Source organism: Antechinus flavipes, chromosome 2 (genome assembly GCF_016432865.1).
Source record: "Antechinus flavipes isolate AdamAnt ecotype Samford, QLD, Australia chromosome 2, AdamAnt_v2, whole genome shotgun sequence".
NCBI lineage: Eukaryota > Metazoa > Chordata > Mammalia > Dasyuromorphia > Dasyuridae > Antechinus > Antechinus flavipes.
In genome coordinates this window covers 228015429-228068022 of record NC_067399.1, presented here as the reverse complement: position 1 = coordinate 228068022, position 52594 = coordinate 228015429, and the positions used below count along the sequence as shown (strand labels likewise).

General features: G+C 38.8%; 1 protein-coding gene across 1 annotated transcript; it reads left to right on the top strand.

Moving 5' to 3' along the window:
• Window positions 1-989: 989 nt before the first annotated feature.
• TRIM35 (tripartite motif containing 35) lies at window positions 990-38581 on the top strand. The gene is made up of 6 exons (XM_051976380.1): window positions 990-1679; window positions 14310-14405; window positions 21809-22039; window positions 26112-26134; window positions 28103-28221; window positions 36697-38581. The coding sequence occupies exons 1-6, from the start codon at window positions 1254-1256 to the stop codon at window positions 37266-37268; spliced, it is 1467 nt and encodes a 488-aa protein (XP_051832340.1). The 5' UTR covers window positions 990-1253; the 3' UTR covers window positions 37269-38581.
• Window positions 38582-52594: the final 14013 nt, after the last annotated feature.

Below are 52594 nucleotides of genomic sequence, written 5' to 3'. Positions count from 1 at the left end.
AGTCCTAAATGGAGATAACTTTTTTGGACCCCTTCTGATTGAACTAGGATTTCCACTTTGATTGTCAGATGCACTTCCTCTGATGAACTTTTATACAAAATAAAATGATTTGGGGTGTTTTTTCCTCTGCTATTTCAAGTGTGCAGGGAACTTCCAATGTGGAATTTTCCTCCACTGATCGGATAGAGGCAGGGACTATGATGTCATTTGTTAAGACTGAACCTAGATACTCCCTTTCATTATCAAGCTGCCTTTCTAACTGTATTTAGAGAGGTACAAACAACAAATATTTCATCCAGTCCAAATCCATGCCATGCTTTATATCTATATATTTTTATATTTCCCATCTCCTCCCCAGTTGGACCCGTTAGCTGCTCCAGTTTCATTGTACTGTACTCCCATTTTCCCTGCAAAATGAGAGTAATAGGAGGTGATAGTCATAAAAACGTTCTGAAAAGCAGAAACAATGTAAAGGGAAGGCATGGTTTTGCATTCTCCACCGATAGAGGGAGTACCCTCCTTCTGATGAATTAAGAATAGATTCAGAATCAAGACATAATGTGTTTAGCTCTGGCATCTCAGACCCAGGCCCTTAATGCTTTGGCCCTTGTAGTGGGAATGGAGAGGAAGAGTGAGGAGAGGGGGTTTCCAGACACTCACTTGATGATCCCAGGTGGGAAACTGGATTATAGAAGTGCAGAGAGATTATTTTCAAAAGAGGTGAAGAGAATCTCCGCATTTCAGCTCAACTAGACGGGGCTTCTAGACCGGTTTTCCACTTGGGGCCCCTTTTCACCTGACAAATTTTTATGTGATCCTACACACATACATATATAAAATAGGCATACAAATCAAGCTTTTACTAATCAAAATTTCATAACCCCCAAATTCAGTTAGGAGAACCCTATGTGGTCTCCACCCCCAGTTTAAGAAGCTGGGAGCTGAACAGCTCTTTGAACGCGTAGGGGTGAGGGTGGGTGGATACTACAGGAATGGAGGCGCCAAGCTGTACCCATCCCCTTTGAGACACCTTTCAGCCCCGCCTAGAAAGCAGTGGCTTTAAGAGAAGCAAGGCTGACGGAAAATGGGCAAACCGTCCCCACAGTGGTTGGCCGGTTGCGGTGTCACTCAGAGCAGTACGTGGGGTGGTGTGGGGTGGGGTAGGCCCACGCCTGAGTCACCCGTTGGGAGGGGCCATAGACACTTTGTAAAGTTTGGGAGCAAAGGGCCGCGCGTCAGACCGGGGCAGCGGCATGGAACCGGGAGCGGGCGAGTCCGCTGGGCTATCGCCCTCCTTCAAGGAGGAGCTGCTCTGCGCCATCTGCTACGACCCGTTCCGCGACGCGGTGACTCTGCGCTGCGGCCACAACTTCTGCCGGGGTTGCGTGGGCCGCTGTTGGGAGCTGCAGGACGCGCCCGCCTGCCCTGTGTGCAAGGAGCGGGCGTCCCCGGCAGGGCTACGCACCAACCACACGCTCAACAACTTGGTGGAGAAGCTGCTGCGCGAGGAGGCCTGCCCGGCCCGCCCGCGGGGTCCCCATTTCTGCCGCCTGCACCACGGCCAGCTCAGCCTTTTCTGCTTGGACGACAAGGAGCTGCTGTGCGGCTCGTGCCAGGGCGACCCGCGGCACCAGGGCCATCGCGTGCAGCCTGTGCAGGGCACGGCCCGCGACTACCGGGTGAGGGGAGCAGTCCGCCGGGCTACCAGCAGGGACTTCGGCCACGTGGGTGGAGGACTGGAGTGGGCGCACTCGGGGAGGTCGCTCCGCGCGCTTAAAACCCCGCGCCTGGGCTGTCCTAGGAACCTGGGCTGGGCCCCCGCTGCTGCTCGCGAGTCTGGAGTTCCCCTGAGCTTGAGCTTGAATTTGGCCCGGCCCAGCTTGGCCCCACCCCCTGCCTAACTCTATTCCCGCTCTGCTGACCGCATCCCTTCCTACCCTCCCAGGCCGAAAGCGCACAAGGGATGAACCTGGAAATTTCACAGTTATTAGGTCTCTCAGGAAATCTTTCCCGGTCCCCTCAGTCTTTCATTAGGAAAGAGACAGGATTTGGTGTCCGAAGGGTCTTCTGCTTAATACTGTCTTTCCAATTTGGGCTAATCTCTTGCCTGCTTTGGACCCTAGTTTCCTAATCTGTAAAATGAGAGAGATGGATTAGAAAACTTCAATGTCTGCTCCCTTCTAATGCCCAGGTCTTAGATTTTTCTGTATTTGGAAGAAGAAGAAAGAGAAGGAAATAATTGCTTATAAGATTTTAATTAAATCCCTTGGCTGGGCAAAAGATGTGATGTCAACTTCTGCCATTTTTTTTGGTACTCACCATCTCTAAACCTAGATAGAGCTCACAAATTATGAAAGATGCTGAGCAAAGGGCCTGCAGCAAATGCAGCTCTAGGGCTAACCAAATCTGCTCTCATTTCAGGAGCATGCCTGATGATTCAAAGATCAAGCAGAAAAAGTCCTTTCTCACACAGGTAGATCACAGCCTAAGGAGGAAGACAATATGCAAACAAACTATGTCTATACAAGATGAATACAAGATATCTAGAATCTAAAACATTTTCAGCAGTAGTGATCTGAGAAGAATGGTTAGAATGTCCTAGGGGTTATGGAGTCGAGCCCTAGAAAAATCACTTGAGACATTCTAGAAGCAATGGTAGTGATTTGCTTACTGTTGCCAAAGTAAGAAGAGAAAAACATTGGTGGGAAGCCAGTCGTAGGAAATTAAGTGTTAGGCAATCAAATGGGGTGTGAAGCACAATGAAGGGTCTGGGATTAAGAAGATACAGTGGATCATATGCATCCATACTGACTGATTTGCCAACTGGGGTTGCAATGCAGGGTCATTGTTCTAAAACTGTGAATTAAATTATCCAGGGCATGGTCTCAGGAGAGAATACTTTCTTCATTTTCTTTGGAGGAGAACAACTTGCAGAAAAATTCAATGTGTGGCACATTGGATCTGGCCTGAAAGGACTTAGGTTCAGAACGTTTCTCTGCTACCTGTGAACTAGATACATGCCTAGGTACTTTCCAGCTCTAAATCTATACTCTTACATATTGGATGAATCCCCTAGCATCCATATAGTCAACTATGATTTCTTCTATAAATGAGGGAATTGATGCTGATATTAAGAAAGTATTTATTGGTGTGCCTACTAACCTAGGTACCCATTCTTGCAAGAATGTAAAATAAATCTTTCCTGCATTCATCAGTGAGTCAGTGGAGTTTTGGAGGTTTCTTTATCAATGATCAGTTCTGTAGACAAAGTGGCCCAGTTTTCTTAGAGCTTGGCAGAGAACAATCTGCTGTTCATACATGGATAACTAGAGCTTCCTTGTTAAGGTATTCTAAAAGAATGGGAGACTTATATGTTTTTCTGAAGCATAGATATTATGGCAAAAGTTACCAGCTAAGGATATTTCTACAACCTTCACTTCCTCAGCAGCAAGCAAACCTTGAAAGATTTCCGAAAAATTCTTATCGACAAATTAGGACTATTTAGAAACAAACAAAAGAAAGAAAACTTCTGTTAAACTCTTTGTGCCTGGCCCTGAGCTAAGCCACACTTATTAATAAATAAAAGTAAGATACACCCTACCCTCAGGGTAATTACATTCTAATAGGACAAGACTACACGCAAATGGGAGTCAGAAGGAGGTGGGTAGGAAGTGATACTCAAATCATGACTGGGAAGTGAAGGCCAGAAAATTGTCTTTCAGAGCCCCTGGTGGTTTCATGCTAAGAATCCAAGGTTCACTTGAGAGGGGGATGAGGCTAATGATGGCTGCATTGAAGGTTATGTGATTTAGCAAAGTCAATGAAGTGTAGGTCTAGGTGACTTCTAATATTTCATGTAGCTCTGAATCTATGATCCCAGTAAATTGACCATGTCTCTTACACATAAGTCATAGGTAGAGCTAGAGGGAACCATGGAAACTATCTAGTCCAGTCCCCTTATTTTACAGATGAGAGAACTAAGGCCCAGAGAAGTTAAGCAGTTTGCCCACAGTCACACAGCTGAGCCTAGATTCAGAACTTAGTTCCTTTGATTCCAAATCCAGAGCTCTTGCTGCCTCTTTACTCCTAGATCCATGCAATACTAGCGCTTGGGATTTACCACATCTATTTCATAGTAACATCAAGGACCTGGAAACTAAGTCTCTGCTCATTTTTAACCCTTTTCTTTGAGAAAATCTTAGATATTCAAGTATAGAAGGAAGGCTGGTTGTGGCTCTGACTTGGAGAACCTGTGCTTAATTTTTACTTCTATGGCTTAGTACCTGTGGGGTTTTGGGTAGCAAGGCCTTTCACCTCCCTGGTCTCAGTTTCCTCCAATGTAAAATGAAAGGGGGTAAACTAAGTTAGCTCCAGCTCTAAATTTGTGCTCTTACATATTGGGTGATTCCCCCAGCATCCATATAGTCAATATTATTTCCATCCAGTGAGCCATATGCTAAGTGTTTACTAAGTGCTGGGGATACAAGAACAAAAACAAACCAGCTTTTGTCTTCAGGAAGCATATATTCCATTTTAGATGGGGAGTGGAGAAGAAGATATTCAGAAAAGCAGTTTGTGTAGAACCCAACCAATATAGTAGATTGATAGGAACAGAAGGAGTTATTAGAGGGTAACCTCCTTGGCAGAAAGTTATCTTCAAATACTGTGCTGTGTAGGGGCCTTTCTTGATCTGCTTAATGGTAGTGCCTTCCTTTAGTTAAATATCTCTGGTCCTGTATATAGCTTGTCTGTTTGTATGTTGTCATTTGCACATTACCTCCCCCATTATACGGAGCTCCTTAGGGGCAGGGACTCTCTTTCCTTTCTTTGTCTCCCCAGTACTTATTACAAAGGCATGGCATATAATAAGCACTGACTAAAAGCTTATTAAAGACATTTAGGCAGTAAAATGAATAGAGAGCTTGATGTCAAGAAGACTCATCTTCCTGAGCTCAAATCTACCCTCAGACACTTACTAGTTGTGTAACCCTGGGCAAATCACTTAATCCCATTTACCTCAGTTTCCTCATCTGATGAGGTGGGGAAGGAAATGGCAAAATCATTCCAATATCTTTGCCAATAAAACCAGGGAGAATCAGACATGACTGAACAATAATGACAGCTTGTTGTTTGACCAAAAGGGCAATGGAGAGACACATGGTAGGCATGAACATAGTGCTTGGCAGTGATGCTTAATAAATGTTATTGACTGACACCGATTGCTATGTCTAAAGAGTTCAGGATCTGAACGAGCTAAAAGAGGCCTTTAATGTAGCTCTATCATTTTACAGGAGAGGAAACTGAGGCTGGTTAAATGAGTAGCCCAAGATCACACAACTAGTAAATGACAGGAGCAGGACTGAAACTCAGGTTCTCTGACTACAAATCAATGCATTTCCCACTATTCCATGCTTTCTCTTATTCAAGAGCTAGGTATTATCAATAGATGCAAAGTACTTCCTGAGAGAATCTCAAGATTAGAAAGGAATTATGTAAGAGGATATGTAGGTGAGAATGAAAACTTTGGAGGGGAATGGCAGTGGCTAAATAAAGGAAAAGAGTCTAAACCAGAATTCAGTAAAATACAGCAAACAAGGTCAGGAATAGCCAAGATAATTATATATACAAATGTCAGGAACTCAGAAAAATAGAAATGGCAATAAAATGTCTTAAGGAAGGAAGTTTAAATAATAGAGCAGTCTGGGGAAAGCTCATCTCAGAAGACTGAGAAGAAAATTTCAAAATGGTAGGAGTGGCAATCTATGAAGGAAAAGTAAACTCTGCAATTATGACTTCCGAGGATGGAAAAAAAAAGGCTACTCTACCTATTTTAGCATTAGGATCCTAGAATGTTAGTGCTTAAAGGAACCTTAGGATTGAAGGACTCAATCACTATGAAAAGTCCTCAAGATACAAGAATAAAAATACTATATAACTTGTCCTGAGGGAGTTCACATTCTATTAGGGGAAGTCAATAATGTACACAGATTCATATAATATTTAAATATATCAATGTTCAGTCATATCTAACGCCATATGGGGTTTTCTTGGGAGAGATACTGAAGTGGTTTGCCATTTCCTTCTCTAGCTCATAATACAGATGAGGAAACTGAGGTAGGGAGGGGTAAGTGACTTGCCCAGCTGCTTCTAGTAAGTCTTACTAAACTTACAACTACTAAGTGTCTGAAGCTCTATTTAAACTCAGTAACATTCTTCCTGACTCCAGACCCAGCACTTTTATCTACTTCACCACCTAGAAATCCCTTAAGAAATAAAGATAATTTTGCAGAGAGTCTGTGAAGGCCAGGAAAACTTCATTTAGGAAGTAGTATTTGGACTGAACTTTGAAAAGGGCTAAAGATGCTATGAGATATGGTCCTTCTTTACCCTGACACTGCCATTACTCTGATGCAGACTCTTATCACCTCATTCTTGTATTATGGTAATAGCCAGATAATTGATCACCCAGGGCTCAAGTCTGTCTCCACTCCAGTCCATCTTCCACTCCTCTGTTAAATTAATCTTCTTAAAGTATAGGTTTGACCATGTCACCCTATATTCAGAAAATTCCAGTGACTCACTGTCATCTCTAGGATCAAATATAAAATCCTCTGTTTGGCATTCAAAAACCTTCAAAACCTAGCCCGGTAGCCTACCCCTTCCAGTCTTTTCATACCTTACATCCTCCTACCCCTATGCACTCTTTGTTCCAATAACACTGACTTTTTTATTCCTCCAAAAAGCCACTTTGTTTTTCTGCTCCAGCAATTTTCCCTGGTTATTTTTCATGCCTGAAATGTTCTTCCTTTTCATTTGTGCCTATTTCCTTCAAGTCCCAGCTAAAATCCCACTTTCTCCAGGAAGCCTTTCCCAATCCCTCTTAATTCTAGTGCCTTCCTTCTGTTAATTTTTACCATTTATCCTGTACATATCTTGTTTCTATATAGTTTGCACGTTGTCTCCTTCATTAGAATGTGACTTCCTTGATAGGGAATTTTTTTGCCTTTCTTTGGAACCCTAATGCTTGGTACATAGTAGGTACTTAATAATTGCTTATTGATTGACTAAGCTTGGAAAGGTAGGGTGGATGATTAAGGGCATCATAAAAACCAAACAGGAGAGTTTGTATTTGGTCCAAGAGAAGTGCCATGATCAAACTTGAGCCTTAGGACTATTACTTTGGTAGCTTTGTAGGGCATGGACCAGAGTGAGAAAAAATTAAAGATAGGGAGGGAAAGCAGAGATTTTAGAGACTGCACAGTCCAGATCATCTCACAAATGGGAACAAAGACCCAAACAGCCTGAAGAATTGGCCCAATATCTGACAACTAAGAAGTGGCAGAGCCAAACTGAACCCAGATCTGGCCAGTGTCACCCCTCATTTTGTGTAGTGCTACACCATGAAGGAGATCATCCAATTCAACCTTTGTCTTTCAACAAAAGAAAAATTGAGACCCCAAAAGCTCACTGATTTTTTCAGGATCAGTCATTAACTGGCAATACAGCTTTGTATGAGTTATTTCCTGCTTGGGGCTAGTTTCTTTAGTCTCAAAACTAGGGGGATTTAGACTTTGATGTCATATCTCTAAAGACCTTTTCAGCTCTGTGGCTGGTAGTAATGTCTGACTCAACTTAGCACAACTCATAACCACATCTGAAAAAAAAAAAAAAGCATGACTTAATGATGGTAGGTCAGCTTGGTAGAAAAAAAGACATATTTGATGCTAAAATCACAATAGCAGAATATGAGGTGAAAATTCACTGTGGGCAAATGGTATAAAGGGAAATGAATTCATTGGGCCTGAGAAGAATAAAGGAAAATATTGGCTCTTAGAGGAGGTAGGAAACATCCTTCCAGGAGACATGGAAAAAAGGCTGAGACTTTTATTATTTTCTTCTGGTTTTTTTTTTAAACTTTAAAAGTTTAAATTTTTAGAGAGCTACAGTGTGACTATGAATTAGGAATTAGTATTTAAATCCCAATTGTTAAAGCCTAGATTATTTAAAGAACTCTGCAAAGTCATATAGGAACTCAGAGAAGAGTAATCTGGAAAAGTGAAAAACAGAGGTGGGAGGTGGTGTTGAACAGTGATTAGAGCACCACAATTGGAGTTAGGAAGACCTGGCTTCAAATCCTGCCTCAAACACTTATTAGCTGGATGACCTTGGACAAGCAAATTTACCTCTCTTAACCTTAGTCCCCCCATCTGTACAATGGAAATAACCACAGTACCTACCAGTTACAGTAGTGTATCTTGTTTTTTATGGGAGAAAAAGATCAAGATCTGCAGGAAGAAGTAAATAGCTACACAGTTGGAGAGAGAATATACATGAATGAGTTCTGTTGGAGAACTTGATAACTGAGCTGTTCCCATTATTGAAACATTTCATTAAATGAATTGCTTTCAAGCATCTTAACAATGATAGGGTCTTGGGGTGTGTATGTGTATTTGTACATACATGTATGTATGTGTATAATATATATATATAATACACATACATAGAAAGAGGGAGAGACACAGAGAATGAGAGAGAGAGAAGGAAAAAGGGAGGGAGGGAGGAAGGGAGATAGGGAGACACACCAAGAGAGAGAGAGATAAAAACAGAGAAAGTACTTTGGAATAACAATAATCCAGGACCAATTTACAGGAAAATATCAGCTGTGTGCACACCTGGATTGTTATCCTGTTACTTTTCAGTCATGTTCAACTTTTTGTGATCCCATTTGGGGTTTTCTTGGCAGAGATACCAGAGTGATTTCGCCATTTCCTTCTCCAGATGTGGAAACTGAGGTAGATAGGGTTAAGTGACTTGCCCAGGGTCACCCAATTAGTAAGTGTCTGAGACCAGATTTGAACTCATGAAGATGCGTCTTCCTGACTCCAGGCCCCACACTCTGTGCACTATGGTACCACCTAACTGCCCCTATAACATAAACATAATTTAGGGAGAAATTATTATTGTTTGTCACTTAGGTCAGCTAGCTATATACTATGAAGAGGAGCAGGGTTTAGAGACTATAGAAAAAATGATGTCCAAACTAATCTAGAGAAAGACCTTAGAAATCAGGGCCCTGGTCTCATCAAGAGATTTTTGGAAGCAGAAGATCATGTAGATGCATTATGGGAAAAAAATTGAACATAGAATTGATATGCTGTCATAGACTACTTTAGGACAACTTCATGGAGCCAGTTCTTATAGGTTGACTTCAGAAACCAAACTCATTTACAAGGTTGAGAGTCATAGGTGATCCTAGCTTGGAGCCCTCCTAGTTGAGGTGGTATAACAGACCAAGGTTTTCTTTCCATGAACCCCATGTGATCTAAAAAGCACCAGATAGGCGTTAAAATGGTAGGATCCCATCTTGCCAAATTACTTCTCAATAACACGAAGATATCCACATTCTAGTTGATGGTCCATATTAATGCTATTTTGGAAATGTAAATGAAAGACCCACTGCTTATTAGTTTTTGTTGTTCAGTCATTTCCCTTGTGTTCAATTCTTCATTACCCTATTTGGATTTTCTTGGGAAAAATACTGGAATGATTTGCCATGTCCTTCTCGCGATCATTTTACAAATAAAGAAATGGAGGTAGAGTTAAGTAAGTTACCCAGAGTCATACAACTAATAAATGTCTGAGGCCAGATTTAAAGTCAGCTCTTGCTGAATGAAGAAGACCTGGCATTGTATCCATTGCGCCACCTAGCTGTCCCTCCATGCCTAAATGCTATTAAAAGAAAAATCTTGTGTGGTACATATGTTCAAGGGAACAGTCCTGACCATTTAACAATCCATTTATTTAATGCTGATGTCCTCTGGTGTTGTATTTTTATGTATTACACTGCCAAAAAACCTTAACCTTTGAAATACATTTTTCAACTCAGGGAATCATTATTTCAAGCCCTTCTCTGATGCAAGAATCCTGTCTATTTACCTCATCTTTGGCAGGCAGGCAGCTAGTCTGTACTTCTCTACAAGGTTCTCATGAGCAACTTTTTCATATACTTTTGCTGAAATCCAGGTATACTTTTGTCTTCAGCATTCAGTCAGTCATTCACTAAGGATTTATGAAAAACCTACTATGTGCCAAGTTCTGGGCATTTATTTTAGAATTTTAAAATGAGTTCATGGTCATGATCCAGATTTTCTCTTCAATGGCCCCAATTTATCCATTCTTTTATCTTTTATTATTCTTATTTCTGTCATCTGTTAAATGCTTCTCAGGGGATCTGCTCAATGTGCCAGAGATCTTCCCTAAGCCTTTTAATACTCAGGATTATCAGTGAAGGGCTCAGAGCTGTTCACATGTTATCTTCTCTCATTACATGACAGATGTCCTTCCTTTCCTGATCATGCATGAAATATTTGTGTCACTTCTTACACACCAATCATCTTTGGTAATACATTATCAACTCCTTAATCTTTCCCTGTCCCCTGGGCATTTTGATTCCCTACATTGTTGAGTCTAGTAACCAGTATAACATATTTTTTTTAAATTTAAGCTTTTTATTTTCAAAATATATACATGGATAATTTTCAACATTCACCCTTCCAAAACCTTGTGTCCTAAATTTTCCCCTTCCTTCTTCCCACTCCCTCTCTTAGAAGGCAAGTGATCCAATATATAGTAAATATGTGCAATTCATCTATACACATTTCCATAAATATCATGCTGCACAAGAAAAATCAGATCAAAAAGGAAAAAATGAGAAAGAAAACAAAATGCAAATAACAACAAAGAGTGAAAATACTATGTTGTGGTCCACATTTAGTTCCTACTGTCCTCTCTCTGGGTGCAGATGATTTTCTTTATCATAAGACCATAGAAACTGGCCTGAATCATCTCTTGTCACTCAAAACTGATTATTCTATAATCTTGCTGTTGCTGATAACACAGTTTTTTTGAGAGCGAGTCTCCCTGTTTTGCCTGGGCTGGCAGTACAGCAGCCATTCATGGGGGCAATGCTAATTTGATAAGTAGAGAGGGTTAACCTACTTTGTTTTTCTGACCTAAACCAGTTGGCTCTTTCTTAAGCAGTCTAGTAGCCCTTGCTCCTAGGGGCTTATCATATTGGTGTCAGATTGAATGTTAACTTTGATTAGCTTTAGCCTTACTGGAAATTAGAACTCCCAGACTCCAAGAGTCCATCAGTCTTAGTCTTCTCTGATAGTTCAGCTTACAATAATGTGCTGTCATGATCAGCCTCAGACCCATTTTTTAAAAGGCATGTACATATAATAGTATATGGGATCCAGAGCTCTGAGAATTGAAAATCACAGAAATTGGAAGTGACCGCCAAAACTTAACAGAAGTAAGATATTTTTATCTAGTCAATTTTAAAGATATAGCATATTATACTACCAAGTTTAACACCACATGTATACTAAACAAATATGAAATGAGAAAATGAAAAGGCAGATGAAGACAGATAGTAATTTAATTAGCCAATGAGACCTGAATATCTGAATTTTCATTAAATATAATATCTAGAATAAAATACCCAACTTTCTTATTAAAAAAAGTTCTCTTTTGTTTTATATCACCCGTATTTCCCATTATGTCCTTCTACACTCTCCTTCCAAGGATCATCCTTTATAATAAAAACATTTTTAAAGAGTAAGAAAAAAGTTGAGAAAGACCAACCAACTATTTCCTCCACTTCAATCTATCTACTCAGCTGCCAAAGCAAACTTCTGAAAACACAGGATCTGACCCTATCACTCACCTGGTGGCTCCTTGTTATCTTCAGGATCAAATACAAAATCCTCCATTGAGTTTTTAAACCTCTTCATAATCTAGCTCTTTCTACCTTTCCAGATTTCATACACCTTCCTGCCCTCTACATACTCTGTAATCTAGTGACAATAGCCTCCTTACTGCTAGAATAAACAATTTCCTGACTTGGAACATTTTCACTAGTTCTCATCCCTAGAATACTCCCCCTCTTCATTTTTTCTTCCTAGCTCCCCCAGGTTCCTAAGCCTCAGTTAAAGTCTTAACTTCTGCCAGAAAACTTTCAGTCCCAATGCCTTACTTCTGAAATTTGCCCAAATTTATTTTCTATGTCACATATTTTATTTGTACAGAATTGTTTGACATCAATAGGTTATCAACAGCTAGTTGTTGAAATAACTAGCTTTGAAAAATGTGCTCATGACACACTTTTAATTTGAATGACATTATTAACATTTTCTCTATCACTTTCTTAAGTCCAGATAATCAACAAAATAATAGATCAAGCCCTGATATGCTAAATTAAGATATATAAATGCCCACATTGAAAAATTTAACAGTTGACTCAGGTCCAAATTTGCTATGGCACATTCTGATTGTTATCCTCATTAGATTATATGTTTTTTGAGAGAAAAGACTTTTATTGAGAAGGGGAACTTTTATTTGAGTTCTTAGCTCAGTGCCCATTATATAGTAGGTGCATGGTAAATTCTTTGGCTGGCTGACATAAAAAAAAAAATTATCTTATAGTTATCACCCCCTGCTTCTTCAAAGATGAGCCAACATTTTTATTTATAGCTCTTCTTTGGGGCCACCAATTTTCTAAGTTTTAAGATAAATTAATCTTTCATTCTGCTTTCAAATGCACTTACAGCAAAAGGCATAAATAAAAATACTCAATGAAACATTTACCTCATTGTGTGTAGATGCCTTCACTTGTTCCTTATTGACTAACAGGATCCATAAATTCCATATCCAAAAAACTCTAGGAATCATTCTATGCAAAAGCTATTATTATTGTCACTAAGTACCATGTTCAGCAAATATGTCTGATGGATCAAATAACTATAATACAATACAATAATAATAGTGTACATATAATAATAATTTCAATACAATAATATTGTATGTAATGTTGCATAGCTATAATAAAATATTGTTATTGTATATAAGCAGCAAATATAACAAATATTTTTCATTTAAAATTTTACAGTGAAATATATTCCCTCTCTACTACATGGTGCAGTAGATTTTCATTTTAATGATCAAAACAGGATAACAATTTTGATGAATTCTGAATGAAGAAGCAAAAGACTTTGATTCTAGATCTGTCATGATCTAGTTATATGAGACCTTGGACAAGTCACCTTACCTCTTAAAAATTCAGTTTTCTCATTGATAAAATTAAGACATTGGGCTAGATGATTTCTGAGACACTTTTCAATTCTCAAATTCTATGATTCAAAAACTTTTAAATGATTTTTTAGATATAAATGTTATTATGTGGTAAGGTAGTAGGATGAGAAAAGAGAACATGCATTTATTAAGTGACTACTGTATACCAGGCATTGTGCTAAGATCTCTCAGTTGATTCTTTGCAACTCTGTGAGGTAGGTACCATTTTACAATTGAGGAATCTGAGGTAGAAAAAGGTTAAGTGACTTCCTCAGAGTCACTGATAGAAAGAATACTGGGCTTGGATTCAAAAGATGTGAATTCTAATCCTGATTCTTACTCCTAACCATTCTCTCCAACTTCATTGTATATTATTTTCCCTTCCCTATGGAGAATAGATATTATTCTAACATTAGTCCAAAAGATCTTTTCTTAATTCTCTGAACACATGACATTCAAAATCTCCTAGCTCTATATTTATGCATTGGCTGTGTTCCATGCCTGGAATACACTACCTCCTCACCTCTGCCTCATGGAATCACTCTCTGATTTTAAGATACAAGCCAAGTATTACCACTTTCTACTTGAAACCCTTCCTAATCTCCCCAGTTGTAATGCTCTCCCTCCCTTGTCTATGTTGTACATATTGGTATTTTTATATATTTATATATCAGCCTTATGTATATTGATTTTTTTTATTTTGTATATATATATACTACATATCATATATATGCATACATATATATATATATGAAATTGCCCCCCTGCCCCCTCCAATAGCACCTCTGAGATAAGGAATGGTTTCCTTTTTTGCATATGTAGTCCTAGCCCGTACATAGTAGGTACTTCATAAATGCTTATTGATTGATTAGCATTTACTATCTGTGTTAGGCTATATTATTCTAGATCTGTCACTTAATTCTTTATTCCTCAGTTTCCATCTTGGTCAGATGAGAATAGTAACATTTATACTGCTTGCTTCACAAAATTGTTGTGAGGAGACCCCTTTGTAAACTTTAAGATAATAGATCAAGGTGAGTTATTTTGTTAATTATAAGGGATGATAGAAATATCATTGGCTAATTGTTTGTCATGAGGACCCAAGAGAATGAAAGATTGGCAAAGGTGAACAAATCTAACTTTTGTTTTTCTTTTTTCCTATCTTCCTTATCATTCAGGCAAAGTGCAGGAATATGGAGCACTGTCTTCGGGAGAAGGTCAAAGCTTTCCGAGCCATGCGTCGCTCTTATGAGGCCATTGTCAAGCATAATCAGGTGAGTATCCCATTGGGAAAGCTATGCAGATTATCTTTTAGGACAAAAGGCAAAAGGGAGAGCAGGATGGTAGGTACAGGAGGTGAGTATGCACTAAATATGGATCCTGGCTGATAACATAAAAAAGAGAGCCATAAATTTGCCTGGCCTTAACATAGTGTGTTTTTTGGTTTGGGGGGTTTTTTTTTGTTTTTACAGGGACCCCATATCTTCTCCCTCTGCATTCTTCTGTTTTAAAAGTCCTAAGGCTTATCCTATAGTCTCTGCCAGAGCTAGAAGGACAAAATGAGAGAAAGGAAGGAGAATCAATACAGTATACATACTTGTTGAATTAAATGAATGAATATAGAATTTGGTACATCAGAACTATGACTTGGAACTATTTCTTTTCAACTATTGATTTAACCATCCTTGTTCAGATGCTCATCTCTTCCCTTCTTGTTTATTGCTGCAGTCTTCTAACTGCTCTTCCTGCATCTTGTCTATCCCCTCTACAATTCTCCTTAATTTGGCTACTCAAAGAATCTTCCTAATGCATTATACTCTCACTTCATTTTGCATCAGTTCATTTAAGTCTTTCCAGGTTTTTTTTAAATGTGTCTGCTGAAAGGACTTTTTTATGGCTTTGTATGCTCAAACCCCTTAGCATAGTGCCTTGCACAAACTAGTTGTTTTATAAATACTTATTATTACATTACCTTGAATTATTTTCTAGAAGGTTTCCTTGGTTGGTGTTAAAGATTAATATGAGTTGGCCCATTATCTTCAGATTTCTTATCTTATATTTTTTGTGAACTAGCCATAAATCAGTAGGGACTAGATGGAAGCTAAGTTGGCCATAGCACTAGACGAACAGGTATGGGATGTAGAATGTGCTCTGTCCCTGCATTGAATTTCATAGGGCTGCTAACACTTTCCCTAGCTACCTGCCTGAGCTCCTCTAATTTTCTCTTTATTAATCTTTTAGTTAGGCCCTTTTTGATATTTGATTACCCAATTCAGAGCTGGACTTGTTTGCTGTCTGTGTGCCACACTCTGGGCCACTGATATGACTAATGAAAAAGCCAGTTTGAACTTTTTTTTCAAAATCTCTGTTTCAGTTTTGTTCAAAATGTTCTGTTCTGTCTTAAGTTGAGGGTTACAGGCACTTTAAGAAGTTCCTTTTTAATTTTATTTTTTCTCAATTATATGTAAAGATAATTTTTAACATTTGTTTTTTAAATTTTGAGTTCCAAATTCTCTTCCTCCCTCCCCTTCCCCTTCCTTGAGAAGACAAGTAATTTGCTATAGATTATACATATGTAATTATGTAAATGTGTTACATATTTCCATATTGGCCATGTTGCAAAAGAAAATAGTCCAATCCCCCCATAAAGAAAATTAAAAATAGTATGCTTCAATCTGCATTCAGAATTCTACCAGTTCTTTTTTTGAAGACGAATTAGCATTTTTTTATCATAAGCCCTTCAGAATTGTAACAACATTTTCTATTAAAATTTTTTCTCGCTACCCTGTACCAGAATTTCAAGTCCTTATAAGTAACAATTAGTTGTGATTGTGGTTGTTGTTATAGCTAAGTGACAATAGCTATGTGATCCTGGACAAGTCACTTAACCTGTTTGCCTCAGTTTCCTCATTTGTAAAATGGGAAGAAAAATAATAGCACCTATGTCCCAGGGTTGTTGTAAAGATCAAATGAAATAATATTTGTAAGGCACTTAACATAGTGCCTATGCTTATTAAGTGTTACTTAGATATGTAGATAATGATGATGATGAAGAGTACATTCTAGACCTTCCTTTGCTTTAAAAAAAAAAAAGCCAGCTCCTTCCTAATTGTTATGCATCAAAATATTGCTGTTTCTTGGCAATTCATTATCAGCAAATGAACAAAGCCTCTTATGCACTTATATTCTAGTATACTCTAAGCATCTTTAGCACAACTATTTGTTCTATGTGGCTACCGCCATTTTTAAGGAGTTCTAGTCATGCCTTATGTATATTGATTTTTATTTTTCACTCTCATTTAACTAACTCTTTGGTCTTCTCCACGTCTTTACCTTGGGTATTCTGTCCTTCCCTTTTTAAGCACCCAATAATATGTTGTCTTCTCCTATTATATGTTGTCACTTAGCACAGTACTAGGCACAAAATAAACACAACAAATACTCTATCACTCACTCCTCTTTAGCCCTATCAGTCTGTTTTTGTCTTGTAGCAAGAGCTAGTTGTGAGGGAGCAGGGTTTCAGTGCTACTGGACCAGCAGCACTTCAAGAACTCCTTATTAGTAACCTTGTCAGCTCATTCGTGGCAAATATAGCTTATGAGTGATGTTAATGAAATTGCCAAAAATCTTGGACAGAATGTCTCGGTAGGTACAACTATTGCTTTAGTGAGAAGAGCTCCATCCCTTGAGGATCATTTCTCACAGAACAAGCTTAATTGACCTCCCTTGTTAAGAACCTCAAACTGGATTCAGGTTTCTTTAGACAGGTTTCAGCTTCATGCAAATGGGCAACTCATTTCTATCTCCTCCTAAAAATAGTTTTTCTTTTTCATATAAGTTACGAATCTCTACCTCTATTCCAGCTGTCTGATGAAGCCTAAAGACCCCTTCTCAGAAAACTATTTTAAAATAAATAAGATAAACCATATAGGTTTACAAGTGAAAATAAAAATGTAAGTTTTCATTTTTGGTTTTTTTTTTCGATTCATCTCTGAAATCTGTGGACCCCAGGTTAAGAACTCTAGTTGTGAGGAACTACCTGAGACTACGAGAGATTAAGTAATTTTGTAATTTTGTCCATAGTCACATAACTAGAGCGTATCAGAATTTTAATCTAGATCTTCCTGTTTCAAGGCTGGCCTTCTATCAGCTATGCAACATTGTCTTTCAGTTAATGATACTGGGTAGCCAGGATAGAATGTATAGTCAGACTCTGAGTCCTTATGTTGTTTGTGGTACATTTCAAAATTACTTTGTATTTATTTGGCATAGAATTTTAAAACTGGTTTTGTTTAATAGTGGGCATCTAGGACAGCCAGCTAATTTATTGGCTAGAACACTAGGATTGTAATGAGAAACTCATCTTCATGAGTTCAAATTTAGCCTCAGACACTTGTTAGCTATATGACTCTGGCAAGTCACTTCATCCTGTTTGCTGCAGTTCCCTTGTCTGTAAAATGAAGGGGAGAAGGAAATGGCAAAGATACTTCATATTTGCTTATATGTATATGTTATTATACGCAATGAGATGTAAGACTCTGGAAGACAGGGATTTTAGCTTTTGTCTTCATATCTTCCAAAATTTAGCACAATGCCTGGCTTATAATAGCCACTTAATACTTGTTGATTAATTAATAATAATAGCTGACTGAGTGAAATGAGTAGATCAGGAGAATATTGTACACAGTAACAACAACATTATGCTGTGATCAACTATAATTCTCTTACTCTTTTCAGCAATACAGTGATCTAAAACAATTCCAAAAGACTCGTAATAGAAAATTCTGACCAGGAGTCTGAATGCAGATTGAAGAATACTATTTTCACTTTTTTTGTGTTTTGTGTTTTTTTTCTCATAGTTTTTCCCTTTTGTTCCAAGTCTTCTTTTACAACACGAATAATGTGGAAACATGTTATACATATATAACATAATATAAACAAGATGATACATGTATAATCTATATAGGATTACTTGCTGTTTTGGACAGGGGGGTGAGAAGGAAGGGAGGGAGAGAGAAAATTTGGAGCTCAAAATCTTACAAAGTTGAATGTTAAGAACTATATATGTTATTGGGGGAAAAAAATACTACTCAACTAAAAAAAAAGGAAAAAATAATACTAGCTCACATTTGCATAGCACTTTAAGAATTACAAAGATTTTCATATATTACCTCTTTTCATCCACATTATCTTTATTTTGCATTTGAGGAAACCGAGCCCCAGTAATTTTAGTTGCTGTGCTTAGGGTCACATAGCTGAAGTAGGGTTTGAACCCTTCAAATCTTGACTTGAAGCCTAGTGCCTTTTCTACTCTACCATGCTACTTAATTAGGATGGATAGTCATTCTGAAACTGCCTGAGCACAGTCCTGTGATTACAACAGTGAGTAACAGTGAGGTGCCATAACAACCAAAGCTGATGAGGTCAGGAGCAGCCTGGAAACACTTGGGCATTTCATCAGCTGTCAAAACCATATCCCCGTTTTCTCCCTGAAAAGATCAGGATCCATTGGGTCCTGAGGCTTAACTGTAATGCTGCCCGACCCTATCAGCTATGGTGCCTCCCTGAAAGGCTGCAACAAAAGCCAGGTCCCTATATCCTAGGGATGCTTTGTCAGGCTTCATCCTCAATGGTGACAGTGCTATTTAGAAATTCTGAAAGTCAGTGCTGTCTCCCTGATTTCCCCTTCTCTGTGATGAGGGTAGACCTTGCCACAGCCAGCCAAGAGATTGTAGAGTCTTTTCACAGTTGTATACTGCCTGACATTTCTGAAGAATTTCCACATACACACAATCTACATACACACTGAGTGGGAAAGCTCAAAATAATAACTGACATCTGGATAACATATAGGTGCTAAATAAATGCTTGAATAATAAATGCTTAAAACACTTGATATATTTGATCTCATTTGAATCTCAAGAAAAATACAGGGAAAAGAGGATTAGATATGGAACCTGTATTGAAATCTCAATTCTGCCACTTCTTATCTCTGTGACTTTGGGCAGCTAGGTGACTCAGTAGTAGAGCAGTACATTTGGAAGCTGGAAGATCCATCTTCCTGAGTTCAAATCTGCTCTCAGACACATATTAACTGTTTGACCCTGGGCAAACCACTTAGCCCTGTTTGCTTCAGTTTTTTCATCTGTCAAATGAGCTGAAGAAGGAAATGGCAAACCTCTCTAGTATCTCTGTCAAGAAAAACTAAAGTGGAATCACAGAGTTAGACACAACTAAAAACATTTTTAACAATAACAACTCTGGTAAGTCATTGGATCTTTCTGGGAACCTCTGTTTTTTTCATCTATAAAATGAAGGGGTTGGAGTAGGTGATCTCTAAGGTCTCTTCCAGCTCTATATAATTATGATCTATTAACCTTGTAAGTAGGAACTTGAGGTAAAATTATTCATTTTACAGAGGAGAAAATTAAACAAGAAGGTACTTGCCCGGCACCATTTTAAGTGCTTACTAAGAAATACTCTTTCTGAAATTATTTCCTGCTCTAGGATTTTAGAATTGCTATAGGCTATGATAATAGTGCTCCCAGCACTTAGCAGAGTACCTGACATATAGTAGGGATTTAATAAATGTTTGATTGATTGATTGCAAGTCTTTATAAGGTTACTTGCTCAGAGTCACACAGGTACCAAGAGACTAGTTTTTTCCAATAGGTTTTTTTCCCACTTTTCTAAACACATGCAAAGATAGTTTTCAAATTCACTTTTGCAAAATCTGGTGTTCCAATTTTTTCTCTTTCCTACCCTTCTCCCCAAGACAGCAAGCAATCTGATATAGGTTAAACATGTATAATTCTTCTAAATATATTTCTATATTCATGGTGCTGCTCAAGAAAAATCAGATCAAAAGGGGAAAAAAAACACAAGAAAGAACATAAAAACAAAACAATAGCAAAAAGATGAAAATACTATGCCTTGATTCAGAGTTCAGAGGCTAGTTTTAAAACCAGATCTTCCTGACTTCAATTCCCATAATCTCTTTACTGTGTTCCATTTTCCCTCCCTGAATGTCTTTAAGAAGAGACTGGGTGACCACTTGTCAGGGATGCTGTAGGGTGGGGTCTCATACTCCTTAGACTAATGAACCTCAGAGGTATGTCATCTAATTCTGAGTTTCTACAGTCTCTACATACCCAGCAAATCTCTCTCTCTGTTTCTCTTTGTCTCTCTGTCTTTTTCTCTGTTTGTCTTTCTCCCTCTGTCTCTCTCTCCCTGTCTTTCTCCATCTCCCTTTCTTTCACCCTCTTTCTCCCAAACTCCTTCTCTCTCTCCCTTTCTCTCTTATCCTCCCCTGTCTCTTTCTCTCGTGTGTGTGTGTGTGTGTGTGTGTGTGTGTGTCTGGCTGACTGGCTGGCTCTACAAGTTTCATTGCTGGAAAACTAAGCAGGTATCTCGCTTCAAAACGCTAAAGTTCTGACATTATTCAACTTGACAGATTGGATGTATCTGCTTTCTAATTCAATCAATATGTCATTCAGTAGGATGCAGATAAGAGCCTCGTTTATCTGGGTCAAAGGGTACCAGTCAGACTTTGATCTTCTTGATTGCTACCCTAGATGTCATCCATTAACAAGACCAGAGAGCCAACCAACATCTTGGTGAATACCCAATAATATTTTATGTTATTAAGTATACCCCTATATAAACTACTCCTATATAAAGTATTAATTTCAGCAGATTTGCTTGTGGACCCCCTTTGTTTTGAAATCTTTGACCTCAATATATACACTGATGTAAGATAGTAAATATAGAGATGAAAGATATTTCACAGATTAACCAGTATTCCCAATGGTTTTTGTTCTTCAAACCTCTTTTAATAATAAAAAAAAAAATTTGGACTCCCAGGGTAATTTAATGCACTGCTCATTATTTTTTTTTAAAAGGCATTATTTACTGTTTAAGCCACAATTAATGAATTTGTAGTGTGAACTCCTTGACTGTTACCATGAAAAAGGGGTTCAGGAACTATTAGATGAAAACCACTGACCTACAATGCCTCTAAATTTGGAAATGAAGAAATTGAGTCTGAGAAAGGATATGGCATTGGTCATGTAGCTAAAAATTGAAATAACTGATATTTGAACTCAGATCAATAATACCAACTTCAGCAAACATTTACAATCTATCATTTGTTTCAATTAACCTCCTAGATGCTCTTCTCTTAGTCTTTGATTGAGCTTTTTTGCCTCATTGTGGTATTTACCACAGAATATATCTAGGTAATGTGGTGGGTAAGTACAATGGATCTGAAGTCAGGAAGACGTTAGCTAAAAATCAGCCTCAGCCACCAGGAGTGATATAAATGTGCCCTTACTCAGCGTGCCTGCCTCACAGGGTTGTTGGAGGCTCAAATGAGATAATAGATTTATTATTATCTGCAAAATATAAAGTGCTATATAAATATTAGTGTTGCTCTTATTGTTTCCTGTAGTTTTGAAAAATTAATCCATTTATTTGCTGAGTTATCCTTCTCAATTTCTAAACACAGAATTTCATGTGAGGCCGGAATTCCTCAACCTTGACCAACTTTCTCTCTGTTCCTACTCCTTTTCTAACTCCAGCCTAACTTTCTTCTTGTCTCCAAATTCCTTACTCTGTACCTTATTCCAGGCCCTTCTCATTTCTCCTCTGAGTTCACATTCTCCCCTGTCTACCTTAGGTGGAAGCTACCTGGCTGCAGGGCAGGATCCGGCAGGAGTTTGAGAAACTCCGAGAATTTTTGAGAGTAGAAGAGCGGGCAGCTCTGAACGCTGTGACTGAAGAGGCTGGGCAGAAACTGAGGCAGGTGGAAGAAAAAATGAAACAATTGGCAGAAGAGACGGAGGCCTTGACTCATGAGATCGCGCGACTACAGATGGAGATGAAGGAAGATGATATCTCCTTTCTTATGGTAAGGGGCTCAGCCCTGAGGCCTGGAAGATGGAAAGAATTCTATGGGACTATGTTAGGATGAACATGAAGTCTTTTGTATGAAGAGTGTCTAGGCGACTAGGAGCACAGGCTGATCCCAGTCCCTGGTGTCCCACTTTCAGTGCCAACCAGCAGATATTCTTGCTGAAAAGAGTTCCCTGCTCCAGATTAGGCTTGCTTAAGCTATTAATGACAAAAGTGCCCCCATGAGTGTCTAAATTTTCCAAAAATTTTGCAATGAATCCAGTATCTTTAGAACAACTTGTGTGTGCTTCTTTCCTCTCCTTCTCTCTTGTCATAGAAAAACTAGCAGCTCCTTTGGGTAATGTTTGATGCCAGGGACCAGAGAGATTTAACTGGAAGCATAAAAAGTTCTGTGAGGTTAGGAACCTTTTATACTCCATTCATATCTGGATTTTACAGTCTAACCAGAGGTTTGGCTCAGCTGGGGGGAGTCCATAAAAGAATAGCAGAAATTAGTAGAAATTATTAAAAAAAAAAAAAAAGGTTATAGGAATTGAGTTTATTGGCAAAAAAAAAAAAAAAAAAAAAAAACAGAGTATGACAGAGTGAATAAAAAACTGACCTTGGAGTCAGGGATACCTGATTTCAAGGCCTTCCCATGACATATATTAGCTGTGTGAACATGGGCAAATTACTTAAGTACTCAGTCATAAATTTTTATTGATAAAGGAAGTTTCACTTTACATTCCTCACAATGATGATGACATAGGTCTAGATCCCCAAAATTCAAAGGACAGACCAACTGGGTTTTCTCTCAGAAACCTATCAAAAAAAATAGGGGGAAGGAGATTAAAGTTATACATTTATTTAAGGAAGATATAAAAAACTAACTGAATATGGGGCAAAACCAGGTTGTTCAGAAGATATGGTTTAGAGCAGAGGTATTAAGGATATGACTGCTAAAATATAATGGGGAAATATTTCACAAAATAAGTAAAGATACAATACAACATAAATAATGTTCAAGTATGGTTTTCTAAGTCAATATGTGGCAGATTTGGGGTCTACTTTTAGAAAAGATTTTTAAAATTAGAATAAATATTTTTCCACCTGAGATGATTTAAGTGTAGACCAGAGCAAAAGCAGAGATGAAGCCGATAATCATAACTCAAACTTCTATAGTACTTTCAAATTCACAAAACACTTTCCTATATAAGAAAGATATGAAAAAAAATGGAAGCACAAATATTATTACTTCCATTCTTATAGGAAAGGAAATGGAGACCCAAGAAAAATCAAACACCTCACTTAATTAAATGGCATTTCTTTGAGTCCATGTGAACAGAAAATTAAGTGAGTCCTGGTGACTTCCACACATGACTCAATATACCAGAGCCTTTTGTCCATTTTGTCCAACTGGGTCACTGGTTGCTCAGTAAACCAATAAGTCTTGGCTGACTCCAGACCTATAACTCCCATTTTCTTTTTCTTTAACTTCATCCCCTTCTCTTTGACCCTCCTTTGATCCTTTCTTTTTCCTTCTGATCTTCCCCTTTCTTCCACCAAACTCAATCCAACTTCCTCCCTGCCCCTATCCTCTGAATGCCCTACCAATCTGCCTATCCTGCCTTCTCCTGAACTACAGAACATTTGATTTAGGAAGATTGGCATTCCAGAAGATGAGAAGGACTGAGGAAGGCAGTCCAAGGGAGGGAAGTGGGGGCTTTAATGTTTTCTGCTAATGGTTGTAAGTTTTTCAAATTTTTTATATTTCTTATATGTGGACTTTAAAAAATCACTTTAAGTTAACATCTATCATGTCAAACATTTTATATACCACAACAAATTCAAGGTCCTGAGTTTGTTGGTTTGGGTTTGGATTTTTACTGATTAGGTTGTTTTATGTGTATGACTTAATTTATAGTGAAAGAAATAATTTCATTTTTAGCCATTTAATGAGACTTGTGAGAAAGGAAGGTCAAAATCTTGTCTAGAAATGCTTTAAAGTGTTAGTAATCACCTCAATTAACATTCTAAAGTTAACATAATTTGAATATGGAATGAAATTAGAATATAGAAATAGAATATTAGAACATAACAGATTTAGAATATTCTGCAGGCATGGAATTTTACTAGTGACCTTGTTACTCAAGAAGTGGGAAATCTAGCCTGTGAGGCAGTCACCAAGGGACCTTGACTTATACTTTTAAAAGGGCAATATCAGTCTGAAAGTCTGGAGCAACAGTATTGGAAAAGACCACAAGGTTCATTCCAATGGAATTGTGATGGAGAGAGTTATCTGCACCCAGAGAGAGGACTGTGGGAATTGAGTGTGGATCACAACATAGTATTTTACTTTTTCGCTGTTTGTTTTTGCTGTTGTTTGCTTGCTTTTTGTTTTCTTTCTCATTTTTTTCCCTTTTGATTTGATTTTTTCTTATGCAGTATGGTAAGTATGGAAATATGTACAGAAGAATTGTACATGTTTAACATATATTGGATTACTTACTTCCTAAGAGGAAGGAGTTGGGGAAAAGGAGGGAGAAAAAAATGGAACACAAGGTTTTGCAAGGGTGCATGTTGAAAACTATGCATATATTTTGAAAATAAAAAAAACTTTTTTAAAAAAAGGAAAAGAAAAGGCCATAAGGTGGAGAGATACTATTCCCTTATATCTTTATTGTGCACATTTTTCTCCTTTTGAATTTTGTCTTCCCTCTTAATTTCTTCCTTATTTTCTCTTACCTTTGTTATGTCCTAGAATGGAGATGTTTGTCACATTTAATGAATACAGTTGGTATTCTCCACTTTTCATTTTAAAAGTTGATGAAAGGAACAGTTTGTAATTCAACTAAAATGTTCTATTTGCTATTCCCTGAACATGTTATTCCATTTCCTCCCATCTCAGTGCTTTTCTTCATCCCTGTTCTGCAGGCCTGAAATTTACCTCCTTCTCACTCCAACCTCTTAGAATCCCTAACTTTCTTCAAGGAAAGAAAGAAGAAAATAAGCACTTGTTAACCACCTACTATATGTCAGGCACTATGCTAAGTGTTTTACTTATCTCATTTTATCCTCACAAAAACCCTGGGAGGATAAGTACCATCAATGTCCTCACTTTAGAGTTGAAGAAACTAAGACAGACCAAGATTAAGTGATTTGCCCGAAATTATGCACTTAGTAAGTGTTTTGAGGATGGATTTGAACTAGGGGAGGATCTTTGTGACTCCAGGCCCAATACTCTAATCACTGTGCCACCTGACTGATTCAAGGCCCAACTCAGGTGCCACCTCCTCCATGAAGCCTTTCCTGATTCTTCTTAGTGGCTAGTTTCTATTCTATTCCCCTCCCCAAACTATTGTAGATTTTGTTGTAGCTGTTGTTCAGTTCATGTCTGGGCTTTTCATGTCCTCATTTGGGTTTTTCTTGGCAAAGATACTGGAGTGATTTCCCATTTCTTTTCCCAGCCCATGTTACAGATGAGGAAACTGAGACAAACAGGATTGAGTGGCTGATCTAGGATCATAGGGCTAGTAAATGTTTGAAACCAGATTTGAACTTTTTTATTTATTTAGTTTATGTATATTTTGTATTCACTAATCTTGGTGCTTTTTGTTTCCTTCCAATATAATATAAACTGTTTGAGGGCAGAGGTGATTTTATTTTGCCTTGGCAGCCACAGTGCTTAATACCTCATAGGTGTTTATAAATGTTTGTTGAATTTTATATTTTTCCCTTTAAAAACAAACAATTTCATACTGGCTTTTTAATTAGGCTCCTTGATTTTTTCCCTTTTAATTATTAGTCTTTAATTTTAAAAAGTTCTCTACCTCTGATTTGAAATGACCTGTGATTTTAGTCTTTATGCATGACCTTCTATGCATATATGAGTGAACAGATTAGTTTAAGCTAAAAACCAAAAGGCTAACAACAAGTAATAGATCTATGACATCCTTACTTCTCAAGACTTGGAAACTGAGTGAAATTGAGGGAGGGGGGGTTTCAGTAAGATTCATATCCATGTATCATGTTGGCCTTTATTGTGTCTAGATGTTTATATTTTTACTCTGTTCTTTTTTTTCTTTCAGAAACACAAGAATCGTAAACGTAGGTAAGTTCCTAGAAGTAGCAGGGAAGAACTTACTTATTAAGCACCTACTATGTGATGAGATTGATGTTGCACTCCAAATGATGAGCCTTTGCACAAAATGGTGAGATTGATGTAGGCATCAAATGTGGGGGTTTGGTCATATGACAAATTTATAATGACCTTTCTTTTGCCAAAAGTAAGTAAAGCAGGGTTTCCCAAGACCTCCACAAGGGGTGGGACTGTAAGGCTGAGCTGATCACCATCAGTGCCTTTCCCTGATTGCCTTCTGAGAGTATCATAATCTTATCAGTACTTCAGGCTTTCTTTGCCAACTCTGCTTAGTTACCCAGGATCTCTTATGTGTCAGACAGCATACCAAACACTTACAAACATTAATCATTTGTGATCCTCACAACAACCCTAGGAAATAAACCCTGTTCAGGAAACATTCAGGTCTTCAGGCCCACTACTGTATCCACTCCAGCCTTTAGTTGCCCTTTAGCTTCCTCATCTCTGAAATGAGAGAATTGGAGAATTGGACACAATGACCTCTAATTTGATGATGTTTTGATCTCTGATCCTATAAAGCCCCTTCTCTCTCAGAGCCTGAGGGAGCATATAACTAGGTTAAATGGTATTGAATTTAAATGCAGAGAGTTTCTATTTAGTAGCAATAGATTTATTCTATTTTTAAATATACTCCAGAGGGCATAACTAGGACCAATGGGTAAAAGTTATAGGTTGATAAGATTGTAGTTCAATATAAGGAAAAGCTTTCAAATAATTTCAACAGGGGATGATCTGGCTTACCAGGTATTCGGTTCTGGCCCTGACTTGGACTAGTCCCTTAACCTTGATAGTATTAAAAAAATGAGACACTCAGAGGTCATTCAATATTTAACAAACAGAGATTTTTTTTATCACAGTAGAAGGATGTTGACATAGGATCTGAGCATCTCAGATCACTTCAGCTGACTGGAGCTCTCTTGCCTTAGCTACCCATGGTAATCTCTCAGCAAAGCATTTGAGAGAGGGCCGAGAGCTTCTTGTAGCATAAAAATTTTCACAGAATAAACTCAATATGAGTTAGCAATATGGAAACCAAAAAGACAATGCAGGCTTAGGCTTCATTTAAGTAGGCCTAACATATGGGGCAAAGGAGGTGATGATAATTCTCTTATCCTCTGCCCTAGTCAGATTATGTGTGGAATATAAGATTCAATCCTGAGCACATTTTAGGCAAAATACTGACAAATCGAACAAATTGCTACCAGGAAAAGGCCATCAATAAATTAAAGGACCTCAGGTCTATGCCATATGAGGAATAGTTGAAGGAACTGGCAATTTTTAACCTGAAAAAGAGGAAGACTTAGGGAGGAAGACTTTCAAGTGTTAGAAGGGTAGTTGCATTGAAGAGAAAATAGACATATTTTGTCCCCAGGAACCAAGCAGAGCTAGAAGCTAGGGCTGAAGTAGCAAAGAAACAAAATGGGCTTGATATAAGGAAGAATCTGCCTGAGGATACTGAGGGGAGTTTCCCCTCTCTATTATTGAGTAGTTTCAGTCAATCTGATTCGGTGACCTTTTGGGGGTTTTCTTAGCAAAGATACTGGTTTGCCATTTCCTTCTCCAGCTCATTTTACAGATGGGGAAACTGAGGCAAACAGGGTTAAGTAACAGTCACACAGATAGGAAGTATCTAAGGTTAGATCTGAGCTGAGAAAGATGAATCTTCCTTACTTCAGGACACTGCCATCTAGCTGTCCCCTTCCTTTCGCTAAAAGTCTTTTTAAAAAATCTGGATTAATGTACATTATAGGAAGATTTTTTGTTTAGATTTAGAGTATAAGTCCCTTCCAGTTCTATGATTCTGATGCTTTAAAGGTGTCAGAGAAGCCCAAGTAACAAGAGAGATAGAAGGAATCTCATTCCTTTCTTTTTACCCTCGCTAGTGCCCTTGTCCCATCTATCCCTTATTTCCTTACTTAGGCATTCTTGCACGACTGAGCCAGAACCCATTCAACCAGGAATGCTTATTGATGTCAGCAAGTACCTGGATTCCCTGCAGTACCGTGCCTGGAAAAAGATGCTGAGTAGTATTGAAGCTGGTGAGTGGGGAGGGTCTTTGGGCTCTCAGACATGGAGGGAAGGGGCAGGGGCAGGGGAAAAGGGAGAGGAAGTACATAATGAAAAGTACATTGAAATAGAAGTCTACCTCTCACATCTGCCTCTGCTCTTAACTAGTGGCTTTACATTGGTTAGGCTACTTCCCTACCTTTGAGCTTCAGTTTCTTCAACTATAAAATGAGAAAATTAGACTAGATGTCCTGAGGCTTCTTCCAGATTTCAACTTATATGGATTGTTTTGCTTCTGGGTGAATACCATGACACACAAATGTGTACCCTGATCCCACTCTGCTTTGCTAGATTGACAAACACTTTAATTCTGAGGCACCTGTTTAGATTTCCTGGAGGGAGAGATATGGAGAATGGAAATCCTCTAAAACAGATTATTATGAAAATCCAGAAAACAGGACCTATGAAGGCAAGGGAAATGAAATGGGTATTATGCCGCAGAAAGCTGAGAGGATTCTTGATCATTATCTGCTGAATATTGTTGGCATGAGCTGAGCATGAATGAAATCTGTTGGTTTGAACCTAACACGATTTTGCTCTATCTGCTTGTGTGAGCTGCAGTTTCCATGAGGACTCCCAGAGCACTGCTAGTTCTAATCCTGTTCCTCCCCCCAGTTCTGACTCAGCCACTGCTGCTGTGGCTCAGCCTTATTACATAGCTGCTGGTGAGCCCTGGGTACTCTGCCAGGTCTTCTCCTACCCGAAATATTGAAGCATCTTCTTTGACAATGACCAACTAAAAGGTGCTAAGAGGAAAAAGGGGTGTGTGTGAAGCAGTGAACAATATAGGTTTCTGGAATAGAGAACCGCCAAGGAAGGGACAAGGCAGGGGAAAGCAGTTCTCCCCATCTCCTCTTCCTCATATCAGGTCCTAAAAGAAGCCTGTAGCAAGAAATTTATCCTAATAAGATGTAAATGCCTTACTTTACATTCTTGCTAAGGTTCATCTTAATGAATTTTGTCCGACATTTTAATCTGTTGAGATGTTCTTATTTGCTTGGTTGGCAGTACCTATTCTTTGTTTTTCCTCTTTGTGTCTCAAGCTCTTAGTATGGTACCTTGAATATAATGAGTACTTTTTGTATTGAATTAATATTAAGGATATTCATATTATTAACATTAATAATGGCTAATATTAACAAGTACTTTTTGGATTAAAAGCTGGTTAAATGCTCTCTCTGGAAGCAGGAGATCCCCATTTTGCCTCTTATTTGTCATCCAGATAGCCCCTATTTTTAAATCCACCTATACTTCTTCCTGCACATTATTCTTCAGTTGGTTCCATTCTGACAAAGACTAAGTATTGAAAAGGAGTGAACACTACCCTTTAAATCAAAACAACCCTCCTCCATTCTTGTGGCTATAACCCCCCTTGGCTATTATTGAGCCAAAGTCTCTCCCGTTAAGTTCTAGCAGCTAGATTCCAATGTATCATCCCCACTATCTCACAAATGTAATTTCCAATCCTCTGCCTGCTTCCCTATTGCCTGCAAACCTGCCCTATTCTCTCTTCAGAAAACCTTCATTGATTCATCCCTCTCTGTTAGCTATCACTCTATATATCATCTTTTCCCCTTTTCTGGCTCACTTCCACGAATAGACCACCTAAAACAGGTGCTGCCACTTCTTGTCCCCTCACACTTTTCCTCACTCTACAGTTTGGCTCCAGACCTTTGTGTTCAGTTGAAATTATCCTCTCCAAAGTTACCAGAGATCTCTTAGTCACCAAAGTGAATGGCTTTTTCTTTTCCTCGCCCTTCTTGTCCTCTCTGCAGCCCTTGATATTGCTGATCTCTTTCTTCTGCTTGATACTCCCTTCTCTGTAGGTTTTCGTATACTGCTCTTTCCTGGTTCTCCTCCTACCTGTCTGAGCACTACTTCTTATTCTCCTTTACTGGATCTTCTTCCAGATCATGTCCCCTAACTGTGAGTGTTCCCCAAGGCTCTGACCTTTTCCCTTTTGCCTCTATACTGTTTCACTTGGTGATTTCATCCTGTGGATTCAGTTATTTCTCTGCAGAACACTTTCAGACTTATTTATTCAGCTCTAAGCACTCTGCTGAACTCCAGATTCACATATCTATCTGTTTATTGAACATCTTGAAGTAGATGTTCCTTAGATTCCACATATCCCAAATTGAGCTAAACATCTTTGTCTATTCCCCTCTCTTTCTCGCACCTCTGTTCTAAACATCCCTATTACTATCAAGAGTACTACTGTCCTCCAAATCACTCAGCCTCACAATTTAGGTCATCCTTGAATCTTCACTCTCATCCCCTCATAATTCAATCTTTTCTTTGTTGTTGTTCTATCATTTGCAGTCATGTCCAACTCTTTGTGATCCCATTTGGGACGATTTTTTGGCAGAGATGCTACATTGCCATTTCCTTTTCCAGCTTATTTCACAGATGCAGCAAGCAGGGTAAAGTGACTGGCCTAGAGTCCCAGAGTTAGTAAGTGTCTGAGGCAGGATTTGAACTCTGGAAGAGGAGCCTTCCTGATTCCAGGCCCAGCACTCTAACCATAACACCATCTTGCTGCCCCACGTCAGTTGTTAAGCCCTATAAATTCTACCTTTGCCATATCTCTTGTATATGTCCCTTTCTCTGCTCAAATACTCTCGCCACCCTGGTACAGACTCCTCATCATCTCATAGCTGGACTATTGTAATAAACTGCTGGTCTCTCTGCTCTATTTCTTCCCACTCCATTACATTCTCCATGCAGCCACCAGAGTGATTGTCCTAAAGCACAGATTCAGTCATGTCCTTTCCCTCCTCCTTATTGCATCCAGGATGGAATATAAAATCCTCTCTGACTCTAAAACCCTTCCTAAGTGGACCCCTTCCTACCTTTCAAGTCTTCTGACCTTTTATTTTTCTCCATCTTTTCTGTGGTCCAAGATCGCTGGCTTCCTTCTCATTCTTCTTACAAGAAACTCCGTCTCTCAACTGAATGCACTTTCACTGGCTTTTCCACGTGCCCTCCTGCTTCATCTCTTCCTGGCTCCCCTGACTCCCCAAGTTCCTGCAAAAACCCCACCTTCATTAAGAAGCCTTTTCCTGCAATGCTAAATGCTCCTCTCTGAAATGACCTTTACTTTACCCAGATTTATTTGTATGGACATAGTTGTTTGCTGGTTGCCTCCTGTGAGCTGCTTGAGGGCTGGAACTCTTTTACTTCTTTGTCCCCAGAGCTTAATGCAGTGCCTGGCACATAATGAGGCCTTAATAAAAGCTTGCTGTTGGCTTGCTAGGTGCTGGGTGTGGGAAGACAAAGAATGAGCCGATCCCTATTCTGGAGGAGCTTACGTTCTAATGGGGGAGATAACAAGTACACATATACCCACCTGATCCATCCTCCCCCCATTACTGGGAGAATTGCCCACTAACTTTCCCCACAGCTGGTTCAATGACCCCACTAACATCCCTCTACATTCCACTCACCTCTCCTGGAACACTACTCTCCACAGGTACCTGTCACTCTTATTCCCTACCCAGTGGTTCTCAAAGTCTGGTCCAGAGCATCCTCGGAATCTCTGAAATCCTTTCAGAGAGTCTACAAATTCATAATTGGTTTTTATTTTTAATGTGATCAATATCTATAACTATAACTCACATAAACAAAAAGTCTTTGGACAGATCCTCAATCATTTTAATAGGATAAAGATATTGAGAACAAAAGTTTGAGGACCACTGCCCTACACCATCACCTCCTCCCCTCCATTTCCTTTCCCTCATCATCCAACCATTATCATCCTAGTTTCTTGCATCCTGAGCCTTGAATGCTCTGTTTTTCCTCTCTTTCACCATGCTCTGCTTATCCCACATATCCAAGCTCAGATCCTTCCTGGGGGGAAGTTTAACAAGGGGGTGCCACTGGCACATAGGACAGCTAAGGCTTAACTTAAAGCCCACTCTAGCCTGGGATCTGTGAGTGAGCAAGGATGCCCGCCCATGCAGATGTAAGACTATCCACCAGATGGCAGCAGCAGCAGCCTTTCAAAAAAAAATTCTGAGGTCCTCCGTTCAGATCACCATTTTTTGGTATTAGACCTCTTAGTCAATCCAGTAAAGCCTATGGATCTCTTCTTAGAATCATGTTTTTAAATGCATCAAATAAAAAAATACACGGGGATTACAAAGAAAACCAATTTTGTTGAAATTCACTCATTGAATACTTTTTTTTAAAAAGCAGGATTACATGGATTGAATTGCTTGTGGTCTGGGGGAGGTGGGAAAAGAGGGAAAAATTTGGACCACAAGGATTTGCAGGGGTGAGTGTTGAAAACTATCTTTGCATGTATTTTGAAAAATAAAAGCTGTTATTGTTTTAAAAAATAATAAAGTCAAAGGATTCCCCTCCCCCCAAAAAATACATTAGTCTTGAATGATCAAGGTTTTAGGGATCTTTGTGGAATAAGAGAATGTTAGACCTATAGATCATCTCATCCAATAGCTGAAGTACAAGGTGGGCTGGCCTCCACAAAGTGGTTCTAACAGGCAGACAGGAAATCAACATTTATCAAACAATTACTATGTGCCAGGCACTGCACTGAATGCTGGGAATGAAAATACAAGTGAAAGAAAAGTAGTCCCTGCCCTAACAGAACTTATATTCTAACAGAAGAAGATAACACAAAAGGAGAAGGAAAAGCTTGGGAATACAGGGTGTGGTTAGGGTAAAAAAAGGTACTTGCTCCAGGGAAATTCTCCTGGCTAGAAGGCAGAGTCCCCTATAGTATTTGTTGGCCTTCAGAGCAATATCTGTCTACCTATCCATCCATCTATCTGTCTCTCTATCTATCCATCTATCTGTCTGTCTCTCTGTCTATCTGTCCATCTATTTATATATCTTTTCCTCCCAGTTCTTCTTATTCTGTGAATTTCAGTACTGTGTGCTGTGTATAAAGACAGATATACACACACGTCATTCTATCTATATATGCATCCAGACACATCAATATACATATACACACACACACACATATCTCTCACTCTGAAGACCAACTCTGTGTGTGTGTGATTTTGATATATAGCTGTTGTCCTAGAAGATGTGACCAATAATAAAGGATGACTTCCAGCTTTTGCTATGGTCTTCTACAATCCCTAGCAGTGCCCACTCGAGTCAGCTTCTCATAGAAGTTAGGGAGGAAGCAGAAGGACAGTTTTGCCAGTAGTAGGCAGACGGTAAGTGAGGCAATAATAACTGCTAACACTTAGCCCTTGACCCAGAAATCTTGACATGTGCTCCATATTCGGTGTACCTCAGGGAGTGGAGTTTCCTTCAGCTGAATTTAGTCAGCATGTATTCCACACCTACTATATTCCAAGCACTATGCAAGGCACTGGGGATAGAAAGATAAATATTAAATCCTCTTTATCCACAAGACACTCAATATTCTCCTTGGGAATAGGAATATAGATAGGGAACTTTGTACTCTACAAGCAAATGCCATGTTTAAAAGGATTGCACATATTTAACCTATATCAGAGTGCTTGCCCTCTTGGGAGAGGGAGATGATGGACGGAGGGGGAAAAAATTGGAACATAAAATCTTGCAAAAGTGAATGTTGAAAACTGTCTTTACATGTATTTAGAAAAATAAAATACTATTGAGCAAAAAAAATTAAATATCAAATACATGCAAAGTAAAGACAAAGAAAGTAATGAAGGAGGATATCCAAAGGCCTTGGAAGGAGGTGACCCTTAAGCTGAGTTTTAGAATAAGCTAAAGTGTCCAAAAGGAGGAGGTGAAGGAGAGCATTCTGGGCATGCAATAGAGATTATGCAAATGCATAGTGGATGAAATGGAATATGTATGGGGAACAGCCCACAAGTTCCAGTTTTGGCTGAAACTTAGAGTGTATGAAAAGTAATATGAAATTAGTGTAGAAAGCTACGTTGGAGCCAACTTGTGTAGGGCTTCGGTTTCTATAACAACCAGAACTCTACCTCAAGGGAAGGCATCTGCTGAAGGAAGGAACATGAGAAGGGCTTGTGGTGGTTGTTCAGTCATTTTCAGCTCTTTGTGAGCCTGTGGACCCTCTGCCTGTGGAATTTTCTTGGCAAAAAATACTGGAGTGGCGTGCCATTCCCTTCTCCAGGGTCATGTGGCATCTGAGACTGGATTTGAATTCAGGTATTCCTGACTCTAGGCCAGCACTCTATCAACTAAGCTACCTAGCTGTGTCCCAAGAAAAATTTAGATATTAGAATATTAACCCAGCCAAGGACAAACCTCATTAAACCTAAGCTCCCTTGTATCATCCAAGTCACTTGTACCTGATCTTTAGCTTCCTGCAAACTTTACCTGCCAAAGTTCTTTCCTTAATCTTAATGCAGGATCTTCAGTGATCTCAATGGAATCTCTCTCCCCAAGACCAGGCTATTATATGCCCTATTGCTTTAGCCCAAGAAATACTCATCCATTAGCCAGATTGTCTACACCAGTGGATCTCAAACTTTTGTTTTCAGTATCTTTATACTATTGAAAATTATTGAAGAGCTCTCCAAAGCGTTTTTGTTTATCTGAATTATATTTATAGACATTTACCATACTGGAAATAAAAACAATCTTTGAATTTGTAGACCCTCTAAAAGGGTTTCAGAGATCCCCAGGATTCTGTAGACCATACTTTGAGAACCACTGGCCTACACCATTGGGGGAAGGTGGGCTATGGCATGTCTTTAGTGACAGCCTTGAAGTTGGAGCCTATTTTCAGACCTTTGAGGCTGCTTTCATAAAGCAGATTTGAGGTGGAGAATATTCCAGGAATCATAGATATAATCATAGAAAAGTACATTCTAATTCTAGGCTGTTTAGTCCAGTCTTGTTTTATAGCTAAGGAAACTGAGGCCTGGAGAAGTAAAATGGCTTTCCCAAAATGATGTAAGTATTAGCAGATACTAGCAAAGTCAGGATTTGAACCCAGAGGCTTCAAGTCCTAATCCAAATTCAGTTTCATTGTATTATGCTACCTTAGCATCCCAAAGTCATTTTTGGTAACTTCATGTTACAGTTCCAAAAGATCAGGTTCCCTACCCATGAGTTTTCAGAGGTTCTAAGAGAGTAGAAAGATGGATAAAATTAAATGATATCCCTTCAAAGGGGCAGCTAGGTGGTTCATTGGATGACTCATTAACCTGCTGTAAAGAGGACGTGAGCTAAAATCCAGCCTTCAGAAACATACTATCTGTATCAACCTGAGCTAGTCATTTAACCTTGTTGTCTCAGTTTCCTTATCTGTAAAATGAGCTGAAGAAGGAAATGGCAAACCACTCCAGTATCTGCCAAGGTAACAACCCAAATGATCCCATACAGAGTCAGAGAGAACTGATTGATTAAATCAAAGCTTCTTAAACTATGGTTTGGGGCACCATATCACTGAATGTGGAGGTCATAAAATTATGATGTATTATTAGTAAATGTTTGATTTGTATACTTATATACCTGGGATCCCATAAAAATTTCTCAGGTGAAAAGGGATCACAAATGGAAAAAGTGTAAGAAGCCCTGAACTAAACAACAACTAATGCTTTCTGACCTTCCTCCCACAGGTTTGACATATCAGGACCTCCTGGCAATAGAATGAAATCTTTCTGAGTCCCCAAACTGACCTAGTTGCTTCAAGACCTTGACTTTCTTTCCATTGGCTGTATACCCCCAGAAATGGCCACTGATACCTCAGGGGCTCTCGGGCATCTTAGAGTTCAGTGACTCCTCTAGAGCCTGGACCTTGTATCACACCACATTGAACGATCTGACGGTGTTCCTCAGTAATCAGGACCATAACTTGTGAAGGCAACATTTTAACTCTCCTCCACTGACTGCAAGAATCGTGAGGCAGGTCCAGTTCCCCTGGAGCCAGGATTCCTAACTTCTATTGTATCATGGACCCCCTGGCAGTCCAATAAAGCCTATGGATCCCTTTTCAAAATAATGAACTTAAATGCATAAAATAAAATACACAGGATTACACAGGAAAGCCAATTATGCTGAAATAGTTATTCAAATATATTTTCAAAAAATATTTTAAAAACCAAGTCTGTAGATCCTGGGTCAAAAACTGTTGCAGAGCCTCTTAGGATAGGGACAATACTAATTGTTGCAATGGTTGATTCTATAATGCAAAGGGGGCTGACCAGGTATTTCCCACTTCCGAGAAATCCAGGAGAGCCCGCGTGGTAATAGTTGTACGGCTTGCTTCAGAGCCAAGAAGGCGCCGGTTCCAACCCATCTCACATTAGCTGTGGGGCTGCTTCAGTTCTCACTGTCCAGGCAACTCTCTCAGTTATAAAGAGGGCTCCAGTCTCCACTCCTCGTCAGGAGTCCCCAATGCCTGTGAAATCACAGTGTGGGGGGAACCACCAGAAGGGACCGAGGGGACCGAGAGGAGTGGGGTGGCGAGGAATTGGTGCTGAATCTCTTTTCTTCTTCTCTCCTAGTGCCCTTCAGCTTTGACCCCAACACAGCCGCCGGCTGGCTCTCCGTCTCCGATGACCTCACCAGGGTCACCAACCACGGCTACCGGGTGCAAGTGGAGAACCCCGAGCGCTTCTCGTCCTCGCCCTGCTTGCTGGGCTCCCGCGCCTTCTCCCACGGCTCGCACACCTGGGAGGTGGATCTGGGCGGGCTGCTTAACTGGCGGGTGGGCGTGGCTCGGACTCGTCCCGAGGCTGGTGGGGACGGGCGCTCGCACAGCTGTTACCACGATGCCCGCTCAGGCTTCTGGTACATCAGCCGCACCCGGGGAGTGGATGGGGACCACTGCGTGGCGTCCGACCCTTCTGCTTCGCCCCTGGCTCTGGCGCTGCCTCAGCGCCTACGGGTAGAACTAGAATGTGAGGAGGGTGAGCTCTCTTTTTATGATGCTGAACGCCAGTCCCACCTCTACACCTTCCATGGTCGCTTTGGGGAGGTGCGGCCCTATTTCTATATCGGGGGTACCCGGGCAGACACTCCCCCTGAGCCCCTGCGCCTCTGTCCACTCCATATTCAGGTCAAGGAAGAGTTCTAAAGCCAGGCACTTTGGAGTTAACCTTCTTCCCTGACTCAATGGCCCTCCTTCCCGTTCTTCCCATTGCCCTTTCCCTGGAATTCCTGTTCCTTCTCTATCTCTCCATACCTGCCCCCTCTTCTCCCCAATGTGGTGTAGGGGAATGTCACAGGGCCTGTGTTCAAATCCCAGCTCCACCACTTAACTATTTGAATGACCTTGGGAAAGTGAATGCCCCTCTCCTGGTCTTTTGTTCCTTCATTTTTATTTTATTTTATTTTTCAGAGACTAAGTCTTCCTCTCACTCAGGCTGCAAGTGCGATAGCCACATCAGGGCCCACACCAAGGCTGATGGGTACCAAAACTTAAATGCTCCATTTTTCTGACCTAGGTCAGTTTCCCCCTCTTTAAACAGCCTGGTTTCTCTCCCTCGTTCTCAGGGGCTTCCCATAGTGATGTTAGACTTAGCATAGTCACTTAGCAAAGCTCCATTGCCTAAGTGACTGACTGAGAGGATACAGAGCAGAGAGCAGCTAAGCTACAAGAAGCCCAAGTGCCTGATCTATGCTCCGCTGCTGCTGACTCAGCAGGCGTGTTTTACCTGGCTCACCTTAAATGGCCTTCCATGCTCTTCTTCTCTGGCCCTTCTTTTTTTTTCTTAAATTAAAGTTTATTTCCACAAAGATTTGCCTCCTCTCCCTTTCCTCCTTTTCCCTTCCCCTAAGAAAAGTAAAATGCTTGTTAAAAACATGCACAATCAAGCAACGCAAATTCCCACAGTGGCCGTGTGCCAAAAATAGGTTTGTTTTCACTCTTAAATCCATCACCTCTGTCAGGAGGTGAGTAGCACTTTTCATCATGAGTTCTCTCGCATTCTGGTTGGCTGTCGGTTGACCTAATTGGACTATTCCTTCTCATCCGCCCTTCCCCAGTACCTAAAGAAAATTGCCACTTTCTCCTTGCTCATAATCTTAGCTCATCAATGAGCAGGGCCCAATTTACAGCATAACACATTGCCCAAAACTGTGTCATAAAGAGAATGATGGAAACATCACCCGTGTCTGTATCAGAATGACATCCTGACTGTAGGGTGTTATTCACCATAGGCTCAGTATCAGACAAATCATAGAAATAACCACCAGTTATGGGATAAAACCTACACAAATCTCTAATCATGTTTTTAATTCTCTAAAATGGGTATAGGTATTTTGTACACATTGATTAAAGCACCCCAAGGTACCATAAGGTGTACAAGCTGCATGTAAAAATAAAATTACTATATCATAGTTTGGACCTATGACATAATGAAAATAAATTTTGGACATTTAATTACCCATGCTGCTTGTCACTTTGGAATTTGGGATGACTATCTAAGGTAGAATCATTTTCCTGACTTTGAGATGGGACCTTACACTTCCTAGCAATGTGACTCTGGGCAAGTAAGTCACTTAGACATGTTTGCCTCAATTTCCTCATCTGTAAAATGAACTGGAGAAGGAAATGATAAACCAGTACAGTTTTTTTGCCAAGAAAACCCCAAGTAGGTTTACAAAGAATCAGATATGACTTAATAACAAAATCTAGGGAAACCTGATCTAATGCTTTGTTTTTCCTTTCAGTAATTTCCCAGATGTATAGTTGTGAATCATGGAATAACTACAGTCTCAGAAAAATTGAAGTTGATGTGCAGTTATAGAGTAATGGGGAGACACATGGTAGTTATAAGCAAGCTGCGACATATTTTTTATTTTTGTTAAAGAATAGCTTTTTATTTTCAAAATATATGCAAACATTCATATGCGAACATATGAGGGGAGAGGCGACCCTGGAGATATCACAGCCGGGGTCAGAGGCCAGGGTCATTTGAAATCGGAGGGCCTGCGGGCACAGCTTGTTGTTCAGAGCTTGGGGTCATGTGAGGTCATTCGACCTGGTGGGTCACAACCTGGGTCAGAAGTCAGGGTCACATGAGGTCAGGAGGCTTCAAGTCCCAAGCCAGGGTCATAGCTCTGGGTATTTGGGATCCGAAGGCCTGGGGGGTCACATCTCCAAGGCCCACCGCCAGGTCACAGAGTCAAGGTCTTGAAGGGGCTGAAGCTCCTTCCTCATACCCTTCGATCTGAGAGAGGCCAGTTGCTCCCTTCAGCCATCCTGGGGAAACTGAGGCAGAGAGCAAGTTTGATAGGGCCCCGCGGAAGACTCCCCTTAGGCTGTGGGTGCCTCCTCGGGCTCTGCGTTCTCTGCCAGGTGCAGCTTCTGTCTGGACGCAGGTAGTTAAGGCAAGGTGTCTGCGTGGCCCTCGGACTCTTCCTTTGGGGGGAAGGATGAGGACCACTAAATGTCCCTCACAGTTCAGGTTTTGGGCAATCCTCCTTAGGACTGCTGAAGCCCGGCCCCCCACCTGACACCCCCAACATTCATCCTTGCAAAACCTTGTGTTCCAAATTTTTCTTCCTCCCTTTCCTCTACCCTCTCCCCTAGACAATAGATAATCCAATATATATTAAACATATGCAATTCTTCTATACATATTTCCGCAATTATCATGATTGCACAAGAAAAATCTGATCAAAAGGGAAAAAATGAGAAATACAAAAAGCAGGCAAACAACAACAAAAATGGTGAAAATATTATGTTGTGATCTTCATTCAATCCTGATAGTCTTCTTTCTGGATGCAGATGGCTCTCTCCATCACAAGTCTATTGGAACTGGCCGGAATCACCTCAATGTTAAAAAGAGCCACATACATTGGAATTGATCATTGCATAATCATCTTCTTGTTGTGTACAATGTTTTCTTGGTTCTACTCATTTTACTTATTCAGCCGTTCCCCAATTGATGGGCATCCTCTCAATTTCTAGTTCCTTGCTACTACAAAAAGGGCTGTTATAAACATTTTGCTGCAACACATTTAAACAATTATGTTTAAAAAAAAAACAAAAAAACAGAAATCTAGGTACAAGTACCTAGTACAGAGCCCACAATCTTTCCTAAATGCTTCAAGAACCAATTTAAATAAGTAATTGTTAAATATTTAACAGAATAAATACAAAAATAATAAAAACATAGATAATATTATATTATAAAACTATGTCAATATGTTATCCACAGAGATCCTTCTGTATGAATCAATAGCTCCTGATTTTATGTGAGTTTGACATCATTGCTTTTATACTATCAGTATAGTCCTATATTTCAGATGTTTTATGGATGAAATAGGGTTTGGAGGCCTGTCCTGAGATCTAACCATCATGTAACTCATAGTTCTATAGAGAAATGGCTTCTAATTTTACAATCATCTCAGGAAGATTCTTTTGGAATAAAAAGAAAAAAATTAGTATTTAATTTTTCCATGTAAAACAATTTCTAATATTCACTTTTTAAAACTTTGAGTTCCAAATTCTCTTTCTTCCTCCATGCTCCCCTCATTGAGAAGGCAATCTATGTGATAGATAAATAAAGAAAGAAAAAGTATATTTCAATCTATATTCAGATACTATCAGTTCTTTCTTTGGGAAAAGTATTTTTCATCATAAGTCCTTCAGAGTTGTCTTGGATCATTGTATTGCTGAGAATAGCCAAGTCATTCATAGCTAATCATCTTACAAATTTGCTGTTACTTTGTACACAGTACATTTCACTTTGCATAAGCTCATGTAAGTCTTTCCAGATTTTTCTGAGAGCATCCTGCTCATCATTTCTTATAGCACAATAGTATTCCATCATAATCACATATCATAATTTGTTAGCCACTCCCCAATTAAAGAGCAATCACCTCAATTTCTAATTTTTCCACCAGAAAAGAACTGCTACAAATATTTTTGTATATAATATCTCTTTTTTTTCCTTTTAGTTTTTTTATCTCTTTTGGGATACAGAGCTAGTCGTGGTATTGCTAGGGCATAGGATATGCATGCCTTTTATAGCCCTCTATAGATATAGTTCCAAATTGCTCTACATAACAACTGAATCAGTTTACAACTCCACCAATAGTGCGTTAATGTCTCATTTTTAAAAATTCTTTCTACCATTTATCATTTTCTTTTTGTGAGCTGTTCTAATATGTATGAGTTAGTACCTCATAATTGTTTTAAATTGCATTTCTCTGATCAATACTAAGAACATTTTTCATGTGTCTATAGACAGCTTTGATTACTTCCTCTTTTGATCATTTTTATCAATTGGAGAATGACTTAGAACAAACTTTTTAAAGTTAGGAGCTGCCTGTATAAAGTTATAAATCAAGATGATTTGAACAAATTAACAAATAATTTTTATTAGAGCTAACATTTCTATAATATAGTGCCAGGCACTGTGCTAAATTGCTATAAAATATCTCATTTGATCCTCACAATAACCCTGGGAGGTAGATACTATTATTATCCCCATTTAAAAGTGAAGAAACCAAGGCAAACAGAAGTTGTCATTTGGCCAGGGTCACACAACTCATAAGCATCTTATGTGAGACTCAAACTCAGGTTTTCCTAACTCCAGACTTGGCACTCTATCCCGTGCACCAACTCATTGCTCCTAGTATTTTTGAACACATTCAGAACCGTAGTTGTCCAATATTTTTATATATGATAGTTGTAGTCCTCAGACCTTCTCTAGGGCTTGCTTTAATGTGCTATTTAGTTGATCCTCAGTCCTCCAAGACTATTCTGGTGGATCATATGCTCTGAAAGTTCTGTCAGAGAAAGGCAATGTAGCATTGTTGGGGTACTGGTTTTGGAATCAGGAAAAAATAATTTTCCTGTATTGCTTATTAGCTTTGTGATTCTGGATGAAGCACTTATCCCTCAAGCCTTGGTTTTCTTATCAGTAAGATGGGGATAAGATGGGGATAATACTAGCACTGAGTTTATTGTGTGATTGAGATGATCAAATGAGAAAATACACATAAAGTATTTGGCACATCTTAAAATTTAACAACAAATATGAGCTATTATTATTCTTAGTCAGAAAGGATTCCAGGAGACCTCGACAGTTGGATAAGATGTCACTATCTGAGGACTAACCTTGCTACATTCAAAGACCCTCATCACCTGGTTACTCCAAGGAAGAAGTTTTTGGTGCATGTAAATTATCAACAGTACTCACTGTAACAGAGGGGCTACAATCTGAACTGATGGAGGGAGGATGGACACCAATGAACTCGCAGATGCATTAGTCTGGGTTTATCACGCACATGTTGGCAAAAAAGTGCACTGGATCAGGAGACAGGAACTGTGTTTAGAACTGCTTTATCACTAAGTAATAACTGTTCTCTTTTCCATCATTCTTCATAATTTACAAAACACTTTCTGAACTGTTAATCATTCAGCAATTCTTCTGGAGGGCTTATTACTCAGGACACAAAGAAGAGCATCAATGGTCCCTGCTCTCAAGGAGCTTATATTCTAAAGAGATAACATGTATACAAGTATATAAACAGATACAAACAAGATACAACAGTCAAGTAAATAGAAAGTGACCTTGCAGTGGAAGGGAGAAGGGCTGAGAAGTCTAAGGAAGAAACCCTGGAGACGGTGGCATTTGGAAGCAGAAGTGACAAGGATGAGACTGTTCCGTGCAAAGAAGACAGATAAGATAAAGAGTGTCATGTGGATCAGCCAGTCAATTAGCATTTATGAGGGGAACCCCGAAACTCGGAAAATCCTTCAAGGAGAAAGTCTCCTTGAATTCTGGCCTCTGTAAAAGACCGAGGGAAACAGGACAAGCAGCTTCATTCTGTTATCTAGGTGGGGAAATTCCAATCCTTTTGAATTGGAGATTAGTCTAGAGATACTCATGCAATTCCAAGATTCCCTATTCTGATTCCAACTCAGACTGCACCCAGTCCCCATCAAGAGCAAGCCCCAGCTTGTAGCCAAAGCTTCAATTATAACATGAGCCAACTTGAGTTTCAGTCCTTGCAGAGGACCTAACATGCCATGCCACGCTCCCCTTTGCATAGCAGTAACCCTCTGCCTGCTGAAATGATATTCTCTTTCAGCATTACCCCCTCTTTATCTCTTCCTCACCTATTTTCCTAACAAGACTTTATACCTCTCTGTCAGGATTTCTCTGCCAGAAACTTTATTTCTGTCAAGACCTTGCCATCAAGGAAGAATTTAGTCTTTCTATTCATGCATAGCAAAGGCTGACTTCCCAATGCCAATAATAAACTTCTTTTACCAGTTTAGCTTTTCTGGTTTGTAAAGTCTGGCGCAGTGGAAAGAGCACTGACTGTGAAACCAGAGAGACCTTAATTCAAATTCTTCTTCTAGCTGGGAACCTATGATCTGAAGAGTACAAGAAGCCAGGCATCTTGTACAAAAGGATAAATTATATGAGGAGTAAAGACAAAGGAAGGACTAAGAGGGCAAATGGTAGGAAGCTGCTTAGGATGCAATACATAAGCAATGTCAAACAAAGAACATTGTTTGATACGACCTTTTACAAATGCGCAAGGTTCTTGTATGTTATGGAACAAATACCCTAATGAGATCATAGAATCATCTGAGTATGTGAGTAAATGTGCATATTTTAGTTCCATAAAATTCTGCTCTCTGATATTATCTATTTTGTGATAAATCAGATTGCCCATATAAAAGCAAAGACTCCAGTGGCCAATAGCCCTGGGCAAAGCCCCCACAAATTTCAAACCTTTCCTGGAGCGCACATTTGTGCTTTGTCCTAGTGACTGGCAGAACTCAGATGCAATCCAAACAACAAATCAATCTAAAAGAATTTATTAAGCACCTCCTTTGTTCCAGGAGCTGTGTAAAAGCTGAGATACAAAGAAAGACAAAAAAAAAAAAAAAAAAAAAAAAAGCCTTGCTGACAAGGAGGTCACAGTCTCATGTCCATAAACTAAATCTGAAATCTGAAACATATAACATATAATATAAAATAAATCTGAAATATATAATAAAATATAACATTGACACATAGCAGGGCACTGGTGATTTGTCAAAATTGTTGAGATTGAGATGAGATCAAATAGGTAGTTTCTCTGTCCAATGAAAATAGTAGCTTAAACTACAGCAGGAGAGATTTCAATAGGTTAAAGGTTGGAAGGTCAACAGGTTGACAAAAGCAGTGGATCATCTTTTTTCCTAAATATCATCCAAAAGGAATGAATTCCTAGGGACTCAAGGGAGGGACTTGTTAGCTTGGAGAGGAGGATTAGAGGGAGGCTTCAGGCATAATTAGGCTGGCTCCTTTCCCTTCACTGTAGGATCTCCATATCAGGAGCTGCTGCTCCGGGGAATGCATTTAGATTAAAAGCTGATGTCATCTGACACACAGAAGGTCTCCTGATCTGCCTGCTGTTTATTCTGGTTTGTTTGTGGGTGGGTCTTTTCTGCCATGGAAGAACTTACTGCAGGGATGAAGATGAGAGGGCTTGGTTTCTATGGTTACTGGGATGGTGGGGATTTGCATAATGCTCTCCATCCAAGAAGCAGTTTGGGAACAATATGAGGTGAAAAAGGATAGAGTAGGAGCTATAGGAAAGGTCAAGAATATAGGAAACAGTTATGGAAGTGGTTGGATTCTTGACCCTCCTTCCTATAGTTCCACAAATCTGATGAATCCCCTTTGACTCTTCACTCTTGGACCTTGCTCAATCCGCTGCCTTAGTCAATCAGTTGCCAAATGCAGCCAATTCTGTTGTTTCCATGATCTCTCTCCCTTAGCCTTCTTCTCTCTATTCCTGAGATTTGTACCCGTGTTCTTCTTCTTCTTCTTCTTTTAAATCTATTATTTATTTATTTTTAACAATTTTTTATTTATTTTGATTTTCTGACTTTCTCCCTCTCCTTCCAATTCCTCACCCACTCACTGAGAAGGCAAGTGATATCAATTATACATGAGAAATCATGCAAAATATGTTTTAATATTAATCATGTTGCAAAAAAAAAAAGAAAAAGAAAGCAAGAAAATTATACTTCAATTTGCAGTGAGTTCATTGATTATCTCTCTGGAAGTAGTTAAGATTTTTCATCCCATCACCCAAGTTTTGACCCTCATTACCTCTCACCTGAATTATTGCAGTCACTTCCAAATTGGTTTCTTGGCTTCAAATCTCTGCTGAATCCAATCCATCCTCTACACCTGCCAAAATATTCTTCCTAAAGCCAAGAATGGGCTGAGATACAGTCCTCTCAAACATTTTTTCACTGACATCCTTTACGTTGCCTCCTTTAAATTATCTGGTTTCCTGTTCCCTCAATTTGACTCAGTTCAATTCAGCTATCATGTATTAAGGATCCAGTGATTAAGGCTAACATAAAAACAAACAAAAAATCAATTATTTTTAAAGTATTACCCCCATGCAAAGTATTTGCTAGGTATAAAAGCAAAACAAATCCTGGCATCAAGGAATATATTCTACTGGATTTATTTAACAAAAGAAACAACAAAAAAATAAATTGTTCAGTCTAGTATTTAAGTCCCTCTGCAATATTGTTTCAATCTACCTTTCCAGCTTCAACATACACCACTTTTCATGAACTTGACATTCCTCTGCTCCTGGAATCCCACCATCCTCATCCCAGTCTCTCAGAACTCCAATTTTGTTTCAAGGCCCCGTTCAGATGATACTTCCTCCAAGAAATTGTCCCAGATATCCTCCTAAATTGTTTTTCTCTTTCCCTTTTTAAATGACCTTGGATTTATGTAGCCATATCTTGTGATCCACCCAATTTCAGGCACCTTCACTTCACCTTCCTGGAATCTCTCTTCAACAAACACCTGTTACTGTACATTCTGAGGTTGGTTTGCCCCAGAAAATATATTTGGGAAAAAAAGTCCTTGTATATAGATGTGGGCCTTGCATTTATTTATCTTGGTAATGTATGTACATATGTATCAAGGGGATATACACACATACACAGACACAGACACACACACACACACACACACACACACACACACACACACCGTAGAATGTTAAGCATCTGTATGGTAAGGACTGATTCCTTTTTATTATTGTAACTCCAATCAATGTCATGATCAGTCATGATTTCACAAGAGTGATAAAGCATCCTTCCTATTCTTTGGCAGAGAAATAGACTAAGATTAAATAATAAGCCATACTCAACATAAATAATACATTGATTTGTTCTGCTTGATTATATTACTTGCTGTAGAGAGTGGTGTTTATTGCTAGAAAAGGTAGGGGAAGTTGATATGTATTGGGATGGAGGAGAAGAAAAGAAAGAAAAAAGGATTAGTGAAATATTTTTTTAAATACACAGAAGGGGATTCAGAAGGGGACATAAATAAGTAGGGCAATTTTATTACCATTGTGTTAAATACTTTTCAAAAATTTTTTATGATAGTTCATAGTGTCATACAGAATCTTGTCTGTTCTTTGTGCATTGAAACATTTATGTTTTTGGAACTATGCTCAAAAAGTTATCAAACTGTGCGTACCCTTTGATCCAGCAGTGTCTCTATTGGGCTCATACCCTAAAGAGATACTAAAGAAGGGAAAGGGACCTGTATGTGCCAAAATGTTTGTGGCAGCCCTGTCTGTAGTGGCTAGAAGCTGGAAAATGAATGGATGCCCATCAAATGGAGAATGGTTGGGTAAATTGTGGTATATGAACGTTATGGCATATTATTGTTCTGTAAGAAATGACCAGCAGGATGAATACAGAGAGGCTTGGGGAGACTTACATGAACTGATGCTGAGTGAAATGAGAAGAACCAGGAGATCACTTTACACTTCGACAATGATACTGTATGAGGATGTATTCTGATGCAAGTGGATTTCTTTGACAAAAAGAAGATCTAATTCAGTTTCAATTGATAAATGATGGACAGAAGCAGCTACACCCAAAGAAAGAACACTGGGAAATGAATATAAACTGCTTGCATTTTTGTTTTTCTTCCCAGGTTATTTTTACTTCTGAATCCAATTCTCCCTGTGCAATAAGAGAACTGTTCAGTTCTGCACACATATATTGTATCTAGGATATACTGCAACATATCTAACATATATAGGACTGCTTGCCATCTGGGGGAGGGGGTGGAAGGAGGGAGGGGAAAAATCGGAACAGAAGTGAGTGACAGGTATAATGCTGTAAGAAATTACCCTGGCATGGGTTCTGTCACTAAAAAGTTATTTAAAAAAAAAAAGAAACAGTTATGTTTGTTGTCATTTATTGAGGTGATAATAAGAAAAATTATTGTTTAAGGTTCCTATTCTGACAATTTTGGAGTTTCTTGTTTTCTTTGCCTTAAAAAAAGTTTTACTGATGGCTTTTTTGGGTTCATGTATTACTACCCACTAAGCTATCTTTCCATCTCTTCCACTCAAAGTATAAGACCTTAATTTCAACAAAGATATCTATGAGAGCAAAACAAAGCAACACACTAGTCATATCTTAGAATACAAAACTCATCCTCCATTTCTGATCAAATACCTCTTTTTCAAGTGATGGAAACTACATTTTATCATCAGCCATTTGAAATTACCACTGATCACAGTTCTGAGCTCTTCATATTGTTTTCAACTTCAAAGTTGTTTTTCTTCATATTGTCACAATCTCATAAATTGATATCCTGGTTCATTTATCCCTTTCATTTAATCCTGCATATACTTTATATTTCATATAGTATTTCATTTCCCCATCTCTTCCTGAATCCAATCATATTCATAATTTCTCAAGGTGCAATAATCTTCATTACATTTATAAACCACAATTTGTTTGACTATTCCTAAATTGATGGACATCTGCTTTGTTTCTAACATTTTGCTACTATAAAAATGCTGCTATAAATATTCTTGGACCTATGGTCTATTGTCTTTATCCTTGACCTCCCTTGTGAGTATGTGTGTGTGTGTGTGTGTGTGTGTGTGTGTGTGTGTGTGTGTGTAAAATCATTGTATTACTGGAAACTAGGTGGAACAGTACACAGAGTGCCGTGACCCTGGGCAAGTCACTTGACCTTGCTTGCCTGAGTTTTTTCATCTGTAAAATGAGGTAGAGAAGGAAATGACAAACTACTCCAATATCTTTGCAAGAAATCCCCAAATAAGATCATGAAGAATCAGACACAAATGAAACAACTGAACAACAACAACGCCATAGGGGTCAAAAATAGGGGCTATCAAAGGAACCAGTGGTCCAAGAAAACAAAAAAGACCAAGAAAAGAGGAATATCATAGGACTTCGTGGCATGATAGAAGTTTTGCATCACACACACACACACACACACACACACACACACACACACCCTAAGTCATTGTATCATTAAGTCAAAGGTACAGTTTAGTGATTTGGGATATAATTCCTTTTTTTTTTTTTTTTTTTTTTTTTTTTTTTTTTGCTGAGGCAAAAGGGGTAACCCTTACCCACGGTCACACAGCCAAGACATGTTAAGTGTCTGAGGACAGATTTGAACTCAGGTCCTCCTGACTTCAGGACTGGTGCTGGGATATAATTCCAAATTGCTTCCAGAGTGGTTAGATCAATTCACAGCTCCAATAAGACATGAGAATGCCTGTCCTTCCCAACAACTGCTGATTAATGTTGAACACTACTTTCCATTTCTGGGGTTGGTAAACTTCACTGATTTAGAGACATTTTTTAGGTTATCCAGTCATTCTCTACTGGTCTCCAAAACTATCCCCTGATTCTAATTCAAAATTAGTCTCTTCATACCCATCTATGGTTACTGACTCAAAAGTTCTATCCTGCCATGGATTCCTCTGAAGTTCTTTTTTTCCTGGTCTTTTATGTTTTATTGGGCCACTGGCTTCTCTAGCAAGTCCCTATTTTCGACCCTTATGGTGGTGATCCCAATTTTCAATCCTTCCCTAGCAAATGGGTATCTAGGCTACAAGTGCATTCCTTTCCTAATGCCTCCGGAAAATCTACAATCTTTATAAAATAACCTTTGATAAAGCATATCACTAAATCCCCCCTCCAGTTTTCTTACATCTTTTTTACTTTCTTCTGAAACCTTTTGTATTTTATGGAACCAATTCTCTTTTTTGCCAACTAGAATGTCATTATGGAAACTTTATTCTCTCATTGTTAGTATGTGGCTCAGTAGTTCATCTAACAGTTTCCCTTAAGTTATTCTAAACTATACTTATAAACACACATATGCATACATATATATGTGTATTTAACCCCCTAATTATAATAGATATAAATAAATGTATATATGTGCATAAGATTCTAAGGGCTGACTTTTCCAACCAAAGTTGCCATACATTTGAAGCCTGTGTATTAACTCTTAATTCTAATTGCCCCCATATCCTCCTATAAAAGGGAACTTTATGGGCAGAATCGTTTTTCTTTTTAAAAAGAATATAAGAACAATTTTATTGATACTTTTTGGATCACTATTACTTCTCAATGAAGTAATCACTATAATATTTGCACAACATCATTACAACCCTATAACAAATATGTAGATTCAAACACTACCAAAAAACACATCAATCCTGCATGAAAATATATTCCTCAAGACTTACACTTTTAAGTAAAAGGAGCAGAATCAAGAGATCATTATACACTTCAACAACATTACTGTAAGAGGATCAATTCTGATGGACGTGGCTCTCTTCAACAATGAGAGGATCCAGATCAGTTCCACTTGATCAGTAATGAACAGAACCAGCTACACCAAACAAAAGAACACTGGGAAACGAGTGTGTTCCATAACATAGCATTTCTATTTTTTCCGTTATGGTTTGCTTGCATTTTTTTTTACCTGCTTTCCAAATCCAATTTTTCTTGTGCAGCAAGATAACTGTACAAATATGTATACATATATTGTATTTAACATATACTTTAACATGTTTAACATGTGTGGGACTACCTGACATCTAGGGGAGAGGGTGGAAGGAAGGAGGGGAAAAGTTGGAACAAATGTTTTTGCAAGGATCAATGTTGAAAAATTACCATGCGTATATTTTGTCAATAAAAAGCTATAATAATTTTTTTTAATTTAGTTGCATAATCCCCTGCCAAAAAAAAGACAAAAATAAAGAAGATATATTCCTCATTCTTCACCTCTAATCTAACGCCTCAGCATGGATGGTTTCACCATCAGTTTCTGAAGACAGAATTTGTCACAGCATTGAATGGAATATTTAAGATCTTCAATGTTATTTTCCTTTATGTCATCAAGCTCATCACATAAATTGCTCTTTTGATTCCTCTTACTTCACTTTGCATTACAGGTATTCCTTCCACATCACAGGGATTAGATTAAGCATAGTACTCCTGTGATCTAAAAAATCTGTGTAAAAACTTTTGGCCCTCCCTTCATATCAGAGAAGTCTGAATTATTATGGTATTAAAAGATAAAATATGTTGACATTATATAATACCATACATATATTTTATGCATTTTTGAGTTGCTAAACATTTTTTCTGTGTCATTTGCAGGGTTTTGTACATCATCTGCAGTTTCCACAAAACTATCCCAAAAATCACCATTTAATTTCTTATACTGACTGACAATATATCAAAACCATAATGATGTAGAAGTGACAACTGTAATTTGTTCAAATCTTCCCAAGTTTATCTGAAATTTTCATGTTTGTCACTTCTTACAGCACAATTAATTACATGCCACTTTGTTGCCAATTCTTCAATACTTCAAAAATTGCTGTTATAAATATTTTTACATATGAATGGTTTTATTGTGCTTTGCTTTATTGAACTTCACAAACTATTCCCTGTAGAGGGTTACAGACAGTGGGGGAATTCTCAGTGAGGCATAAGACCTTTCAACTCAGAGGGAACCTGCTGACAATGTCTAGTTCAGCTCTCATCTTCCCTTAGGGATATCTCAGCCTCCCTGAGAAGTCAGGGGGGATGTGACAACCTGTGTTCTACCTGAAGCAGAGATACTTGCAGTAAAGAGTCATTTACATAATAATAGCAAGATGCTTATAGTTAGTACATGTTCAGTGTACTGTGGTGATGTAATTGTACTAAGGTATTTAAGGCTGAGAGAACTTGAAATGAATGGACTCCATATTTGACCATCCACATGAGTTCCTGCCTCATCACTCCTCCTCTAAGACCAAGGACTCAGGCTGGTATTGAGATCCTCCAAAGAACTAGTCTGGATACAACATTTGGCACCCCAACATGGGACCTAGAAAGTACAATACAATAGCCCAAAGGGCTATCAAACTGTGCATACCTTTTGATCCATCAGTGACTCTCCTAGAGCTATATCCCAAAGAAATCAAAAATAAAGGAAAAGGACCCACATGAGCAAAAATGTTAGTAGCAGCCCTTTTTGAGGTGGCAAGAAACTGGAAACTGAATGGATGCCCACAAATTGGAGAATGGCTGAGTAAATTATGGTATATGAATGTTATAGAATATTATTGTTCTATAAGAAATGATCAGGAGGATAGTTTCAGAAAAGCTTGGAGAGATTTACACAAACTGCTGCTAAATGAAGAAGGTAGAACCAAGAGAACATTGTACACTACAACAAGATTATGTGATGATCAACTGTGATGGACTTGGCTCTTTTTTCAACAATAAGGTGATTAGGGCCAATTCCAATGATGTGATGGAGAGAGCCATTGCATCCAGAGAGAGGTTCGTGAATATTGAATGTGGATCACAACATAGTCTTTTCACCTTTGTTGTTGTTGTTTACTTACTTGTTTTTTTTTTTCTTTCTCATTTTTTTCCTTTTTGATCTGATTTTTCTCATGCAGCATGATAAATGGAAATATGTATAGAAGAATTGCACATGTTTAACTTATATTGGATTGCTTGCTGTCTAGGAGAGGGGGAAAGTGGAGAGGAAAGGAGAAAAATTTGGAATACAAGGTTTTTCAAGGGTAAATGTTGAAACTATTTTTGCATGTATTTTGAAAAATAAAAAATTATTGAACTTCACAGATTTTGCATTTTTTTTTACAAATTAGAAATCTGTGACAACCTTATGTCAAACAAGTCTCTAGCACCATTTTCTCAACAGCATGTCATGTCTTGTATCACATTTTTATAATTCTCAAAATATTTCAAACATTTTCATGTCCATTATTATTATATTTGTTATGATGATCTATAATCAGTGATCTTTGCTGTTACTACTATAATTGTTTTGGAGTACTATAAACCACACCCAAATAAAACTGTCAATTTAATTGATAAATGCTGCCTGTGTCTGATTGCTCCACCAACTGGACTTCCCTGTTCCCTAACACACAATATTGAAATTTGGTCAATTAATAACCTTATAGTGGCCTCTAAGTATTCAAGTGAACTTGTCTCTCATTTTAACTAAAAAACTAGAAATGAAGGCATATTGTAAACCAACCCAGGCTAAAAGGCAGGCCACCAGCCTGATCAATCAGCAG

Bases quoted from the DNA above. Each gene is read 5' to 3' on its own strand.
- TRIM35 (XM_051976380.1), top strand. From the start codon at position 1,254: ATGGAACCGGGAGCGGGCGAGTCCGCTGGGCTATCGCCCTCCTTCAAG. The intron at 1,680-14,309 runs GTGAGGGGAGCA...CTTATCATTCAG, and splicing joins GCACGGCCCGCGACTACCGG to GCAAAGTGCAGGAATATGGA. The intron at 28,222-36,696 runs GTGAGTGGGGAG...CTTCTCTCCTAG, and splicing joins GCTGAGTAGTATTGAAGCTG to TGCCCTTCAGCTTTGACCCC.